The 50832-nt window shown below is 47.2% G+C and overlaps 2 protein-coding genes across 3 annotated transcripts; one reads left to right on the forward strand and one right to left on the reverse strand.

Annotated features, from left to right (window-relative positions):
• Nucleotides 1-9657: 9657 nt before the first annotated feature.
• On the forward strand, nt 9658-38947 carry LOC115914955 (rho GTPase-activating protein 20-like). Of its 2 annotated transcripts, none has more exons than XM_030967852.1 (15): nt 9658-9790; nt 23594-23676; nt 26302-26472; nt 26969-27118; nt 27641-27682; nt 28405-28489; nt 29330-29407; nt 29574-29640; nt 30014-30202; nt 30922-31097; nt 31623-31784; nt 32860-32969; nt 33882-34071; nt 34656-34773; nt 35331-38947. In XM_030967852.1, the coding sequence occupies exons 2-15, from the start codon at nt 23597-23599 to the stop codon at nt 37058-37060; spliced, it is 3348 nt and encodes a 1115-aa protein (XP_030823712.1). In that variant the 5' UTR covers nt 9658-9790; nt 23594-23596; the 3' UTR covers nt 37061-38947. The 2 variants fall into 2 exon arrangements, with proteins under 2 accessions (XP_030823712.1, XP_030823713.1); XM_030967853.1 differs by having other exon boundaries at nt 35337-38947.
• Nucleotides 38948-42529: 3582 nt separating this feature from the next.
• LOC115914914 (adrenodoxin-like) lies at nt 42530-46001 on the reverse strand. Its single transcript, XM_030967769.1, has 4 exons — nt 45769-46001; nt 43460-43584; nt 42916-43045; nt 42530-42661 (listed from the first exon to the last, which is right to left on the reverse strand). Exons 1-4 carry the CDS (start codon nt 45999-46001, stop codon nt 42541-42543), a joined length of 609 nt encoding a protein of 202 aa, XP_030823629.1. The 3' UTR covers nt 42530-42540.
• Between the last annotated feature and the right edge of the window lie 4831 nt (nt 46002-50832).

Genomic DNA, 50832 nt, shown 5'->3' on the forward strand with positions numbered 1-50832 from the left:
TGGCTGAGTCAGCAACCAGGGCTGTTACATTGCCAGCCCTGGCACTGACCAACACAGGGATTTGGCTTCTGTCTGTCCTTTACTTTCAGATTCTCTTTAAACTGGCATAAGCTGGTTTCCCCAGCAGCAGCAGCAGCAGCAGCAGCAGCAGTGCTGACAGGGTTTGCGTGATGCTTGAAGATCTTATCCCAACTTCATCCCAGGAAAGGGCACATGTGTTTCACCCAGCCAGCTCCCAGTGATTGCCAGGGCACCATTTGTCCTTTCCATGCCAGAGTCTGATGCCTTTGGGATCAGGCTGTCCTTCACTAACAGCTCCTGGCAGCACTGATTTCACTGGGTCCTTGGCCCTGTGCAGCATCACTGATCCTTCACCAGCAAGGTGCACCCTGCTAGCAAAATACACCAACACTAAAGATAAAGCAAGGAGCAGGTGTCTTGTAACACATTCCTCTGGACTCTGTATGGAGCTGGCAGTGCAGTGGCAGGGTCTGGAAATTCTGGAGATGAGGAGGAGTAAGGGAAAACTTGGATTTGCTGTGAAAGGGCTGACAAGCTCTGTATTGAATAGTGGACTCCAGTTTGTGTTTAGCCTCTCATTAGTGGACAGTGGTAGAGAGCCAAAAGTGTTCCCAGCTTATGACTGGCACAGGAGCTCCTTATGGAGAAGTCCTGAGGAAAGAGCTCACAGACACTGCTGGAAATCTCCCCGTGTCCAGTGTGGTCCTGTAGGCTGCAGCTTATCACAATACAGAACTGCTCTGTGCCTCCAATTTTGCTTTTCTAAGGGAGAAATGGATTATATGGGCAGAGTCCTGTTTATGCTCTTATTTCTGGTGGATTTTTTTTGTCACCTACTCCTACTAAGATTTGCGTTTTGGGTTCAGTTCCTTGGCATGCACAAGCTGGTGGTGTTTCTCTGACTGCCCTGAAGCTGTTCTGCCTGTGACTTGTGTAATACACACTGCTGGTCTCAGATGGTCATCACTGGTCCTCTCCAGACCTTTTGCCATCACCCTCAGCAAGGAGATCAAGTGCTTTACCACCCATAAAGACATTGCCATGTCATTCTGATCCCCACCATGCCCATGGATTTTTGCAGACCAGGTGGATGTCCCGGGGTCTGCTGGAGAACTCCTTGCTGAAGCTGCCTGTGCCAGGTTTGTTCTTGCAGAGCAGAGCACAGAGGTGCTTTGCAAACATTCTCACAGCCTTTGAGCAGCACAGGGCATCTTGCCACCACCTATTCCAAGCCTGAGTTAGCCTCTTCCTCTGGGACCACAGGCAGGAAGTAGTAGTCTACAAGTAGAAGCAATTTGGGGTGAAGACAGCTCTCCTGTCTTGTCTGTGTGGCTGCTCTGAGCAGGATTACTTCCACTCCAAATGTGTTATTGCAGGGAATAGACGGGAGCTGGGTGGGGCTGCAGGGGCTGCAGGGACAATAAAAGGAAATGCCTCTGCTCTGCACATGGTCTGGAGAGGGAGGGTGCTAGTGCCAGGCAGGAGGGGATGTTGTGCAACACAGGGTCCAGAGGGGAGGCATCTGCATGAAAACCAGAGCAGAAGAAAGTATTTGAGAGAGAGTGGATGTGTGGGTGTGTGGGTGGTGTCAAGGGAGTGGAAAGGAGACAAAAGAGTCTGTGTATGGCTGTGTGTGAGAGGATTGCAAAGATGAGATGAGAGGCAGAATGTCTGTGGGTGGCATGGAAGGATGCAGTGCCTGCTCTGTGCTGCCAAACAGAACAGTCCATCCCAGATGCTCTGACCACCTTTTCAACCCCATCAGCCACACCCTTATTGTACCCTGTTAACCCTCTATATCCAATGTCCTTGTTGAGGAAGGAAAACTGTGGTATAAGGGTCTGGGTAGGGTGCCAAGGTTCAGCAAGAGCCGTCCATGTCTTCAAGCAAACAAAGAGCATCTCTTCAAAGCTCCCTTGAGCACACAGAGAGGCTTCAGAGTTGCTGTATTGTTGGGTTTGGGGGTCATTAGAGACCAACTTTTCCAGAAATGTTTCTCCTGATTTTTGGGTCACTGAGCCTTCTTCTTCTTACCAAAAATATTCACACATATCAGTATTACCAGAGGAAAAACAAAAACTTCATCCTTCATTGCAGTAGCCTTCCAACTATACTCCTCCCTATGATTTCAACATTTTGAAGTTCAAGTTTTTGTTCCTTCTGCTTAAAAAAAAAAAAAACAACAACAACAACAAAAAAAAAAAAAAAAAACACCAAATATTTTTTTTTTAAATTGGCTTGGTTTGGAGACTGCCTGACCCACATGGCTTAGACCAAGATGCAGCTGACCCCCAACACCCTGAGGTGCTAGCAAGTGACATTTGATATCAGACCTCTCTCTAAGCCAGGTTCCTGAAAAGCATGGGCCAAAGAGGTTGATAAATTAAATTAACAGGTTTGAAGACAAAGTAGAGGAAAGAAAAAATCAAGCTTGTTCATAAATATCCTTCAGAAAGTGAAAACATAGGAATAGTGACCTAATGGGAGGCTCTGCTCAAAATTCCAGAGGATCATGGTAATCTGATATGTACACTGACTTCATGAGTCTGGAGTCCTTCTGAAGAATCACACCACAGCCACACACACTTTGTCTTAGCCCCTGCATGCCATCTCCATGCCCTGCTGTTAGAGCTCTGGCTTGTAAAGGGTTTCAGTTTGTTCATTTGGTGGACAGTAATTGCCCTAGATCAGCTTCAAATAGGAGAAAAAATGTTTAAAAAAAAGACAAAGGGATCCTTCAGAGGTCCTGAGCACTGTGCCTAGGTGGTGATCTCATGGCAGTAATGACCGCAGAGGTGTGTTTGGCTTGGTTCAGATTCACAGAACTGCCTCTTGCCAAGGATATTTAAAGTGGGCCAAAAACATCGTAAACACACCCATCCAAATACACATGTGGCAGCCATGCAGTTACAAACACACATGATGGGATTTGTGTTAACTCACATGTGCTCCTCTTGGGAGATGCAGGGTCTGCAGCCACTGTCAGCCTGCTGGTGCTGTTTATCTCACACCTCAGTTTACCTCAGTTTATCTCACACCTCAGTTTATCTCACAGCTCAGATGCTCCAGCCCACAGCTCACACACAGTGAACTCAGCCCATCAGTTGTAACCTGTGCCATGCAATACACATTTCCTGTGGAGCTCCTGATCCTGGATCCCAGACTGGGGGACTAGTCCCAGGTATTATTTCTCTTATTTCAGGTTAAAATCATTTTTAGCTAAGCCATGTGAACTTTGCTGTTCTCCTCATAACTAATCCGTTTGAAACAGGAAGGAAGGTGCTCCTGGGGGTCCAGTTTTCCAGGATGAACACTGTGCTCCTCACAGCCATGGCTGTTTGATGGTTGTTGCTCAGAGCTGCTCTCAGCAGTGACTACAAAGAGCTGTGGGTTGCCCCTGCAGAGCCCTCAGAGCTCTGCCTGCTGACATTCTTGGTGCTCAACACATGCACTGGATCATTTTCACAAGCTGCTGTGCATTCCTCTCCAAACACACGTGGGATGCACTGATTACCTCCTTCTCCGAAGGCTAAATCATGTACACAGGACTAAGGCTGAAAGCTGGCAAGAAGAACAACTCTGTCTGCATAGGCAGAGTGCTTCCATGGCAAAAACTCATACTCTCAAAAGCACATATTTTCCCATAAATGGCCAGTCACAAGGAACCAGCAACCATGAGCTGATGTGGGCATAGGGAGGAGCTCTAATGTCCATTGCTGATGAGGAGCAGCTCTGTGACATGATTGAACTGCAGGATAAAATTGTGGGTGACTTCAGAGCCAGTGCAATGTGCGCTGTTGGTGCTTGGGGCCCTCAGCTAGCACACAGGGCTTGAGACTTTCACCTGCCCCCAGCCCTTGGAAGACACAGAGCAACAAAAGACCTTTTTAGCACACTCAGGTTTTCAGCAGCTGCTGAACATCCAGACCAAGCAGCACACAGCTCTGACTCCAGCCTCTCTTGGGCACTGGCTGCATCTGATGGGATCTCCTGAGCTGAACAAACTGCCTTTGAGGAGATAGAGTGTACTCTAACAACCACAGCAACTCCTTTTAAACTATTTCAGAAAATACACATCTTTAGTCACCTGTTTAAACTATATTTCAAAAACTTTGTCACATAGGGCCATAGAAAAGGCTCCCTGAGCCTGCCAAAATTCGGAATATTTTCTCTTGAAGTGACCCTGTTTCAGTGTACTGTTACAGCAGATGCTGAACACCACCAAGGCCAGGTCACACTGTAATATTTGCTGTCATCCTGAGTTTGCTTCCACTGAGTATTTGACCTCATATTTCCCATGCTTGGTCCCTCTTAAGAAAGGTTGTTTTGTTGGTATGGAATCCCAATAGGTATTTTCAAGTTCAAGGAAAGTGAAAAGAAACAAACCCAAGCCCCCACTGTGCAATCCTCCCCTCTGCACCAGTCCTGCCTGTGCTTTTTTCAACAGGCCTCTATCAAGGAGGGATGAAAGGCAGAGTTCAGGACCAGGTCTGAAACCTGGACTTAATCCAGCAGCACTAAATCTCCAGCTGCAATGATGTTACATTGCAGGAGACAGGAGGGTGGAACCTGGAGGGAAGTTATTACCAGTGCTTGAAAATCTCCCCTGAGTGCTTTGGGGGCCTCTCTTAGAGTTTTGTAATGGATCTTAGCAAGGCCTATTCTCCATCACTGCATGGGACAAGTCATTGCTGCTTCAGTGTTTCTGCTGGGTTGTTTTGCATGAAGACTTCAACATGAGCTTCACAAAGCAGAATTCTCAGGCAACCTGGCCTTTGCTCTGGAAAAAAGGAAGTCACAGGTCTGTCAGCATCCAGGGAACTCCTGCCTTTCAGCTGCCTCAACAAGAGCCAGTGAATGAGAGCAGGGAGCTGGGAAGGTGCTCTTTTCAGCTGGAATTTTCTGATCTTCTATTCAACCTACGATTAAGCAGTCCCAATGCAAATAGACATTCCTGCCCTTTCAAACCAGCTTTGTGTCAAGATATTTCCAGGCAGGCAATGACAAGAACAGACAGGGGAAGAGAGCCTTCCTCATGCCATTGCTATTAAAGATCTTAAGACCTGTTCTCCAGCTCTTTCCTTTTCCAGTCCCTCCCACATCTCTGCAAAACTGTTTGGAAAATACAGCTTTGGTAATCCAGAGGCTTTCTTCTCTGAGTCTGCAGGACTCTGAAACAGAAGCGAGACAAAACCTAATTATCACATTGATTAAATCATGGCCCTGTCTCACTGGGTTTACTCATGTGATTAAAGTTCCAATGAAATAGGAGAACAGGGAGCAACCAAGGAGATATCCCACCAATTTCAGTGGACTGTGGATTTTTGCATGGGTATTTACAAGTTAATGATGGTTTAACCCCACTGGAACTGGCTGGTCTTGTGTGCACGGAAATGCAAAAGATGAGATCACAAAAGCAGCAACACCTTGGCCGAATAACCTTGGCCAAAACAGAAGTGAGGTGTTTTCTCATCCTGCAGCAAGACACGCTGTGTGTTTGTATTGCAAACAGGAGCACAGCCCCGAGCTGGGGGGGACAGGAGGGCTGTACCTCTGGGACAACCTGCGTCTGTTGTAAATACATTTTTGCCTGACCTAGCAGCAAAACTATGTGTCACCTCACTCTAGCAAATACTGGGCAGGCAGTGAGGGAACATATTGCTAATTGGGAAGAAAATATTTCACAAAGCAGCAAGTCAGTCCTGAGAGGTGAGGGTCCTAAGGCTGAGGGTAAGGAAGGGCAATGACTGGCAGCAGTGTCATGGCAAATACATACCTGATGTGGGGGTTCAGAGGACTGTGGCAAGAAATCCTGCTGTAAAACTGACTTTTTGCCTTGAAGGAGGAAAGGAAAGGGAGTATCTGCCATTTAGAAGCATATTCCTTTCAGTAGCCTTCATGCTTTTCAGACATGCCCGATCATTGTGTAGAAACCCTGACAGTATTTTCAGCCCAGAATGAAGCTACAACACACAAAGGAACCAGGCAAACAGGATGCCAGCAAGCCCTGCTAAAGGAAACACCATGTAAATCAGGGAGAGGAGGTCACAATGACTATAGAATGTGTTACTTCTATAGACGGGGCCAGCTCAACCTTTGGCTTGAGTAAGATTAAGCCTGGGCAACTGTGTTAAATGACATTGTGTGGGGAGGATGTCAAGGGCTGGCCTTCACTCATCAAATGTTACCATCCAAGTCATGGCACAGGAACACAGATTTTTTTTTACAGATCTGACCCATGCCCCAGCTAACCCTGTCTCCTGCTGTCAGATGATGCAGTCCATGACTTAGTGCTTGAAGTGTTAGGGTTAGGGATAGAAAAGGAGGGTCCTCCCTGGTTTCAGCTCACTGACAGTGCAAGGCCAGACTTGATGAAGTGTCTCAGTTAGCTCCCACATTTGTTCATCTAATTAGGGCCACTGGACATCAGAGCATTACATGCACAGCATCAGCAGCATGGCAAACCCTGAGTCATGCTATGTGTTTGCAGCACTGTAGTATGGAAAACAAACCCAGAAGCATGGTGGAATGATTTGTTGATCCTGTGTGTTGGTAGACTCTTTCAAATAGTTTCTCTTCACTATCAAGTAGTAAGTCCAAAAAATAAAAGAAGATGTTCCTATTGGTGCATAAATGTTTTCCTTCTGTTCAGCCCTGGTCTGTCTGAGTGGCTCTGTCAGACAGAGACCTCATCCCTGCTGCTCCCACAGCAGCGTCACGGAGATCTGACAGCAGCAAAGTTTCCAGCCCTGTCCCATAAACAAGCAGAGTTTTCCAAGCCCTTCCCTGCTTGCACTATGGTCTGAAACAAATCCATAACCAGCAAAGGAAACAATTGCATTGGAACAGAATCCCTGGGCTTATTCTTTATTTTCTAATGTGGATGGAGCCAGAGGTGTGGAATTGGGTTCCTCTCTGATGCCTCCCATGGGATAATGCACAGTTTGCATTTCTCCAAAGCCAGTGATTTGGAATAACAGTTGTCAAGTAATTTATTTTTAATGCCCTTTTGAAAACAAATTCCAAACTGTTGGGGTTTTATTTTTTGGAGGGTGCTGAGTTCTTTTTTTAATAAAACTTTTTAACCCTTAGAGCTACAGTGGTAACAAATTGGTTTTGATCTCTTTACTAATGGGCTTACCTGCTAGAAAAGGCAGTTTCAGTAGAGCAGTGACATTCAGGGCCCCTTTGAAAGACAGCAGGGACCTAAAGACCATTGATGCTGTCAGATTTCCAAGACTAAATTCCTCCCTATAATATCCAGGCTTGCAGCCAATTTAGCTGGCTTGGAGCAGTTGTAGCTTTAAAACATGCTTGATGTGTATTCAGATTTCAAAAAGGAAAAAAAAAAAAACAAACAAACCCAGCATTGCAGTGATTCAGAAAGAAACACAGATGATGGAGTGGAGCAACAAAGTCAAGCACAAGCAGGCAAAGCCAACACAAGCAGAGATGACCTTTCTAAATTCCACAGCCACGATTCTGCTCCTTGGAAAGAGTGCTTGATCATTTGTACCCCAGCCCGATACAACTATTTCCTTTCTCCATATCGGATTCCCTACATGGCTGCTGTGATACAATAAAAAATAACTTGAAAACACAGTGGGCTATTTATGACTCTTTTTTTATGAAGACTCAAGTGTTCTTCAGAAACTGGTCATTCATGGATGTTTCTTGGGCAGGAGGCGAAGAGGAGGGAAGATGATTCTCTGTTTAAGTTTGCTAAAAAATTCAGGAGAAAAGTTCCCATTGTTCCTGACACATTTTTCTAACCTATGGCACACAGATATCCTGAATTCCCTTTCCCATGCAGCGGAGATAAAGGAACACAGCTGAAGTCCACCCAGCTACCAGTGGTAACAAAATGTAATAAGTTTAGAGGCTCTAAAGCATTTTTTATCTAGTATAATCAGTGTTGTTAACCTCAGAATTCAGAGGAAGGTACAACTGCAGAGGAAATCTTTTCTGCTCATAGATTAGGAAAGAGGTACTTTGGAATGAAAAGATCAAGACATTTTATCCATGGGAATCCTTTGGAAAAGGCTGTGCCATTTTAATTATTTTATTGTTGCTACAACAGTAAGCAGAACCATATTGAGACTGTGGACACTAGACATGGAAAAATATGGATGAGAATCACGAACAGGCACTAGTCTTGACTGCAATCTTAAATTAGTCTGTCCCAGTGGTACCTTTTTGCTTACAGGAAATGCCTCCTGAGGTATTTCCCAGGAGAATGAGAGCTGATGGGGAGGGACTGCATAGTTTGGAATACTCCATGAATGTGTGTGAGGAGGAGAGGGGGAGCAGGCGGTAGGCGGGGAGGAGGCAGGGAAGGAGGGGACTGGCTGCTTTATTTTGCCTTTTTAAAGGCAAATCAGATTTAAGGGGGGAGGGGGCTACTCTTTCATTTTCTGAAAATGTCTTTATATATCTTACATTCAAAAGTACTTGTAAGGGTTGTTCAGAGACAGAGGAGATGTCATTCCCAAAATTTCACTACTTGTCAAATCTTGTATGCGGAGAGAAAACAAAGATCAGACCACAGAGTACCAGATGGCAAATACAGTATCCTTCATATTTCTTCATCGTTTTTAAAAATCTTTTGACCTTCCAAGACAGTCTGTGTGACTGAGATGTGCTGCACTCTCATTTTCTAAAGGTTTCCATTTATTTAACACTTTAAGTAGTTGTTTGTAGGACTGAACCTGTGACGTGAAAGAGATCAAAATAGCTTAACATGGATTAGAGTACATTTTTCTCATGTAATACATCCCTTTCAGCACATCTCCAGAGAGGGTTTTATAGCACAAATATTTCTTGAAGTGACAGAACTGTGAAAGTGAGTGCCCTTGGTATGTGTTTACCTTGGAATAGCCTCTCAGAAGGCTTCTCAACACAGACTTCTTCATAGACACAAAATTTCCCTGCAGTGCAGATAGAAAACTTTCTAAAGGAAACTTCCTACGCAACAACTAAAATCCACAAATGGGTTTGGGGATGGGACGAGGGGGCAGAAGGAGAATGCACTCGGGTCCCTATTGCTTCTCCTGCCTTCTCTGTGATAACTGGTACTAGAAGCCGACATCGCAGACAGACCCCACTCTCAGCAGCACCAGAAAGGAGCGCAGCAGGAGCTCGGGCCGGTCTCTGAGGGCTCTCACACCCCACTCTGCTCTCTCTGGTATGGCAAAAATCCCCGTGAGAGGAGCCTTGAGAGTCCTAGAGTGAGAAACAGAGTGCTCAGGTGCGCTGGCGTGCAGGAAGAGAGGTCCTCTAGAACACAGGTGCCCGGCTGTCCCGGCTCCTGTCACTTCTTGGCTCTCCCACCGCGTTTGCCCAGAAAATCGATCCCGCAGTGTCACTTTCCGGATCGCTCTTTCTCCGTGCCAGCTCCGGCCTCCGGGGCAGCGCCCACCGTGCTCATCGCGGCCACCGCGAGCCGGGGCAGAGGCAGCTCCGGGGCGGTCTCAGAACCCCTCCCGTGCCCGGAGGGGCTCCCGGGGCTCGGCTGTCCGGCCGTCGGGGCTGCGCTCGGGGCGGGGGCGCCGCGGCCCCGCCCGGCCCGGCCCGGCTCGGCCCCTCCCGGCCCCGCTCCGCCCTCCCCGCGCCCACTCGCCGCCGCCGCTCCGGGACCGAGCGCTGGGGCCGCCGGCAGCCACCGGCCAGCAGCCACCGGGCACCGGCCATGGGCCGCGCCGAGCCCCGGCCGCGGGCATGACAGCGCGGCCGCGCCCCGAGCTGCGCCGCGGGCTCCGCGCGGAGCCAGGCGAGTACCGGGCGGGAGCGGGAGCGGCACCGGGAGGGTCGGTACCGGGCAGGAGCGGCACCGGGCGGGAGCGGGGCGGGTCGGCACCGCCGGGTGGCTGCGCTGTGGGTCCCGGCCGGGCTCGTTCAGCTCCCGGTGCCCGGGGCTCACCGGGAGGCGCTGGACGGGCGGGTGCGGTGCGGTGCGGGGCCGGGGTCGCTCCCGCGGTCGGGACGGGAACCACGCGCGGCTCCGGCAGCCCCGGTGCGTTCGCGGGGTCGCTGCTCCGTCCCGCCGCTGATCGGGGGAGCTGTCGGGGCTCCGAGCCGTGAGCCGGTGTCGGGACAGAGGGACGGGCACGAGAATTGCCATCGCTGCCCCGTCCCTTCGCCTCCCCGGCAGCAGCTGCTGAGCGCAGCTGGCGGCACCGGCTGCGGCCGGACAGGGGTGCCCGGGATTCACAGAACCGCAGCTGCCCTTGGTGATTTTTCAGCTCAACAGAACAAGCAACAAAATATCGTATTAGCATAACGTTAGCTCGAAATAATGGAAAATAAGAGGGAAAACTTTCCCAAAATGCCAGTTGGAAATTCTCAAATGAATCATCCAACACAAACAGTGGCAGAGTGGAACAATTTTCTTTGCAGGGAGTTTCCACTGGAATAAATAGCAAGTTCTGTTAAAAAAATATAACAATAAAAATTTGCAGCTAGTTGTAATACTTGTAATGCTTGCCAGGGGCTGGAATGTGCCCACGAAATCCTTGTGATCCAGAGTGATGGTTCATTGGAGCTTTTGCTGCCAGTTCTTTAGAGGCATTTGCAGTTTTTACCTATGAGCCCTACCTAAGACACAGGTGGCTGGATTTCCCTTTACCTTCTGATGGTCTTCCATATTTAGAACATTCCTTAATATTCATTTTCCTAAGCAGACCCCTGCCTATTGATACCTCTGTGTCACCTAGAGTGTTGCTGTGATGTGGCAGTTCCACATTATCTGCAGGTGATGGAAAATGAGGACATTTAACAGAGTACTCTTTGCCTCAGCATCCCAGCCAGGGTCTCACTTGCCCAGCCTCAGCAGCAGGGCCAGGAATGCCTGATCCTGCAGGAGCATGAAGCTCTGCATAGATTCTGTTCCCCAGATGGACAAAGCAGGACCAGGCACCGCACCTCAGCCTTCCACTGATGCCTTCAAGAATCTGGTCATCACTTTGTCCAGCATGACTTTCAGCTCATTAACCCACTGGTACTGGATGGGTTATGTACAAATGGGAATATTCCTGGTCACAACACAGCTGCCAATGCCTCACTGAGTCCTGGCTCACACCCAGCTCCTGGGTAAACTTCCTGGGCCCCTGGACTGGTGCTTTCCAGTGAGCAGCTAAAGAGAAGTGAAGTATTTAGTGTGTGAACAGAGAGAGGTGTTCAGGGGGCTGTTTTGGTAAGCACAGACCTTTTAAAGCCACCCCCCGAGCTTGCAGCTGACCAGTTTTCTCCAAGATCTCACTGCCTGCACAGGCAATAGCTTGGTTGTAGCCCATCTATTTATCGCCCTCTAGTGAGGTCTTAAAAATTAACATAGATTCCTTCCACGAGGAAAATAAATATTAGAGTTTGTCTGTTTAAAAAGATTTATATTTTCCGAGAGTCAGTGGCTTCAGGGAATCCCTCTAAGCGTCATACCACACTTTGGATGGTTGCATAGCCTGATTTTGGGTAGGCATGGGTACAGAATGATAGTGTGTGTCTCCCCTGCAGTCTCTGGGTGTTCAGGGAAGGTCTTTGCAACAACAGCACTGGACACAGTTCCTTTATTTTGACCTGTCTTTAAGTGCTGGTGCACTTTAGGTTTTGGCTGAGCCCACATGTAGATCACTTGACATGGCTCTGGTCTGGGTGATTGCTTCTGCTTCTTGGTGCTCCACCTTCCTTAATTGCAATTCAACTGGGCTGGCCCCAGACTTGGGAAGTGGCCTTGTCTTTGCAGAGGAGCTAGCTCCAGGGGCTGGAACTCTTTTAGGTTGTAACCAGGGGATGTGATTCAATCACCTGTGTAGTCAGACTGGTTTTACTTCACAGGTATGGGAGAGATGAGGAATGTACCATGAATATGGTTTCTCTTAATTAACCTGAAGATGTAGCGGATGCTTGTTCTTCATGACCAGTGATGAGGGATCTCCTCATCACTGCTTGCAATGATCCCCTCCTGCTTGCAATGCATAAGATTCTGATTTGCAGCTGTAATGCAGAGATCCTTGTGGATCTTTTCCTAGTTCCTCGTGGACAGCATTACCTCAGCACACCATGCTCCATCTTCCTACCTGCCCCATGCTCAGCACCCCTCTGTCACGCCAGAACCCTCCAAAACACCTCCAGATTCCTGTGTTTGTTCTGTTTAACTTCACCTATCCACTACTCACTCCTCCACTCTTGCCAGTGACACCATTCAGCTCTTGCTGGGGGAACAGCTCCCAGCAGGTCTGGATACAAACAGCTCTGAGAATGCCCACAGCAGCACTCAGCCCCTCAGGCTGTTCTCACCTGTGTCCTGCATCACCTGTGTGCAGTCACACATTTGTCACACTGCACCTGTCTCAAATGAGCAGCCTCAACAGCCTCAGGAGCACTGGCAGCACTGCTGAGGGGACACCCCACAGTGGTGGGGTGCAGGGGTCCCCAGGGCCACTGCTGAAGTGTGATGCTGTGGCGCACACTGAGCTACACTGATGCTTTCTCAGGAAGGCAGGAAATCTGCCCTGGCAGCTCCCACCCCTCTGTGTGCTGCTGGGGAGGGACTGGCATCTCCTCAAGGCAGTGCCAGCACTGGGGGTGCTGATTTCTAACAGAGCAAACAGAAATTCTCCTTAGCAGCACCTTCTCCACTTCATCCAGGGGCTGGGAGTGTGGCAGTCACTGTGGTTTAAAACAAAGCTAAAAACCAATAAACCCCACTCCTTCTACCTTCCACTTCTCTGCCTTTCTTCCTGAGATGTCTTAGAGCTGTGGGAAGAGGAGCTGGCACAGGGATGGGTGCTCAGAGCCCATGCACTTGGGATCAGCCCTTCTCTGCTTGTGCACAGTGCTGCTCTCCTCATGTTCCCACAGAGCAAATGGCAGGACAGATAAGGACATGAAAGTTTCCAAAACCAGGCACCCATAGTTAGCCCCTTGGAAAACAGCTGGGGTGGAGCCCAGTTTGTGGCATGTGAGAGAGAAACTGAAGCAAAACAGGATGTTTTTGTGATTTAAAACTTATTTTTCATAATTCCTATTTAAAGGCTCAGTTTGGTTTTGAAGTTGTCTTCTACATTTATTGGGAAATTTATAATCCAGAGAGCTTTGTGTTTGTATGATGTGTGTATGCAGATGTGCATGTGCACATGTCCTTGTGTGGGAATTGCTTATGAATAGTCTACTACTCAACCTGAGGAAAAATTTCCTCTTGAAAATTAGTAAAACTAGTAGGTACTGGCAGCTAAATAATAGCAAATATAAATTCTATGTAGCTCTTCTGTAAATTTTGCTGGATAATTGTTTTTTTGGCTTTGAACACCTCAATATAAGAAAGATTATGTCAAATTATAAAGTGTTTACCAAAGACCCATGAAAATACTCATGACTGGAGGTATTAGTTTATGCATAAACATGTTGAGCCCAAGTAATGGGAAATGGGGCATAGCAGGCAGATCAGGAAGCCTTTGGGGCCATCTGTACCCCACAGTATGTCCTGTATTTAGCCTAATTTCAGCTGATACAGTTTCCACTCCATTGATGTTAAGGCAAAAGTGAAAAAGAAATACTGTGAGAAATTAAAGCAGGGAATAATATGTGAATAGAATAGTTGTCTTTAAATTGAATCTTTCTTAGAGTTTTCCACTGCCTGCCCCTTCAGGCTGTACTGGAAATGGAGGCACAGAGAACATCTCCAAAAAGCCCCGTGGCCACTCTCCAGGTGCTGCTGGGGGCAGGTGAACCTCCACACCTCTGATCCACCCCCCACAACCCCAGTCTGTGCCCTTGCATGGGGCATGAGGGTCATTACTCTGGTTTAGCCTCACTCTGCTTGCCAGGGGATGATAACCCACTCTCACCACCCCCATCCCCTGCAGAACACTGGCATTTTATTACTGCCTTCCAGGGAACACCGTTTTCTGCCTTTGTTGTTGCTTTTCCTTGGCTCATCTCTGAGTTTCTGCAGTGGCTTGCAGCAGTTGCTCCTGTGGAATAATTATAACAGCTTTGTGTAGGGAACTTTATGTGCATAGTAGTGATTCCACTGCTTGTATTTTTCCACCTCTCATGCCATCAAAGAATGGGATGTGTTCTTTAAGGCCACACAGCCTGACTTGCATTGGTTCATAGCATTCTTTTTAGTAAAGGAATGTGCACATCTCTTTGCTAGCCTTGGCAAACTCTCCCATGGCCTCCAGGTTATTTGATCTTCCAGCTCCTCATCAGCTCTGGTCAGATTTTCTCCCTCCCTTTCTCAGCCCACTGGCAGCTCTTCAGGCTGTGTTTTCAAACCTCTCCTTTGCATCTTCTTTTTCACATGGGTTCAGCTGCTCCCTCCTGCCTTCCCTTTCTTGACCTTTTCTCAGCTGCTGAGCAATGTCTCTCTCTTGGCCTCTATCACTGCTCAACCCTTAATGCCTTCCTGCAACTCCAAAAACTGGCAAAAAAGTGCAATTGTTTAAGCCAAAATCTACTTTTATTTGCCCAGCTCATGAACTTTAGACTCAGAGCTCCACTGAAATTCATGATTGGATCCTCATTTGAGGCTAGGATGTCTATTTTTCATTTCAATCAACTGCAGAATTCTGTGGAATTAAATCCTGCAATTCAGCACAAACCTATCCCGGGGTTTGAGAAGTAGTTTGACAGTAAATGCTACTATGAGTGTGCCCACACTGATGCTGACAGGCAGATGAGCAAGCAGCAGGAGGAAAATGCCTTTCATGGTGTGTATGCTAGCAGAGATGCTGTTGATTAACCCATTTTTCAGGCAGCCAGCTCTGCAAATGCCATTTCACAACCGCCGGCTCTGCAGAATGCTAACAGGATTCTTATAAGGCATAAAGGGATTAATGCTCAGCTCTAATGAAATCCAGATGCACAGAGCTGCCTCTTCTCAAAGTCCTTTCTCTGGCCAAGCTGCAAATGAAATGATTTAATCATTGTAAATAGATGAGAAGCACCATCACTTAACATGAAGCAGCATTCACTGAGCTCACAGGCACTGCTGGCAGTGCTGCTGGAGGGGCTGTGTCACCCACTGTCCCCGGGCTGAGGTCACCCACTGTCCCCCTGCCTGCAGGGACGTCAGTGCTGGGGGGAACCTGGGACCTTCCTTGGGGTGCACAGTTCCTGCAAGTTTCCATCAGGGCTGGAGGAGGCTGGCTTGGAAACAGCCTCCTTCCATCCCTGAGCCAGTCCAGGGCAGTTCTGAGGCTCGTGGGTCTCTGGTCACTCTCCCAGGGGTGCTGTGGGCCACTGGCACCTTGGTGGGGCTGTGGGAGAGGTGAGGATCTGAGCCAGTGTCATGTGGAGCTGCACTGTCTGCTCAGGAGACCTGGAGCATTTCTGCCTTGTAAACTGTTTGTGGTTTGCACTTTCTCGTCCTTGGGCAGTTTATATTTTCCTGGGCAGTCTGCATTTCAAGCACTGGGAGTTAATCTGGGCCCTAGCAGGGTCTGGACCACCATACTCATGCTCAGAATCCCTGCATGGAAAGGTTGAAGTAATTCTGCAGCTGAGCAGACTCAGCTGTCTATGATTTTTTAATTTTTATTATGGCAGGAGGAGGGGTTTTGAACCAAGAGGCCAGGGGAAAAGAAGATATTTTAAAGGCAGTAAGGAATGTGTTACATTTTTCTGTTCCTCTAGTTTGGCTGCTCTGCAAGTTTTTCATTTTGCCAAAGCTCAATTCAGTGGACTGTTTATTTGCATTTTTAAAGAAAGAACATGATTCTTCATTTACTTTGGCCTCATTGATGAATTTTTATACTGTGAAACCCAGCAAGTTCCCTTCCAGTGTTATGTATATACAACTTCACAACAGAAACTTCTACCCCACAGCACCAACCTAAATTAAATGGTCCAAGGGGTTTTATAAAAGTGTTTCCCCTCTGATTTCCCATGTGAATAGAATCTGTAGCCACCTTCTAACCACTGGTGTCATGCTCATCATCAGAGCATGCCTCAGCTTAAGGCCAGACACCATATATGTGTGTAGAGCTGTGTAGAGGTTTCCTTCAGAGCTATAGAGGCAGGAATTCCTTGTGAGATGTTCCTGGGGTGGCTTCCAGCATTGGTTCAAAGGAAGGAAAGGGATGAGGAAAGAGTCCTGATAAAAAATTGTATCAAAACATGTAGGGGCAATCTGTTGTGATGGGTTTTCACCATGGGAAGGAGCACTTCAGGAAAATCCCAGTAGATGCCAGTGTTTGGTCTAATCCATTGTCAACATGTATTTCAAATTTACTTTGCCCTGGACATCAGAATTGTGACAAAACTGTCTGAACCTCTAAGAAAAGGTGAAGAAATTTTGCAAAGCAAGGTTTTACATTTCTCACTGCTTTCCTCTAGCAGCTGTTCATGTCTTGCTAAGCCAAAATTCAGAAGTATTTCTGAATCAACATCAATATTTATTGATGTCTTCAATTTCCATCAATTAGTGATTTTCTGTGCTAATGACAGAGAAGAGACTTGCATTTGTGTTGTTCAAGGTTTTTCAATTTGATATTGATGCAAAAAATACTTTGTGTGTATCCTTTGGGTGTTCAAGGCCTGTTCCTGCTGCAGGTGATGACTAAGAATCATCCTCACCAGCACTAAGCATTTTTTGTGCAGTGGTTTTTGGTTTTTTGTTGTCCCAGAATACACAAACACCCTTCTCTTGCTGGACCCTAAAATGTGCAGAGAAAAGACCTTCTGTGGATGTTCTCAGCAGAGGCTGCCTGTAATTTTCAGAGATTCTGCCCACCAACACTATATCAGGGTTGAGGTTTGCAAATAGTAGGATATTTTTTATTCTTGTATTATTCAATTTTCACCTCTCTGTCTGGTTGTGGGACCTCAGTGAGGGAGCACAGAGCTGCAGGTGGGCACTGTGTGTTTTACAGAGGCACAGCTGATGGATGAGAGCTGAGGTTTGCCTTCCTGCTCAAAGCTTTTGGGCCCCTTTTCAGGTGCCTGTCTTTGAGTGACAATTGAGGGTTTTGCTCTGTTTTGGGACCCTGAGCAGTGCCCTGTCATGGGACTGAACATTTGTGCTGTTCTCCAGGCGTGGGCACTGCTGGTGGAGGACAAGGCAAGGCTGTGCTCAGGAGCCAGAAACAGCCCCAAGCCATGACAACTTCCAAGTGTCCTTATTTGGGTTCCAGCCCACTGCCATTTAGGAATATCCCCATGGCACCAGCTGCTCAGAAAGACCTGCTTCAGGCAGGAGGACTGGGGCTCTGTGTGGTGACAGTCCCCTCCATGCAGGACATCCTCCCTCATTGCCATCCACTGCTGGCATTGCTCCAGACTCTGAGGATGGCACAAGTAATCCATGGGAGCAGGGAAAAAATGTGGCATAGAACAGATTAGTGTGAATTAAGCTGATCCCCAGGCACCTCTCTTTCCACCCCCAAGTGGAAAACCCACTTGGCCCTTGGCAGACAAGAACTGTTTCTCCCAGTCCTGCTTATATGGGAGACTTTAAAATAAACCAGCAGGGTTCCATTTCTTGGAAGGAAAAGGAAATGTTTCAAAGTGTGTCCTTGCAAACTGATTTACAGCCACCAAGCTCTGCATATTTTAAGAAGTGTTTTGGTTTGTTTGGAGCTGCGTATTAGCAGTAAGGGAGAGGAAAGCAGTTAGTGAAACATGACAGGAAGATGAAGTTGTGTGAAATGGCTCAGATAAATATTTACACCCAAGTTTCTTAGCTCTGAGTTCACATCAAACCATGGTTCATACAGAGCATGTTTTTTGCTGGGCCTGCTCCATTTTGGAGCTTTCTCCCTTCTCCCTGTTGGGTGATGCTGGCCTGCCTGGCTGGGAGGAAGCTGCTTAGCAATGCCTGGTCCTGAGCACTATCATGGGAGCACTATCTCTGCTATATATGGCATCCTCACAGAATCACAGAATGGCTCAGGCTGGAAGGGACCACACTGGTCCATCCTCCCCGCTCAAGCAGAGTCATCCCAGAGCTCAATGCACAGGATTGTGAGCAGACAGATCTGGAATATTTCCAGAGAGGGAGACTCCACACTGTCCCTGGGCAGCCTGTTCCAGTGTGCACAGAACCTGCTCATGTGCAGGATCTTCCTCATGTTCGGGTGGAACTGCCTGTCCTCCAATTTCTGCCCATTGCCTCCTGTCCTGCTCAGCACCACTGAGCAGAGCCTGGCTCCAGCCCTGACACCTCCCTTCAGATACTGATAGACTTTGATGAGGTCACCTCTCAGCTGTCTGTTCTCAGGGCTGAACAGCCCAGCTCCCTCACCCAGTCCTTGGAAATGAGATGATCCAATCTTTCCCTGGCTGAGAACTGTGAAAAGAGAGGGAAACCAGTGCAGAAAAGAAATCACAGACCAGGCTTTTGTTTTGCTCCTAGAACTCCAATCACTCACCTTTAAGAGACACTTGGAGAAGAAGTAGAGAGTTTTTAATCTTATTCTGAGCTGGGCAGGAAACCAAGGCTGAGAAGAGAAGACACCTCTTCCAAGGAGCTGTTGGCATGCTGTAGGAAGGAGTGTAGGTTTTCAGGGCACTATCAGCCAAGGCCAGGCTGGCAGAGTGGCACAGCACCCTGGTGAGGCTCAGGGCAGATGCTGGCCTGCCTCCCAGTAGGTGCCCTGGGTTGGGTTTCCCATTTGAAGCAAGGGGGAATGGCTGCAAGACAACAGCTGCTGGAGGCCCTGCTAAAACTGTTCCAGCTTGAGGGGTCACATTCAGACTGTACAGTTTGCTGCGTGGCAGATGAAGTCTGGGAGCAGGGTAAAGGAGACAGCAGCTGTGTGAGTGCACTTTTCCCTAAACTCAATTTAAGTGTAAATCCACATACAATGGCAGGCTCAGGGTTTTTTTACACAACCTAATGCCTGATTTCCTTTTATGCACTGAACAATTTTCTGTTTCATTATCTTTCTCTAGTGGCATTTTCTAACTGGAAATGCAACAGCAGTGTGCCATGGGTACATGGCAGGAGCAGGGACAGCACAGGAGGCAGCAGTGCCCACATTATCTCATTAAGAGGCTTTTGTAGGCATGCCTCTGCTAGTGTAAACTCATTACTGGAGAGGACAGCAGCAGTTGTTTTCACATGGATGGATCCAAGTCCAAGTGATGAATTGTTTCTCTACTCTTAACTGGGTTCTTAAGTGTTTTTTAAATGTTGCCTGAGAACTAAGTGGCCATGTGCTACATTTATACAGTCATGTTTGCCCTGGTCCAGCAGACCACTGGATTGCCCTGTTCCACTGACAGCTGTGCTCAGCTGATCAATAGCAGTGATCTGCTGTCTGCTCTGACACCACATGCTGATATCATGAGGAGAATATTTGTAGGAAGATAGTGTTTCAAAACATCCATGCAAGAATAAGAATAATGTTGATGTTGTGGGCTCTGAACAATCTGTGATGCTCCAAATAATCAGAGACATTGTGGCCCATGTTTTACTCTCTCTGACCATGTCTTTAGCAACATAAGCCTCCCTGACAGATAAGAATGTCACCATGAAATGGACTCTGAATCCATGATTATAAAAATTGGGATTTTTTTTTTTGAAGAGTATATTATTCCCTTTAATCATCTTTGCAGCTGGGAAGGGGACTGTTTGTCTAACGAGGGGAGAGTGACACTGACAGCTTAATGCTCCACATCGAGTAACAGAACCTGGCAGCTCAGAGCACAGGGAGCAGCAAATTTCCCTTGGAAGTGTGAGCTGGGTGCTGCAAGCCCACCCTGAAACGCTGGGGTTGAGGAAAGCACAGTGTGGTTTCAAAGAAACAGTGTATCAATGTTTCTGAAACAAATATTTCAATTTCTGTTTTACAGAAAAATAGCCCTGTTAAACTTTTTTTTTTTCTCATTTCTGAATGGCAACTAAACCAAATAGCATCATTCCAGTGCCACAGGCATTGCAAACTTTGACCAGCTGTTGTCAGAAGGAAAACCCACCCTGCGCTAAGCAGATGTCATTATTTTTCAGTTCCATCCCACCTTAACTATTTGGAGAATAACATTCAAGTGCAGAGGTCAGCGGGGAGGGAAAAAAAAAAAAAAAAACAACCAGTGCTGCTGGCCAGCTGAGCCGATAGCAGAGACCATACATGGATTTGGAATGAAGGGCATCAGACTCACAACCCCCCTGGTGCCAAGAAATACACAGCTAAAATCAGCAGCTCACAGATGAGTAATGCACAAACATGGCCCAGAGTGTTAGAAGTGTTCAGGCACTTCCAGAGTGTGTTGGGTAGAGGAGTCTCTGTTTCCATGGCACCAAAACAGCACAGAGATCACGCCATGTCCTTCGGCACTCCTGGGATTCCATGCCCAGTGAATGGAGCAGAGCTGACCTCCAGCAAAAAGCCCAGCCTGGCTGCAGTGTGGAGGGGCACAACGAGGTCCCCTCTTCCTGCAGAAGCATTTCTGTGGGCAAGGGGTGCCCAAGGCTGCTGGCAGCCAGGTGAGTCTGGCTGGGAGCCGAGCCCAGCCAGCTCTGCTCGAGCCCAGCCCTTGGGCAGGAGGGTGAGGGGGCTCCAGCATCACACAGAGAACTTGTAATGCTGCTTCTGGGTAGTGAGATGGGAGGGGTTTTGTGCAAGAAAATCATAAAACTGCAGAGCTTTGAAATATGCTGGATTCAGAGTGCATTTACATGGCACTGTGAGAACATTCAAGGTGTTAGGAGACTCTGTCCTGGTCCAGCAGTCTCTTAAGAAAAAAATCATTTACATGGGCTGGCCCATGCACAATCAAATTGTTTAAAATGAGGTACATAGCTAGCTTCTCCCATGCAGAGAGGGAGTACACAAGCAACTGTTTTACTTTGTATGCCTACTGAAACCAATGGCAGAACAATTGATTATTCCTCTACTAAATATGCAAATTAAGTATGTTGACCCTGAAATTGTGCCAATTAGCTGTGTGTCAAATTCTCTCAGTCAGATGATTGTTTTAGAGTGGCCAAAATGATTGCCTTACCTACAGTAAGGGGATTCCATAATGTCAGTGATGTCCTGCCAAAGGAATGGGGCTGGCTAGGATCAAAGAGACTTTAACTGATGTCTTGGAAAGCAATTTTTTTGTTTGCCTAGAGTCTGTTTGGGGTCAGGCAACTGGACCAGAGGGACAGCTGATGATCTCAGCATTTTTTGCAGAGAGATCAAGCATGGGGAGTACCTTATGTCCTGTAGTCACAGCATTCCACTGGAAAGTCCCAGTGCTGTCTTTGTTAGACTTCCATGGGTAGCCCAGTGCCTGCTGGAGGTGGTGCTGTAGAACCAGCAACCTGTAGGTCCTCAGACAAGGCTGCTTTGAAGGCATTGCTGCCACCATTCAGGAACAGTGGTCAGAAGAGGAAATCCACCAGTACCAACTCCCTGAAGTTTATTCTGGGATAAATGCCCTCCTACACTAAAATCCCATCATGTCCTTGGCACCACTTGTACCCCAGAAGAGAGTGGCTTTGGAGTGGCCAAAATGATTGCCTTGCCTCCAGCCAGGTTTTGTGTGCTATGGGACTCTTTGGCACAGGAGTTCCTACCAAGGGTTCATTACAATGCCTCTGAAGACATTGCTGGTATCTGCAGTGCCCCTGGCACAGAGGTGCCTCAGCTCACCCTGTCTCCATCAGTGACCTCTGCAGTGGCAGCTGCTGGCATTTGCCCCCAGGCATCCACACCCATCCTCACGGCCCACCTTCAGATAATGCATGGCTGATGCTTTGCTGCATTATGTTTGTGGGAATGTTTTATCCTATTAAGGCACTTCCAGAAGCCAGATGTTCTGTTTTAGTAGGGGCTTCCTTTTTTAAAAACAAGCATTTGTGAGCTGATGTTATTTTTATTCAGTTCTCCTTGTGAAACTTCCAAAGACAGATTTTTGCTTGGCAATGTCACAGAAGGGTATGACAGAGAAATTGCTGTCCATCTGCCTCTGTCTACATTTGTACATGTACCGAGGGAACCTGCTTAGGGAGCACTAAGGATACTGCAAAGCTGAATATTCATCTATTAGGAAATCGATTTATTGAGTCTCACTTGCAGGCCCACTCCAGCTTTGAGTTATGTAATCATACATTCTTTTTCACAAGATCATCTGTGCTTTGGAGGCCTCTGTTGGACCTGATCAGGCATGGAGTCAGGAGTCTGTGTTGTGGAAAGCTCTAGCCTGCAGGATTCCCAGGTCCGTGGCTGCAGAAGTGAGAAGGTGTCTTGTAAACTAAATGGGAGATGAGGAGGGTGTCCCTGCCCTGGCAGCTGGACTCCCCTCCAGCCTCTGCCATGGATTCTCTTTCTGAACAGTTTTAAATCACTTCCACCAACTTTTATTTTCTCACATAAGCCCCTGGAGACAGACTTGCAGCCATGCTGAGCTCCTGCAGCTCCAGGGAGGGTAACCAGAAGCAAACCAGCCCCAGCCAGCCTTCCAGTTTGCTCTGAAAAACCTGACACAACGTGGTGAACACCAGTCACACAAATTGGCTGAAATGGTTCTGTCCTTTGCATTTCCATCCCTGATATGAGATAAAACCTTCCCCTGCCATCACAGGAATGGTAATGCAGTCATAAGGTGCTGAGCTGTAACAGCTCTGCATCCTCAGAGATGGGACCAGGGAGCTCCCATGCAATGAATGTTTTCACTGCTCAGCACAGACCTTGAAAAGTACACAGTTAACAAAAGAAACATCCTTTCCTCTTAGGAGCCCTCCCTCATCAACCAGCAATCATGGTTTCTTTAATTCCTAGAATTTTTCATATTTTGTAACATTCAGAAGTCAAAAGATCAGTAAAGTCTCAACATGCTCTGAACTCCCTGGCACTTAAAGCCCTAACATAGGCAAATGCTGGAATTAGAAATGAGCCACGGGACAGATTTTCCCATGCTCACTAATCAAGAGTCACTGATGTAAGGATTTCTCTCCCAGGCTAAAATCTCTCATCTTTCTCCAGCACAAAATTTACTTAGCAAATAAAAGGGGACCTGTGACCTCTATATATGTTGACTTGGATAGTTATAATTTCTGACTCTTAGGTCTCACCATTACAGTCACCCCAGTTCTGGGTTATACAAGACTTGGTGGCCGTGGCTGTTGAAAAAGACACAAGTGTCTTGAGGCTAGGCTGCCTGGAGAAGGGCCTGGTAACAACCTGTTTGCTGAACTGTGAGTCATGGAAAATGAAAATAGAGAAAAATCTACTAAGGAACCTCATCCATTCCTCCAGCTGATGAAGTACAACCCCCTAGAGTATTATATGCTCTTCATATCTTGGTCTGGTCCAGTTTTAAATTGTATTTCTATACTTTTCCTTAACAAACTATTCTATGGTATGAGTGTTTGGAAGTTTTCTTGAACTTCATACTTTGTTTTTTTTTCCCCTCTGTTTATTCATATAATTACTTTGAGATTTGGCTGTGAAAACATAAATGTGAGAGTTGACCAGTGTTTTAATGATCAGGAAGGGGTGGGGGGGTCTGGCAGCACAGATCATGGCTCTCAGTGCTGAGCTTTCATGATTATTAGCTAGACAAGAAGAGAATTTGGAGAGTGCAATGAGCAGGTCTGCTCCCAAGGTGGCCAGGCTAACTTGAATGTCTTTTTGTCTTGCAGAAGATGAAGCCCATCGTCCAGAGAAGACGATCTACCTCATCTGCCATTACTAAAGCTCTTGGAAAATCAAAGTCCCACTCCAGGTAGAAAAAATACCTTTCTGACTCCTGTTTCCATCTTTCTGCCTGCACAGACTGAAATCAAATTGGTTTTCAAGTTCATTTAACCATGTTGAGGGCAATTTGGTCCTGTGGCAGGGGCAGGTGGAGGGGGACAAGACAGATGTGGTGGGTTGCAGGACATGGGCTGATGCAGATTTAGCAGCCCTGAGGAGCATCCTGGGGTTCCAGCTCAGAGTTTCCCTGTGCAGCCACCCCCTGTGCAGCTCACTCACTGCCAGAGCCCTCTGCAGCCCCTGCTCCATGTGTGCACTGCCAGTGAGAGGGACAGTCCTGAGAAGTGCTTCTGCCTCAGCTGCAGGTACACCTGGGCAGGTGAGGGGGCTGGAGCTGCTTCTGGAGATGGAGGCAGTGGTGGGAGGCATGCCCAGGCCCTGAGAGCCCTGTGCAGGATGGCATCAGCTCAGGACACTTGTTGGAAGAGCTGCCAGACCCAGACCTGCTCCAGGCCAGCCTCGTTCTGTCAGGGGGCAGCAGCTTTCCCTTCCTGCCAGCCCAGGCAGTGGAGAGCTGCCCCCATGCCTGCACCTCCACTGATGCTCCTGCAGTGAGGCCCCAGGAGTGTCAGCAGAGTCAGGGAGCCATATGCCAGACATGCCCATTTTCTGCTGAAACACTGAGTGTTCTTACTCAGCCCTGAGCTGAGCACCTCAGCCCAGTGGGAGCTGAGTCCTCCTTGACCTCCTCCCCTCCTGCAGCACTGTGTCACTGCCAGAGACAGATAAGGGGATACCATGGTCCTTTCTGCCTTGCTTTGATAGCAGTCTTGTAAATAACATTTCCTGAGGGATTTGTTTAGTTTGATTTTTTTCTCTCTTTGTAAGAAAGAGAAGATAAAGCTGAACTGATTGATCTGGACCAGCCCTCCTGAAGAATATCTCTTTTGTATCCCACCATTGGTGATGGATGCACAGTGCAGCCTGCTTCTCTGGAATGAGGGGGGAGTGTCAGTCTCACAGGACATTTAATATGATGGGCAGGACTGATTTTCATTTGGTTGTCATTTGAAAAAGTTATGTGACTTCTTTTTCCTTCCTCCCACCCCCTCTAAATTGCAGTAGGGGAAAAAAAAAGTGAGGAAGAGAAACAAATTCTTGACTTTATTTGGCAGGAGAACATCCTCATGAGGGAGGGAAGCTTTAAATGTTTCTTGTGATGAATTGCTATGGAGGGAGCTGGTCCAATGCCATCTTTGCTCAGGCCATGAAAGCATCAGTGAGATTTTTTTTTGCTATCCTGCCATTGTGTTTATAAAGCTGGGTAATTCTCCAGCTTTAGGAAATCCACTGCTTGGGATTGTGAGATGCTGTGGCTCCCACTGCTCAGCTGATGAACATGGAGAGTTTTAATATCATATCTGAAGGTGATTAAGCTTCTCACTTACAGCCCCACAGCTGCATAATTCAAGATTCACTTGTTGGTGGCTGTGGAGGAGGGAAGAGGGAATTTCTGTTTGCCAGAGTGCAGGTGTTCCTGTGACTGGGGGAGGGTTTTAGTAAAGCAGCTACTGGCTGGTTTTAACCTCATTCCTGTGAAATCAAGTGAGTTCAGTTATGAGGCCAGTGGAAACTGAGTTAAGACCAACAACGTCAAAAATACTGCAATTACAGCTCGTGTGGGTTTTTATTTGTTTGTGTAGAGTGTCCTCAGACTAGAGGGCAGAGCAGCAGAGGGAGAGCAGAATTGCTGAGGGGTGAAGGGAAGGCAAGTATCCTTGCCTGCAAGCAAGATACACATTTTTGTCTATGTGTGGAGACAGGAGGATCTCTGTGAGGTTTTTTCTGTGTCAGTCTAAGGCCATGTCTCAGAGTTTCACTAATTAAGTCAGGCTCAGGCACACGAGCACACTGTGCGAGCAGGAACTCTTGCATGTTCATGCAGCACAGAAATGGCTGTGAGAGCTGCTGTGCCAGCTGCCCTGAGCCCAGAGCAGGGCTGAGGAGGTGCTCTGTAGGGTGCTGAGCTGCAAGCCAGGACACTGCCCTTGGCAGAGCTCTTCCAGCTGGGGACAGCACAGGGAGAGGGTCAGGTTCAATCCCCATGCTGCCTTGTTGACTGAAGTCAACATGCTAAACGCCTCGGGGATTTTTGGAAATGGTGAGCACCTCTATGAATCTCAGTGGAAACAGCAAGCTGGATGGCTGCCAGGCAAGCCAGAATCAGATGTCTGGAATTAGATGAGTACATGCAGTTCATTTGCCTTTTGCTGCAACTCTTGTGCTGACAAATTGTTCAGTCTGGATGGAAAACATGCACAGAAAGGGCAGTGCCCCCACACCCAGCTGAGCCACGCCATGAGCCACGGGCTTTCCATGTCCAAGTCATAGCTCACACACGTGTGCAGGAAGTAAGTCTTTGACCTGAGTGAGAAATCACTCAAAAACTACTATTTCAGCAATTTAATCTCACAAGATTTGGTGTGTTCTTTTAGGCAGTTTTCTGTCTGAAGCTGGTAAAGTTAATTGTGCAGAGGCAAATGTGGGTCATAGAGAGTAATAGGGGCTGGGAGAAGCACAGAGCTCTCAGGCTTCTCCAAAACAGAAAAGGAAAGCTTCTGACAAAGTCTTGTGATTTTTTTTACTCCTCCAGGGAAACTACTCTTTCCTCTTCCCATTCAGACAATGGGCTGCCAAGTGGGGTGTTCAGCAGCCCAGGCTCCACCTTCATCCTGGATGAGCGAGTGCAGCTAACCGTGGGCCTGCAGACCCAGGAAAGACATCTGATTTTGTTGAGTGATGTGCTGGTCATTGCCAAGTCCAAGTAAGAGGAATTTCCACTCCTTCCTTTTCCCCAGTAGGTGCTGTTGAAGCTAGGCTCAGCATTTGGTGGGATTTTTGGGGCTGTCCTGTGCAGAGCCAGGTGTTGGACTCAATGATCATGTGGGTACTTTCCAACTCATGAGATTTTATGAGGCTCTGATCTATTTGTGGAGCACCTAGCAGCCTCCAAAACAATACTTCTTTGGAAATATGGATCTAAAACGTGGCATTTCCCCCTTCCACCTTCACAAATTCTTCTTGGTATTAATGTTTCATTTCATTCATCTGAAGAAAAAGGTTGTCTAATCAGTTTTGCCCATTTCCTTATGAGGTTGCTTGAAGATACACCATGAGGGCAAGAGGCAGAAGGACAAACTGACTTTCAGTCTGACTCCTTCTGTCACATATAAATTCAGAGCTCTTGAAAGGAGAATGATCAGACTCTGGAGGTCTACATGTTATTCTCTGGCCTCAGGAATTCATAATTTCCACTGTAGATCCTCCTCCAGCCTGAAGCTGAAAAAGCAAGTGCATCTGAGTGAAGTGTGGACCGGCACCTGTCTCAGTGAAGTGACAGAGAAAAAGATGAGTCCTGAGAATTCATTTGTCATTGGCTGGCCCATCACCAACTACGTTGTCACCTTCAGGTACCTTATCAGACATCAGAGTTCCCTCTGCATCCCAGTAGCTACTCAGGTCTCCCTGTGTCAAGTGAAACAATGACTGAGGCTTAAGGACCCATTTCCTTTTCCATTTCCTTACCCTGAAACCCGGGTAACCTGTGCTGGCAGCAATAGCTCTAGGAACAGCAGACTTTGGGAAGGAAATACTAGGAGAAAGAAAATAGCAATTAAAGGTCACTGCAAAAATAATGAGGGCCTACAAGATGAGTTAACTCCAACTTCACAGAAAGGGATTTTCCCTTATCTGAACACTCACCAGTCTGACAGGAAACCTGGTCCAGTTTGTTGCTGGGATTTTTTTGTTATTATTATTTTTGTTATTTGTTAAAATAGAACAGAAGAAGGAAAGGACTGTGCTTTTGTTCCAGGGCTTTGCAGGAAGCAACTTTGACTTACAGCAATATATAAATGAAATTGGGTAGAGTTTCCAAAGGCTGTTACCCATTCAGCCCTTGTTTGATGATCTGCCTCCCTTTTTGTCTTCAGCTCAGCTGATGTGAAGGAACGATGGCTGTCAGAGTTGCTGGGGTAAGTGACCCTCCTTTCATCCTCCTTCCAGATGGTTTCTCTACAGGCCTTAGAGAAATCTGCCCTTCAAACTGTGCTCTGATTTCCAGCATGTTAAGTGTCTAAGTGCTATTTGAAAAACCCACCTTTGAAATCTGAATATTGATGCTCCTAGGAGAGTGCAAGATTGGTGCTAACAGTTGGGAAAAAAGGGGACCCATCAGAAGATGGTATTAATGGAGCATCCTTTTTCCTTTGGAGTTGGAGGTTGACTTTGCTAATCACTGTGGAACTGCCACAAGTGTTACTGATTCTTCAGATGTTTTTTGATTTGAACTAAAATTTTTATTATGTTGCATCTAGAGGCTATAGTTTTTTCTTTTACGTTTTACATGTTGCTTCCACTAATAGCCAGACAAAACCGTTTATATAGAGACAAAGAAGGGAAAAAATCTTCTGATTTGTGGAGAGCAGTAGTGATCCTGAGGGAACACTGGAAGGTATTATACAGACACACCTACCTGCACTGAAGGACTGCATGTGGGGGATTATTAGTCTTTGTGCTCTAGGCAGATAAAGAAGTCAGTAAGAGCACATGACCTCACTATGAGTATTACATTCATGTATGTCATAATTAATCTGTATTTATTACAGTGCCAAGGAGGATGTCCCATCCAAATTTTAGGGTCCTTCTCAAATTTGGTTGGGAAATTACATCCCTTCCCTTTTTCTTTGACTTTCAGGCATATCAATGAGGTAAAACAAAATGAGTATCTGAAGAATCTGACCCTTCAGATCGTTGTGCTGGATGATGACAACTGTTCTTCTGTAAGTAAAGCTAAGGACCTGCTTGTCAGATCGGGACTACACAGGGGTCTGTGGCGTAGGGGAGATGATGCAGGGTTGTGCTGATATTCCAGCATCTGAGTATCTGCATCCTTCCCACTTGGAAGCCCGCTTGGAGAGTTTTGGTTTGAGAAATGAGGAGGTAGCCAGGCCCTTACCAAACAGCACTTAATTCTTAAGATTATTCTTCACCTCTGACTTGTTTTCTCTTTTCCTTTTGCTTCACTTCAAAATTCATGACAGTTTGTGGCTGAGTGCCACAGGCAATTCCTATTTCCAGTGCTATGAATTGAGGATATTGATCACAGAGTCACTGGTGTGTTGTCCTGAATTAATTTACTGGAATGTGTCCCAGTCTAGCATACATTTCTTGGCTTCATGCCAAGCTTGGTGGGTCACATTTGCCTCCTGGGTGTTCTTCCTTCAAAGAGTGACCCCTGACACTCTGGTTGATGAGCATTGCCATGTTCCATGTTCACCCTTTTGAGTGACAGTGGCATTATAATCAGCCAAACACTGATGGGATCAAACACAGCATCTAAACACCACCCACCTCCTGTGATTTCTGCTGGATGAAATCTTTGGGTGGTATAATAGACCCATGACAGAAGAAGTAGTGGAGAATAGCTTTCACTTTGTATACCCATCATCCTTTCTGGTGTAGTTCAAATTTGTACAGCTCATCCAACCATGAACATTTAGTAAAGACAGTCATTAGACACAGATGTGACATTTTCCCCAGATTTTGAAGCTACAAGAAAATGCAACCAGACTTCTCACCTTTGTCTTAGCTTCCTGTATTTTCTCTGTTTGCCTTTCTAGACTACTGAAGTCAAGGTGTCCAATGTGGAAACTGCAGAGAGTGTGATGAAGAAGACCCTTCTACAGCTTGGGCTCCCTGTAAGTGGCAGATTTTAGCTAAGGATTCTGGCAGCATCTGCTTCACAGGACAGAGTGGGTGTGGATAAGTGTAGATTAGCTGTCTGTGCTTTCTGAGTGGAGAGCAACATCAACCCTCACTCTGGCCCCTCTCAACTAACTTTTCTCTTTGTTCTTCACCCAACAGGGCAGGACCAGTGAACACCACTTGTGGGTGGTCTCAGGAAAAGATGAGCCTGCTTATCCTCTCATCGGTAAAAGCTCTCCCATATTGAGCATCATTTTGTTACTTAATTCTGGCACCAAAGGAAACAGTAATAAGTTGTATTAGTGTATGTGGCAGAGAAACATCACAAACATTGCACTCTTCACTTAAAAAGTAATAGTAGGGACACTGTTCTTGATATAAGATGTGACATCAAGTTGCTGTGTGTGAGATGTCACTTGGCTTTTATCATCTCAGCATCCACATTTAATCAAAGCATGGTGATATCTTTGAAAAACTTCACACTTACCTCCCTTTTCCAAGGCTGGAATTTTCCAAAGCTGGAAATTTTCCAATAACAGTAGGAGTTTTTAACATAGGTCTACATTTTTGCTTGCTCTTTACACAACTCTGCTCAACAGGGCACGAGCATCCCTTCAGCATTGCCTTGAGCTGTCTCCGGGACTCTGCTGACCAGCAACAAAGAACCAACAACAACACTCTCCTGGCTGATGGGACAGAGGCTTCCTTCCTTGCTCAGCTCCCAAAGGAAAAACAGTGTCAGTTTGTCCTGAAACCCAGACTCCAGGCTCCAATGCAGCTGAGGAGAGGTAAGGGCTGCAGGAATGTGGTACAGCCAGGTAGAGACTTACCACTGACCAGTGCAGTGCTGAGCTCTTCTGGCATCATACATGTATCCAGAGTTGCTCTCATACCTGAATGGAATGTAAAGAGGAAGAGACTGCAGAGAGGTGAAATTTTCCTGTGCAAATATTCAGACTTAGCTTTCTGTCCTTTGTTAGTTCTGCAACTGCACGTCATTGTAGTAGAATCATAGAAAATGCTGAGTTGGAAGAGAACCATCAGTATCACTGAGTCCTGGCTCTGGCCCCACCATCCACCTGAGAGCATTGTCCATAGGCTCCTTGAATTCAGACAGCCTTGATGCTGTGACCACTGCCCTGGAGAGTCTGTTCCAGTGCTCAGCCACCCTCTGGGTGAAAAACCTTTTCTTGAGACCTCACCTAAACCTCCCCTGACTCAGCTTCATTTTCTCAAGGCCTATCGCTGGTCACAAGGGTGAAGTGATTCTTGCACTGCGGAGACAGCAAGAGAAGAATGGTGATTGAGAGTTTTGCTGATGGTTGAGAGATGAATAAGTGGTTTCACTGCTGTATATTGTCTAACCATCCCCATTAAGAGTGCAGTTAATAAACAGGTGAGGGTAGAAAGTGCTTGTTTTGCTGGGAACTCTGCCTCCACTGTAGATCACTCACTGTCCAGCAGGAGGACAGACAGGTGTGTAATGAAGGTATGTGTTTGCTTTCAGAGTCACTGCAGAAGCACACCAAGAGGAAGAAGTCCTTGATTGACTGGGCCCTGCGCCGCAGCACCAGCACCCCCACGGGCAGCCCTCCCTCACAGTCCCCTACCACACCCCGCAAGCTCTTCGGCCTGTCCCTGTCCTCTGTCTGTCCTGATGGAATCCTTCCCAAGCCAATCATGGTAAGCAGCAGCCTGGACTGCTTGTCTTGATGTAAATTTGATGTGTTTAGCCCAAAATTTAAAGCCACTTGCAGCACTGATGAGGACTGAATGGGGAAGAGGAGCATTGTTTACTTGAGATCCAGACTCAGCTCAGGAACAAGGGTGGGAACAACCCTCTCCTGGGTAATCCCCATCACTTCATTCACAGGCATCTGTCCTTTTCAGTGGGTGTCTCAAGGTTATCACCAGATGACAAGGGGCAATGTCAGTGGATCCTGCCATGCTATGTAGCCTAGAAATCACTCACTACAAGAGTCCCCTGGGCTCACACTTGTCACAGGATAAGCATGCCCACATGAACTTTATCTGCAGCTTGCCTGTCAGGTTCTTGTCTCTGATTAGATCAGGATAAATATCTTGTATTGTTTTCTTCCCATTACTGACTTGGTCATCTGCTAATTACATTGCAACACATGATGTATAATATACACAGACAAGAGGCTAAAGTGTTAGGCTCTAAAGTACAACTGGCTTTTCTCTTAGGATATGCTGCTCCTCTTGTACCATGAAGGTCCCTCTACTAGGGGCATTTTCAGACGTTCTGCCAATGCCAAAACTTGCAAGGAATTGAAAGAGAAGCTGAACTCTGGAGATGATGTTCAGGTGGATGGAGAGTCAGTCTTTGTGGCTGCAGCTGTCATCACGGTATGTGTGGCCAAGTAACTCAGCTGTCTGGGCCAATGGCACCTTCCTTCTCTAAGGAAGCAGTGGGTCTTTATGGGTAGGCAGATTTCAGGGGAACAGAAAGCATTTTCCAGCAAGGAACATTTTCACCTGTTTGTGTGCACAGAGGTGATTCAGTAGCCTGGTTTTCACATGTGCAGACATGTGCAGCCCCTCAGGATGGGGCTCCCTTTGGCACCTGCCCATACCAAACCACCCCCAGCAGGAAATACATTGATGTCCACCTGCAAGGCAGCTGTGATGTCTGTACAGTGCCAAATAACATGGCAGATACTGCACTGACATATGCATAAAACCCTTAGGTTGCAGCAGCACAGATGTTTTTTGTCATTTCTGAATGCAAGGCAGAGGCTGCAGAAGGTTTGGGAGGACTTGTGCCACTTCAGAGCAGCTGCTCTGCAAGCCCCAAAAGAGAAGCTGACCTGTGCTCTCTGGACCCCCAGCCTTCACCCTCTGATCAGCCAGCAAGCACAAGGGAAAGCAGCTGCTAAATCCAAGCAGAGGGGTTGTGGTGGGTGGGGGATGAAGCTTGTGATAAGACCCATGTTTCAGTAAGGAAAAGCTTGTATTTTGTACTGGCAATTAAATCTGGTCAGAGTAATTTAGGCACCAAAGTATAAAAGAAAATCCCCTTTTTTCTTGTTGGCCTGATATCCAGGCATTTCCCAAGACAAGACATACACTGAGTTGTTGAATAGTCCCCTGAGAAAAACCAGCAGTCCTCCTAGCTGAGAAATGTTTCAGAGAGATCTGTGCAGAACCCCAGGGCTGAGTCCTCTGCTGGACTGCAAAAGGGACAGTCCTGTTCTGGAGAAGGAGCAAAACAGAAGGGCTGCCCGTTCATCCTGCAGTGCTGCCACAAAAGAACCTGAGGAAGACAGCTTGGTGGGCATGGGAGGGGAGAATAAACATGTTTGTGTAGTGTCTTGTTTTATCTTGTGCTTAATATGAATAAACAGTGACTATATGCATTGTGAAACTGAAACCAGGAATTCAAAACTGACCAGACTGCTCTGCATATATATATTTAATTCAGGATTTTCTCCGAAATATACCTGACAGTGTTCTATCCTCAGACATGCACGGACAGTGGATGGAAGCTATGGACACAGAAAATCGGGCACATAAGATTGAAGCTATCAAAAAGTTTGTAGAAGTTTCTTTTGGTGGGAATAGGGGGATCATATGGGCCTAAGAATAGCCTTCATTTTCTGGGAGATTACTGGCAATGCTCCAGGCCACAGGGGAGGAGCTATTGCCAATTGCCAGTGTCACTGATCAGAAAATTTTCTTTTTAAAGGTCTTTTTTGAACATCCTCAACATTTCTGACCCCAAAAAAGTCATTTAAAAATTCTCTTCTGATGATTAGTTCAAATTACCACAACAAGTAAACTGAAAAAGCATAATAATTGAGCCACAAGGAGTGCATCTATGGTAGCAGAATTAAATCTTTAATGACAGTAACTTTATTCTTATGTGCATGAAATGAGGCTGATCATCATATTGGCAATTAGAAGAAACAGCCCTGTCAAAGCTGAGATGTGGACCTTGAAAACAGCTTTACTGCCTTGAAACTGCTGCCCTGAGCATGAGCAGTTTATCAGCCTCCTGTTGGATATCCCGTTTATTCAACCATGGCTCAGCTCAGTTTTTGAACCTTACTGTTTATCTCGGGCCCTCTTTATCCATGTTCCCCACAGCACATGACACAGCAGTGTATGTGGAGTGCTGCTGGCCTGGAGCTGTCTCCTGTCTCCTCTGGGCATTCCCTGTTTACTTAAGGCATTGTGGGTTCCCCCCACATGCTCTGAACCCAAGTCCCTTGTCCCTCCAGCTCTGAGACCAGAGCAGATGGGAAATTTGGATGCAGAGTTGTGGCTCTCACATGAGTTGGTGGAGGGGAGTGACACAGATTCACCTTATTATCAAATGTGGATATCTCAGGCTGGGTAAAAAGGGGCAGGAGGGGGAAAAAGCTTTGGGATGCAACTTCTGGAATCCAAAGAGCAGATGTTTGTGAACAGCACTGTTTTCCTTTTTTCCCACTCTCTGAATAGTCTTGTCAACCAGCTTCCAGAGGCCAACCTCATCTTACTGAGACACCTCTTTGGAGTCCTGCATCATATTGAGCAGAATTCTGGAGTGAATCAGATGAATGCCTTTAACCTGGCTCTTTGCATAGCACCCAATATGCTGTGGCTACCGAGTCCCACTGGGCCTGAAGAGGAGAGCCGGTCTACAAAGAAGGTAATCTTCCACAGGTTTGGGAAAACCTCTGGTTTCCCCTTTCACTGCTTTTTATGGGCACTGCCTTTTTTAGTCCAAAGGAAAGCACAGGGCCAGTGACAGTGCTGGCTGAGTGGCACCCACGCCCCATCCTTTCCTCTGTGCAGCTGTGCCCATGCTGGGAGGGGTTTAGCCCCTCAGACTGTCCAGGGTGAAAAGGCAAGCAGTGATTGCTTCACCAGATGAGCTTCCTATATGGCCAAGCAAGCACAAGAAAACTGGAGCAGCTGAAGTTGGACACTGCCACCTCAGCTGGAACAAAATAAGCAATGAGCACAACAGTGCACCAGAAAGGAGGAACGCTTGCTTGGAGCTTATGAGGTGTAAGCAATAGTGAGGAAAACTGTAGAATGTGCTATACCTGGCTCACAGCACCAGTTCACATAGTTCATATTCTTGCCTCAGGTGTTCATACAGATGCACTGCCACATTCTTAACAGCTTCTTGAGGAAATTACATCTGTAAAAAAAAATTAGATGATCTGGGTATGATTTTACTTGCTCTGTTTTCATGAAACTGAATCTGTGAATTCCTGTATTTGCCAGGTGGCCTTGTTAGTGCAGTTTCTGATTGAAAACTCAGGAGAGATTTTTGGAGGTGATATTGCTTCCTTGTTCCAAAGACCTGACATAAAGAAGTCCAAAAACTCAGCGGAATCTCTGGGTAAGTTGGTGGTAGGAAATCTTCCAGAAATATTTAAAATCTTTTAATAGGTAAAGCCCTCAGACAAAAGAGTTTGCTTTACCTTCATGTTTCTTCTAAGGAATAGCATTGAAAACCAGCTGGGTTTGGTTTACCCTTTGCCTGTCAAGCATAGGCAGGAAGAGATAGCAAAGCAGAGAGCTGAGGTGCAGAAACTCCAATGTGTCCCAAGGGATGGTTGTCTTTCTCCATGGCTGCTGTTAAACCTACTCTAGCCATTGCAAGAATTTAGTGTAGCCTTAGCACTGCCGTGTCCCAGCAGTATTTTTATTTTCCATGTTAGTTCTGTAAAGCTAAACCACAATGGTTTGTATGGAAAGAGTTGGAGTTGTCTCTGTTAGCTATCCTATGAATACAGGCTACTGGTGAAAACTGGTCATCAAACCAGAATTTTTTTATTATTTCCTGTGAGAATGATGGATTATCTTTGTTTTTCCATGGGCTTCATACAATTTCCCTGGTTTGGTTGTGAGGTACTATATATATGGCAACAAATTAATTTGTGTCCTCTGCCCCAGATATAGGCTTGGCTCAGCATGATGATTCCTCTGATGAGCTGGAGTTTTCCACTTGTGATCCAGAAGGGCCAAAGCACCACCTGGAATCTGATGATGCCATTTTTGAAATACCCAGCAGCTTGTTACTTGATGAGGATCAGGAAGACTGGGACTTGTTCAGCGAGATCACAGCCTGCTACCAAAGCAAAGCCCAGACCAACGCCAGTGCAGACAGCTACGAGCTCCTGGAGGAGGACGGCTCCTTCTGCTCCATCGGCTCCATCCGCTCGCTCAGCCCAGCCCGGGACCGCTGCTCCTCCGAGCCCAGCGTCTGCCTCAGCTCCCAGCAGCCCCCTCAGAGCCACGAGCCCGTGGCCCGCCAGTCCAGCTGCGATGCCACCATCATGAGCAGCCACACTGACTACATCCACAGGCTCAGGCAGCTGCAGATGGAGAGCCAGAAGCTCATTGATGAAGGCCTAAGCCCTGGGGTTAATAAGGCCAGGCAGAACTTGTGGCAACCACCTCAGACCACCTCCAGGGTGAAGCAGCTCAGCCTTCAGAAGTCCAGCCTGTCCAACAGGTCCAGCTTCTCCAGCCTGTCCTCTACCACCACCTCACCATCTGCCTCCTCGCTTAGCTCCTTAGACAGTGCTTTCTCCTACTGCTCAGAGTCATCAGCCATCAGTCCCACAGATGTCTCATCCCTGCCATTCATGTTTGGCACTTCTGCCAGGCTTCATGCTGTGTCTCCCACGGCTGCCAAGAGGTCCCAAAAAGAGTGGCACAAATCCTTCACATCTCCTTTACATCTGTGCAATCTGGACAGTTTTCATGAGGGTGAACCCAAGGCTGGAGAGACCAGTCATTGCTTTGGAGAGCAGAAAAGTTTTCCATGTGTCAGCAGAGCTGCCATGGGAAGCTCATTCACTGACATTGACTGGGAAGAAGAGGAGAGACAGCTGAGTTGTTCAGGGTGCCCTGGCCCAGGGCTCAGGAGCCAGGATTATACCAAAGAGTTTGAAGAAAGCCCTGAGTACCCAGCTGCCAGCCCATGCAGTGAGACATCCCCACAGGTCAGCCACCAGCAGCACAGGGAGAAGACAGTGAAGAACATAGAAATCAAAGGCATTGATGGCTGCCCTCTGAGCCAGGAAAGCCTGAAGCGCACCAAGATAACTTTTTATGTGGCCCCAAATAAAGAAAGCTCTCAGGGGTCTCAAGTGGGAGAAGAGGAGAGATCTGTGACGAACGCCAGCAGCAGAGACTTACCCAGCAGCAGCAGTGAGCAGAACCCGTCCAAGAGCTTGCAGACTGTGAGAGTCCACATCCCCCAGACAGTTTTCTATGGGCAAAACACCCCCCTTGTCCTGCAGTCCTTCTCCAGGCGCTACCACCACCAACCAACAGCCCCATCCCTGCAGGCCAAGCACAGAGAGAGCCTCCAAAGTGCCTCTGCTCCCAAGGAGCTGGAGAGACAACCAGTGGAAACGGCGCAGGCGCCAACCCAGAGCAAGGGCTCGGACACGTTCAGCCACACCATCCACATCATCCTCCCCGACTCCATCCGGAACACCATCAGGGACTATTTCAAGCAGGAAGAAACCAAGCCCTGTCCCACAGCAGAGGTGGAAGCAGTGGAGAAGGAACTGCTCCGGAGCAGGGTGGAGTGGCTCAGGAGTCAGCCTGTGGCAGAGGTGGCCGCAGAGGAGCGTGACACAGTGGTGTTTGCAGAAGAGACTTTTGTCTAAGGCTATGGTTGTGGAGGAACTAAATATTTTTTTGTGTATGTGGAACAGAAAATATTCTGTAATATATGATCAGGGTGTGAAGAATTTAGCAGGCTGCCTGGGGCAACAAGTGTAAAGTGACACTAATGTGTATGTAATACTCATTTTGGTGGGAGGTGGGGGGGCTGCTCTTGTGTTCTCTTTATGCCCTTTTCTGATGAAAGAGACCTCACTGGCTGGGTGTGGAATGGAGTGAATACCACCAGACTCTTCCTGTCCTTGAATTAGCTGACCTGTACAGGGCCTGACTCCATTTTTTTTAATAGCAGGAAAAGAGAAACGTTGCTTTATTTTCTCCAGTCAGCTGCTGATGTTGGTGGATGACTGGACAACAGGGACAGCTAATGCTTTTAATAATTAGTTAAAAATCTTTACACTTGCACAAAACCCACCGTTATTCACAGTTCATCACAAACATTCATCCAAAGGAAAATTCTTCACCTTCATTCCAGAAAGCACTGCTGCTTCACTCTGCTCATCTGTTGTCTGCGCTGGTCTAGCTCACAGCCCCCAACCATTATTGGTTGAGGCTGGGTTCCAAAATCAGCAGCTGGAGCCCAAAGTCCAGCATTCACTGACAGACAGCATGTGTAACATTTTAAGGCCAAGATTGCTTTTTTTCTGGAATTAATTACACAGTGATTCTTTCTTCTCATACCTTCCCCAAAGTTAGCATTTGACAGAGACACAGTTGCCATGAAGGATTTTAGTACTGTCCCTTTGACAGGGCTGTGAATCTTCTGTGTCCTCTGGGAGTAGCTCAGTAGCTAGGAGTTTCAGTCCTAGTGAAAGTTGGCAATCTTCTGTCAATGCTGATGCCCGTTTCTAGAGGCAGTGTGGATGATGTGTAGTCATGCCGAGAGGGACTTGAGCAGGGCTTGGTTTTAGCACGAGGTCAAGGAGTTGTGGAAGTTGCAGGAATGTTGTTGAGTAGATGCTGAAGCAAAGTCCCATCTTGCCAGAAAGTTGTCAGTCCATACACTGAAACTGTCCAGGCTTCATCACCGATGCTGGCTCAGAGAAACACTGAGTTCCCCTCAGCAGAGTATGTGGCCCTGTGCACTCCAGCAGAATCAAGTTTGGGGAATTCCAGGCAGGGATGTGCTAAGCAGGCTGCTGGTAAGGACCACCAAAGAGTCCCACCACTTAATGGGACTTGTTAGGGGGTTGTGACACTGCCAGCTGAGCTCTAAAAAGATGCTGAGAGCACCACATTAGTTTGACAGGTTGTTTTAGGGAAACAATGGGAAAGGTCTCAAAGGCTGAAAGGTTTGGGATGGTTCATTTGAAAGTTACATGAGAGTTTTCTATGGTGGTATCTGTCCGAGAGACAATCCTTTTACTCAGTGAACAGTGAATGGGTGAAGGAAAAGAGAAATACATGAATCCTAATGACTGAAAAGTTGTGCTTGTGGAATAAGTATCCCTGCAAGCTGCTGAGTGTCTGCAAATAACCAGAGCTGGAGCTGCAAGACAGCTGCCATGGTTCAGTCCTTGCATAGGTGGGAAAGCCACCTCTGTAAAATTATCTGGTGTCAGACCCCTCCACTCATCTGCCAGGAGCTTATGAGGGTCAGTGACAGGAACCTGGCCCAGCACTCCAAATTCACATAATCAAATACTAGGGCAAGGGAACCAGGGGGAAGCCCAAAGCCCACTTTCCAAGGTGTATACAGTTTGTTTTGTTAGATGAAGGGTGTTTACCTCTCAGATGTGGCACTCTCTGTCCCAGATCACCTTTGTGGCCCTTGTATAATGAAAGGTGTATATAATCATAACACAACTCCACCACCAACATAGTTTTCCTCACACATGAACAGCAATAAAGCATCCACAGTCTTTTTTTTCCAGAGCTAAAGTTGTAACTGTTTTAATAAAAGACACACAAGTTGTCATTGTAGTTTTGTCACCTTTTGTTCCCTTGCTCTTGCTCCCCTGTCCCCTGTGTCAGGGTGGTGGCATTTGCACTGAACTGCTGTGAAACACACTCACCTCCCAGCCCAGGTCTGCCAGGCTGGCCACGCTGGCAAGAAGCCTTCTGCCAGCACAGCAGTCTAGGCATTACTCCTGTCTTTTCAAGAAGGTGAAAGAGCAGTAAATATTATAAGAAAAGTCTGCCTGTTCTTGGAAGAGAGATGATTTTGTATTATAAACATACTAACAGATGTAAACTCAGTGGCTGGGCTCCGGTCAAACAAAAGGGACCTGAACCAAATGCAGAGTAAGAGCTCATAATTTGCATCACCTAAAAAGATCACAAGAAACTTAGAAAGAGATTAGTTTAGAGAAATACTGGGTGAAAGAGAAAAACACACAATTTTCCTTGCCACATTTTAGGCTGCCTAATGTGGGCACAGTTCTCTGAGTAGCTGCTCTAACCTAGCTCTGTATTATAGCATTTTTCTTTATTTTAAACAAAACAAAATCCTGCAAAAGGTAACACAAACCAGAGTTCTCAGCTTGGAAATTCACAGCCCTCCTTTTCCATGAGCCAGACAATAATGCAACTCAGAGACCAATCTTGAAAATGTTCCACAGCCCCCAGCTTGCTCGTAACAAGAAATAACAAATGCACAAACACTTGGTTGGCTTTCTGCCCCAGAAAGGCCACACTTTCCCTTAATGTATAGGCCTGAGAGGCAAACAGGTTTCCCTTCTTTCTCTGTCCTTTCTCAGATCGTTTAGACCACACTGGCCTGTCACACACTGAAAGCCCTGCCCACTGCCCCAGCAGATGCAGTTCTTGGGAAGTCATGTTCCATGGTCACCCTCCAGGAAGCGAAGAGCCTTCAGGGCCCGCTCCCAATTTAGACCAAGGCCAAACAAGTCCAGCTCATCTGCCTGGAAGAGAAATGACTCATGCAGCCTCATCTTATTTCTGTTCAGGATATATGATTTCTTTCCTTATCCTGCAGGCTGACAGAAATGTGAAAGGAGGGCCTGAGGCAGCTGTAGTTTACTTTAAACTTTCCAATTCTATTTCTGATGTTTCAACTGTCAGGAAAGCCAGCCTTCCAAGAGATACTCTCCCTCATCCTTTGTAGCAGCTCCTTTGTACAGGGGCCTCTCCGTTATCCCAGAGGACCTTCAAGGGACAGCCAGCCCCGCCAGAGCAGCACGGGCTACTCTGACTCCCTGCATTTCCATGCTAACAGCTTGTGCTAGAAACTCTTTCTTCAGAGGTCACCCACACTCTGAAGAGGAACACAGAAGTCATTCAACCCTTCCAAAGTAGAAACCGCTGCCTCTCTCGCCATCCTGCCAGGGTGTGTGGAGAGCTGACCTTTTCCAGCAGCAGCCTGGGCTCCAGCTTCCAAGCCCACAACAAGGCGGGGACCGAGGAGTGGGACTGCAAAGCTTCAGATCACCTTGGCTTTGCAAGAGACTTAAGAGCTACTGAAGGGGATGGCTTAGCTGCTTTCATTTAATCCATATTTATTATATTTGGTTTTTTTACAGTAAACCTGGGACATGTTGGAGGAGAAGAGGTTAGAGAGAAACAGACACAGCCTGGATGATTTTTTCTGATGGATGACAAAGCAAAGGGCTATCCTGTCATATGCCAGTCACAATCCTGAAGCCTCAGTACATCACCACATCCATGGTCCCCAAACAGGGCTGGGACCCTCCAAAACCCCACCCTGCTGGTGCCATCACCTCTTACAGCACACGGTTCTGGTCCATGCCAGAAATCCTTCCTGCAGGTACCCTTCTGCTATGGATAAAATTCTGGCATGGATAAACATTTGTACCCATTTTTGCATGAAGGATCAGAGAGGAAGACAAAGCCCATTGAGAGGAGTCACAGATCACTCATCACCTGTGCCCACAGGGACAGCAGGCCACGCCGGGCGCGGCTGGGCTGGTGTCCGCAGTAGGGAGGCATGGAGGTGCACAGACACCATTGGACACAAATGGCAGTTGTGGCTCCCCGAGACGGCCCCAGGCACCGGTCAGGGCGAGAGGAAGGAGGAGGGACGGGCACAGGGCAGCGGCCCTGCCGCCACTGCGGCCTCCTCCTCATCCGCCGCCTCCTCCTCCCCGCAGCCGCCGCCGCCCCGCGCGCCCCCTGGCGGCAGAGCGCCGCCACAGCAGCCCCGCGGCCTGGGCCCCGCGGTCGCGCCGACATTCCGTAAATCACAGAACCGCAAAATATCCTGAGTTCGAAGGGACCCTTCAGGATCATCAAGTCCGAGTCCAGGCCCTGTGCAGGACGTGCCAAGAATGCCATAATGTGCCGAGGAGGATAGTCCAAACGATTCTTAACTCAGGATGGATGCTGCTGCCCTGGGAGCCTGTTCCAGTGCCCAGCCACCCTCTGGGTGAAGAACCTTCTCCAGAGATGCAAACTAAACCTCCCCTAACTCAGCTTCGTGCCATTTTCTCGAGTCCTGTCAGTGGCCATGAGACTGAAGACATTGGTACCTGCCCCTCTGCTTCTCGTTGTGAGGATGTTGAAGAACACAATGAAGTCTCACCTTGGTCTCCTCCAGGCTGAACAAACCAAGTCACCTCAGCCACTCCTCATAAGGCTTCCCCTCCAGACCTTTCATTCTCATGGTCCTGCTGTGGACCCTCTCTAACAGAATAATGTCTTTTTTATCTTCAGTGCCCAAAACTATCTGCAGTATCCCAGGTGAGGCCCCACCAATGCTGAGTACAGCAGGACAATCGCCTCCTTTGATGGGCTGGCAGTGCTGCGCTCAATGCAGCCAGCCAAATTTCCATCCATCTCCTTCGATTCCAGCCAGTCTCATGGTACCAAAACAATGCATCTTGTTGGTCTAAAAGGCTCATCGTTAGAATTTTATTCGACAGGTGGGATAGTACAGCAATGAGTAGTTTTAACATTTGGAGAAAGTGGCTGCTCACAGCACAGAACAATTCAGGGACCCAAAACATCTCAAGTTCATAGAAGTGGTTCCTGCTTACAGGAACTGTCAGCACACAAATGTCCTCAGTATGCTCTTGCTGGCCAAACTCAAGTCACCTACATCACCAAGCCCATCAGTACACTGACTTGCAAACAGCAATCTCTTCTTAAGCTTCTCAAATTGGAAAAGTCTGCTCCACTTTTAAAGAGCCAAGCCTTGCAAAATTCTCAGCAATTACTCAGAATAGCAGAATTCTTAAATTTCAAAGGAGAAAGTGAGTCACATACAGCAGAGATATTTACTGACACCCACCCAGGGAAATATAAAGCCATACACTTTAATCCAGTTGCGTTCAACAGAGCATTTAAGCACTTAAAATACATACCAAAGACCCTATTAAGCATGCTGCCTTGTTTAAATAAGAGATTTGCCAAACACACCTTTTATACTGAATCAGACCTTTATGGCCTACTGCGAGCCAGCCACAAAAAGCAATAGTGTCAACCAAGAGCTAAGTACCCTGCCACACCTAAATGAGGGTATAAGCTGTGCAGCAGTCGTTTCCAGTCACTGTTTGCTTTGCTTTCCGACCTCCAGCTGCCTCCTCATGTCCGACACATCCATGGGGACCCTCACTGTCAGACCATCCATCCACTTCTTAACGCACACCTGGCAGCCAAGGCGCGATCTGAGAAGAAAACACGAAGTGAGGCTCCTCTGTTCCCCAGGTAAAGGCAGAAATCCCCCACCCACACTGGGATGTCTGGGTCAGGGTGGGTTTTCACTAAAGCTCCTGTTAAAGATCTGCTGGTCCTCAAGAGAAAGCAGCTCTCAAGGCACAGCTGTAGTACAGAACAAGCCCCATGCCCTTGGAAAGAGGTGCCACATGGTGAATCTGCCTCAGAGGCTTGAGGATCTGCTATGATCAGCAGGGAGGCTTACGTGTCAGTGAGTCCATATGCCAAGTCCAGCATGTCTAGCTCTTCATCTGAGATGGCATCAAGCTTTTGGAAGGTGTCCTTGTCAAAGATGAGGTGACAGGTAGAGCAGGCTAATGTCCCTTCACAGGCACCTGGTGGGAAGGAGAGCAAATCAGGAAAAATAAGGGGGTGAGAGAGGTCATCTTTAGCAAGAGTGTGAGAAAAGGCCCTTTAACAGATCTGGAGCATGTCAAAAGAGATGCTAGGAAACACAACAGATGGATGCAGTTTCCAGCCTGCCTCTTCTCTGGGAGAATCATCATCAATTTTCGAATTTTTACATCAGCTCCATGCAGCCAAAAGCACTGACAGAGGCTGCTGGAATGGCAGTGTGACAGTGTGAGGTTACATTGCCAATCTCAGCATGGGGAGCCAGCCAGCAAGCAGCTGGTGGGAAAGGGAAGCTTGTTCATGGTTTTGGCAGAACACAGTGACATACTGTTGCACAATTCCTAAGTACCCACTGGCCCTAACAGCACATGCACATATCCTGCTGCAGCACCTACCAAATCCATCAATGGCCAAGTTGTGATTGACTACCACTTCCAGCAAGCTCTCCCCTTCTTTGGCTGTGGTTGTTAGTCGCTCTCCATCCCGATTTATAAAATGCACTGTCACCTGATTCTCAGAGCTGTAAGACAAATTTGCAAAACTCAGAGGAGTCCACCCTTTTCTGCACATCCACAATTGAGGTCTTTTGGCTGAGTGCTAGAGACATGGCACTTGGAGGGAAATGTGCACACAAACACTTTCTCAAAGGATTGTGCCATGCAGATGAGAAAAATTTCAAATTATCCGTTCTCAGTGGCAGGCAAATCTGAGTTGCCCCAAAATACTTCCCACTTTAGCAAACAGCCCACAGAATAAATGTCTATCTGTGCACAAACAAGTGCAGGTGCTCTTCACGTGCTGCCCTGCTTGGGCTGGCTGGCAGAGGGAGCATTTGCAGGTCCCAGGCCTGGGCTGTTAATGCTGGGCAGAGCAATGCAATTACAAGCCAAGTGCTCAGGATCAGATACTAATCCAGCAAGAAGGGCTGTTGTCATTCATGTTTTGCTTCCCTGTTCCTTCCCAAGGGGATTACTTGATGATTGTTCCTCTTCTGCTGTTTTTTCTTCCTTGAAATGCCCACGCCTTTCCTTAACTCCATCACAGGGAGCCTTCTTGTGGTGAGACATGCCCAGCCCCAGATTTTACAGAGCTACTGGGCTGAGTAACTTCCTCTGAGCTGATGTGATCCATGCTCAAGAAAAATTGCTAATTATTTTGACAGCCTGCGAGATTTAATCTGGCCAAGAGTTAGGAACATAGCCATCAGCTTCTCTTAATGATAACTGCAGAAAGGGAATCTGCAAATGAGAGGGAGACAGCATCCAGTTCATCTCCTCCTCTCACACCAGGCTCTCACACCGATCTGGAGAAGGATCCTACCCTGACAGCAGTGTTCAGGATTTCTCACCAAGACAAGCATATCCTGAGACTGTTACATTTGCTAGAGGAAGCAGATGAGCAAACACTGGTTTTTTCCTTAGTGTACATACCAAATGCTCACTTAGATATAGGAGGTCCCAGTTACCCAAAGGTCCCAGCTCCTGTGCTGAAAGAAGGCAGCACCCTGGAAGTGGTTGGGCCTTTTGTCTAGTAACTCTCAGTGTGGCACTGCCCAATTGCCCATCATCCCAAAGCCCAGGGCATTCTCCAGTGGCAGAAGCTTCTCTTTCACCAGTTTCCTTCATAAAGACACCTACAGATATTTCTGAATATGCAATTTAAAGACTAGCTCTCAAATGTCAAAACAAAACAATACAATCATCCTCATTTTTGATGGATCAGAGTAATTTATTCCATTTGTATGGCAAATAGGCATGCTTCTAGGCAATGTTTGGTTTATCTTTATGGTTGAAATAATTTGTTACACAATAGAAATGGTAAAGTGATAACATTCCACTTAGTGCTGCAACCGAATTTTTCAGCTGGATAACGGTTAGAGGTTTGGAAAGATCTTACCAGGACATGACAAACTCAACACTGCAAATTCAGTGTATGCCAACTGATTATTTCCTTTTAAAAAATAAAATCTCAAACCTTTTGTGACACAGGAAAGTGGTGAAGGAGGTTTCAAGAAAGCAGTTCTTCCCTCATCAATGTTTTCCCTAAAAGATACTTTCCAAGGCCATACAAACCAGCAAGATGCCTACAAGTACTGCCAGAGATAATTTCATAAGCAACAAACCAATTAGAAAGAAATCCCATTGATAGAGTCTTCATAAATCCCCCAAAGTGGGGTTTTCACTCTGACTTTTCTCTAAGGTCAGATAGCAAAATAGTTTATTGTATTTTCTGTGACGGTTGGATCTCTCTCTCAATGCCTAGCAGATTACAGTCTCACCCAGATCATACTAGTCTAGGAGATCCACAAATCACATTTTACCTTCTCTTCCGGAACTATCCCTGAAGCAGAGAGAGGAAAGGCTGGCAGGGAGCCTGCAGTAGTTCCTGCTGTGGAAATGGGCCAAAGAACTCTTTGTCACCTTCATGAGATGGTTCCCAGCCACTATCTGTGGCCCCCACATCTCTGGAGGCAGGACCAGCACCTCTGACAGGTTCCCACAGCTCCAGGGATGGCAAGCAGCACCTCTCAGGCTGGGTCCTGGCACCACCTTCCTCCCCATCAGCACCTGCTCACCCGAGCTGGTGGTTTCATCCCCCACCTCCCAGAGGCCATGGCTTGGCCAGCCTCTCTCCTCTTCCTTCCACAGGGCAAGGCAGAGGTGCCTCCATCCCTGTGGATGCAGCAAGGCAGCATTTGACCCACCTGGATTCCCCAGGGGCATCCTGGTGCGTGGAGCTGAAGCCTCTCTCTGCCCAGCACCTTGCTGGGCTCTGGTGCTGCTCAGTCACAGCACACAGAAGAACAAGGCGAGTTCTGCTGGCGCTCAGTCTGCTCTGCAAGGGCCGCAGGAGCCCCAGGATGCCGTGAGCCATGCTGCTCCCTGTCCCCTGGGCTGTCCTCTGATGCAAGGACAGCTTGATTAGGCATTTATACATACAGCTGGGTAGGATGGGGGGAAGGAAAGAAAAAAACAAAACATAGTAGGACAGCCTCCCTGGGGGTGGAGGGAGGGAGGAGGGAGGGGAAGCAGGAAGGAAGGATGGACAGAGGGATTGTGTTGGATTTTGCTGCAGTCCAGCCCAGCAGGGCATGGGAATTGGTGGAAGCACAGGAACGTGTGAAACATCACATCCACATGCCAGTTTCCAAGCAATGCTCACTTTGTTCTCTCCAGAACTAAGTCAAATTTCAGGAGAAATATTAATTGTGATGTCTAATCATACAAGGAGTTGCAAGTTGAGGGCTGGAAGAACAGAGAGGCAGGAGTGACGATGACTGCTGCCTTGAGGAGAGGGGCACACAGTTCCTACAGCAATGGAGTGAAAGCAAGATACTGAATTCTGCTCTTGACAAGATGGCACCCAGCCACAACACTGCCTTACCCAATACACCAGGCTCCCATCTCTAAAATATGAATATTCACTTACTTCACATGGTGGTGGTGAGAAGCAACCACACTTAGCTGCTCATTTGCTAAACTCTCTGCTGAAAAGGAGCCTTAAGTTGCAGATAACTATAATTCATTTAATGCTAACTGATAATCCACACTACTAAGCTTTGAAGCCTTGCAGAAGAAAACTCTTAACTTATTCCCAGAAATGGTCACTGGTTTATTCTATCCTCCTTTACAGGGTAAATCAATATGAATTTGAGGGCCAAAAATACAACAACAAAGACAATTTCAGTTCCTGGTTTCTGTGGAGTTAGGGAACAGCTCTCACCTCAACAGCATGAATGGTTCCTTCCACCAAATTTACAGCTCACCATTTGGTAGGATGTCTGCTTTAATCAAGTTTTTTTAATGTAATAACATACTGGTAGCCAGTAAAAGCAAAAAACAAATGTTGATACTGGACTCTCTAAGCAATTTGTACAGGGGAAAAAACACAGCATAAGACAGAAAATGTCTGCCTCAACACAGATACACACACACAGAGCATTGGATTCACAGTTCTGAAGATGACCAGAAAGTTTTGGCTCTTTGCCCCAAAATGAAAGTTTTCCACCCAAAGCTTTCAGGTTGGAAGGGTTGGAAAGAGGTGCTTAGGCTTTCTGAAAAAAACATCGAAGACATTAAGGAATGCAAGTATTTTCCATAAGCCAGGAGGGAAATATATTCTTCAGTTCAAAGGCAAGTGTTCAAGCATTCAAACATACCTCTCAGACAGCTCCAGTGGAGAAAAATTCATGGGCAATGCATAAAGGATTAAAAAAATATAAAATAATTCTCAGGTCAACTTTTCCAGGTGGTTTGATTTCTCCTACAAGCTGCCCCAAATGCTTCAGACTTCAAAGCCGAATTCCTGAGCTTCATCTCACCCCCAAACTTAAAACTACTCTGTGCAGCTTCTGCAGCTGAGAGACTCTGGGCAGTCCTGCCTTTGCTTTTCAAGCACTACAGAGATGCAGCAGACAGCCCAGTTCTGTCTCTCAGCCATTTCCATGGAAAGAAAGCAAGGCTGGCAAAGAGAGCCACGAGGAGAGAGGCCACAGCACATACAAACCACAAAGCATCTTATCTCTCCAGCAAACCTTGAGCTGAGAGAGATACATTAGATATATGCACAGCAGTTTCCACAGCAAGGACATTTGTGTGTTTGTCTGGCACTGACTTCTCTCCCTGCCAGGAACTCAGAGCACAGCAAGTGACAGGTCAATGTCACCTGATGGAAGACAGGGAAGTCACGGAGACATTGAGGTGCAGCAAAGGGGACAACTGCTCCCTGGTGAAAGCAAAACAATTCTGCTGGGGCAGGAGAGAATCAGGCCCTTGCAGATTTTGGACAGTCTGTTTTAAGATCTTTGAAATACTGAGAAAGGGCAGAAGCAGGATCTCCTTTCTAGAGTAAATCATTGTTCATTTAGCCAAGGGCACAAAAATAGAAAGCTTTGCAAATAACCAGCTCTCCCACAAAAAACAAACCAGCCAATAAAAACCCCAAACCAAACAACCAACTAAACCAATGAAGAAAAAATATCATTGCTTTTGGAAAGAAAAAAAAAACAACCAAACAAACAAAACCCTCAAAATTTTGCTTCACAGCTCAGCACATATTTTATAATTAGGCCAGACACATCTGAAGAGAACCCTTAGCTCTGTTTCAAGTATGGTTTGGCAGGAACCAACCTCCCAGCAGTGCACACAGGCACGTTGCCCCCACCTCCCTGGTTTCTTGCCAGCAGGCCACACTCTGTCAGTGCAGTGGCTGTGCCCACACATCCAGTCATGTGCTGGCACATGCTGGTAAGGAAGTGGTTTTCTAGCTTGAAATACATTGTCCAATATCTTCTGTAGCACACACCAATGTGGTCCTCCCTCCCCCCAGTCTAGGCACTCTCATGCAAATATCCAAAACACCTGTGACTGCCTCAGCTCCGCCTCAGCCCCAACTTCTGCACAAGGAAGTGAACACTGAAATCAGCGCTGGCCTAACCCAACCAGAAGATACACAACACCTTTGCAGCCCTCCCCAGTGAGAAGCATGCTTGGATTTTTGAGACAGCAAACCCAGCTCCTCTGACCGGCGTTAGGGTTCCTTGCCAGCAGGCAGAGCTGCCCTGGCTCAGTCTCTGCCCATGCTGTTCACGTGTAGAGGGAGACAAGCTCGTGCTGGTCCCATGGGAGAAATCTCAGGGGCTGTAGTCAGAGCAGCAAGCACACAGACCCAGGAGCAATGAACATTTCCAGAAGGCAGCCTTCATTAATTGGAAAAGCAAGAACAGCTTGCCCCTGCCCTCCAAACCAGGCCCACTGCCTCACAAATACTGCTGTAGGGAAGCAGATATGGGCTGCTTGCTGACACAGAACTAAAGCACTGAACACAACTAAAATTCACCTTTCCCATTGTCACTTTAAAAACCCATTAACCACCTTTCCTGTTCCAGAGCAAGTTGCTAATAAAAGCAAACAGAACAACTTGTACTGGTTTGACTTTTTGCAGGCCCACAAGCCCAGACAGAGTGCTTTTGCTGCCTCACAAGAGATGCACTGAGCACAGATCTGGGACAAAGTGCACAACCAAGGGAGCTCAAGTCACAGATACTGCCTCAGAGGCTGGGGCTTGGGGAGAAGATTGTAAATGTGCCTCAATTTCTGCATCTCTCAAACAAGGCTGTTTGCCCCATTCTAACCTTCCGTATATGTTCAGCAACCTTCTGAGAATGACACAAACAAAGGAGCAAGAACCAAATTCTCACCACTGGAAGCAGGAGGGCAGACATGCAATCAGAGACGGGCTGGCACTGCAACAAGAGAGCACAATGAATTCACAGCAGGGCTTCTGGACAGCAGCCATGTCTGACAGTGCAGCTGCTCCTGGCTGGGTGAAGGCCACTAAAAAGTTACAGTGCCCCAGCCAAGACCTTCACTTGCACATGCTTCTCCTTCAAGCATCCAGTCAAGGATGCTTCAGAGATGGATGGGAGTGCAATACTGCTGCACGTGGGGCGTGGGCAGCCTTCACCATAACCTCCCAGCTCAAGAGCAGTTTATTTCACACCCCCTTCAAACTTGTTGACTCCAGACCAATCCTGGCCTGTGTTTTGTTAAAGGATGATGCACAACCACAGGCTACAGTAATCATGGGGACTTGTAATTTTTAAATTAGCTCTGCTCACCAGAAATATGTGTATTAACACCTGCTCTGAGCAAGTGCATTCTGACCGTAAATTGAAGGTACAGTCCCTTCCACAAGCATCCAGTATTACTTTTTGCAGTTTCAGCACTACTTTTTCTCTAATAGCCCCTCATTCTTTCCTCCACTTTTCACTATACCCCTCATCCTGACACCTTTCCTGATAATCTTCATCTTGGAATTGCTAGTAATGTTTAGAGTTCCATCACCTGGAGCTAGATACTCATTTAGGCATTGTTCAGACACAGGGACCTGCTCCCTTGCCTACAAACTGCACTTAGAACTGCAAACCTGCAAGACAAAAGCCAGCCTCAGCCTAACATTTCATACATTGAGGCCCAGACCTTTTTTTACAGAATGCTTTGGGTTGGAAGGGATAATCATCTAGTTCCAATCCCCTGACCATGGGCAAGGTTGCCACCCATCAGACCAGACTGCTCAGGGCCTCATCCATCCTGGCCTTGCACATTTCCAGGGATGGGGCATTTTTCTTACAGAAGTAATTTTTCTACAAGGGAGACATTAACATCACATGTGGCCCAATTTGCATATGGGTATGCAACAGTTATGGGTTGGCATCAGTGACAGAGGAATTCTGCTCTCTGCCAGTTGTCACATGCTCTGAGATTATATGCCCTGGTATAAGACATTTAAATTTTACAGCCAAGATTGAGTTATGCACAGCTGCAAAGCTGGCAGGGAGCAGAGCAGTCATACTGATGGTACAGGGCAAACAAGCCATGCCTTGGGTGCTCTCTGCTTTCTCATTGCAGTCTGTCTTTGTAGGTGCTCAAGCAGCTGCCATACGGGTGCCTACAATTACCATACCTTACCCTGTAACTTGCATTACCAAGTTTAGGGTGCTGGAAAAATATCCTGAGCAAGAAACTAATAAGCTGTTCATCTACCCAGAGAAATCCCTAAAAGGCTTGTCCACATCAAAACAAATCAGAATTTGGAGACTGTGCCCTTGCAATTCCCTGTTTTAGAAAGAGCAAAGAAGAGAAGGAGAAAGCAATCAGTCTTATTTTCTGCTGTTGCTTTGTCCTACTTGGGAGTCAGTGCATCTCAGGCCAAATGCATTAATCTACCAAACAGATTGAACTCAATGAATATTTTACTCTACAGAGTT

This window comes from Camarhynchus parvulus, chromosome 4A, assembly GCF_901933205.1.
Source record: "Camarhynchus parvulus chromosome 4A, STF_HiC, whole genome shotgun sequence".
NCBI classification, from domain to species: domain Eukaryota; kingdom Metazoa; phylum Chordata; class Aves; order Passeriformes; family Thraupidae; genus Camarhynchus; species Camarhynchus parvulus.

Coding starts and splice junctions, on each gene's coding strand:
- LOC115914955 (XM_030967852.1), top strand. CDS start 23,597: ATGAAGCCCATCGTCCAGAGAAGACGATCTACCTCATCTGCCATTACT. Junction 23,677..26,301: donor AAATCAAAGTCCCACTCCAG/GTAGAAAAAATA, acceptor TTACTCCTCCAG/GGAAACTACTCTTTCCTCTT. Junction 29,408..29,573: donor TTCTACAGCTTGGGCTCCCT/GTAAGTGGCAGA, acceptor TTCACCCAACAG/GGCAGGACCAGTGAACACCA.
- LOC115914914 (XM_030967769.1), bottom strand. CDS start 46,001: ATGTATAAATGCCTAATCAAGCTGTCCTTGCATCAGAGGACAGCCCAG. Junction 43,585..45,768: donor GATGCCCCTGGGGAATCCAG/GTGGGTCAAATG, acceptor TTTGTCTTACAG/CTCTGAGAATCAGGTGACAG. Junction 43,046..43,459: donor CTTGGCCATTGATGGATTTG/GTAGGTGCTGCA, acceptor CCTTCCCACCAG/GTGCCTGTGAAGGGACATTA.